Source organism: Dreissena polymorpha, chromosome 6 (genome assembly GCF_020536995.1).
Source record: "Dreissena polymorpha isolate Duluth1 chromosome 6, UMN_Dpol_1.0, whole genome shotgun sequence".
NCBI classification, from domain to species: domain Eukaryota; kingdom Metazoa; phylum Mollusca; class Bivalvia; order Myida; family Dreissenidae; genus Dreissena; species Dreissena polymorpha.
The window spans coordinates 68,625,315-68,697,403 of NC_068360.1; the positions used below are offsets into that span (position 1 = coordinate 68,625,315).

General features: G+C 37.8%; 2 protein-coding genes across 2 annotated transcripts; both read left to right on the forward strand.

Moving 5' to 3' along the window:
* The first annotated feature begins 285 nt into the window (after positions 1 to 285).
* Positions 286 to 4,675, forward strand: LOC127836627 (E3 ubiquitin-protein ligase TRIM56-like). The gene is made up of 6 exons (XM_052363301.1): positions 286 to 446; positions 698 to 808; positions 1,077 to 1,813; positions 2,453 to 2,521; positions 2,631 to 2,775; positions 2,951 to 4,675. The coding sequence occupies exons 1-6, from the start codon at positions 305 to 307 to the stop codon at positions 3,598 to 3,600; spliced, it is 1,854 nt and encodes a 617-aa protein (XP_052219261.1). The 5' UTR covers positions 286 to 304; the 3' UTR covers positions 3,601 to 4,675.
* Positions 4,676 to 10,843: 6,168 nt separating this feature from the next.
* On the forward strand, positions 10,844 to 43,671 carry LOC127836622 (von Willebrand factor D and EGF domain-containing protein-like). The gene is made up of 25 exons (XM_052363293.1): positions 10,844 to 10,984; positions 11,577 to 11,717; positions 11,896 to 12,068; positions 12,989 to 13,061; positions 13,437 to 13,499; positions 13,599 to 13,861; positions 14,020 to 14,109; positions 14,387 to 14,528; positions 18,429 to 18,637; positions 19,342 to 19,430; positions 19,539 to 19,602; positions 20,824 to 21,024; positions 21,170 to 21,387; positions 24,249 to 24,396; positions 32,013 to 32,160; positions 33,111 to 33,283; positions 33,431 to 33,690; positions 36,544 to 36,667; positions 36,950 to 37,058; positions 38,201 to 38,331; positions 39,120 to 39,225; positions 39,388 to 39,496; positions 39,899 to 40,035; positions 42,296 to 42,403; positions 43,485 to 43,671. Exons 1-25 carry the CDS (start codon positions 10,942 to 10,944, stop codon positions 43,598 to 43,600), a joined length of 3,438 nt encoding a protein of 1,145 aa, XP_052219253.1. The 5' UTR covers positions 10,844 to 10,941; the 3' UTR covers positions 43,601 to 43,671.
* Positions 43,672 to 72,089: the final 28,418 nt, after the last annotated feature.

The window sequence follows — 72,089 nt, forward strand, 5'->3', positions numbered from 1 at the left end:
CACTCACTCACTCACTCACTCACTCACTCACTCACTCACTCAGTCAGTCATTGAATCATTCGTGCATTCGTTTATATTGCAATTAGTCAATTTTAAATATTGATTTTTAATATCAGTTTTATATAGTGAGCCCCTAATGACGTCTTTCTATGAAGTGTTTTTAACTTCATCATTTTCTCGCTATGTGCTAATCAGACTTCCACCACGAAGTGTTCGTTTTCTACCGGAGCAGCCTATTGACTTGACCAGTGTAGAACGGAGTAAAACATTTGTGAAGCCACTAGACCCCGCACCGGAACCGGAAATGTTGCGCGCAGAAGACGTGAAGGAGGAGTTCCTCGTCTGCAGCATCTGCACACGCGAGTATGACGAAGAGGAGCACGTGCCGCGAGTCCTGCCCTGCCTCCACACCTTCTGTCAACAGTGCCTGAAAAAACTTGTCAAAGGTAATTTGAAACAAATTGAAACCCGAAATATGGTATTTTTACGCTAGAAAAAGAAGGGAATAAATGGTCGGTCGTTATTGGAGGTACCTAATGTTTTGAAATGATGGATTAAATGCTGGGGATATGTTTAGCTATACGTGCTTACAGTTGCTATATCGACATTTTCAGAAACTAAGCTTTCTCATTTAAGATACAAGGCTAGCCGACGGACTGCCCCCTGTGGTATGTACCATATATGGTGTTTGTTGCAGGTCACCTGTTGGACTGTCCTCTGTGCAAGCAGAGTCATGAGCTTCCCAAGGGTCGCATATCCTCCCTGGCCAAGGACACCACCCGCCGTAACCTCATTGACTTCATCAAGGGTAAGATGCATCTCTACATATCCACGTCCCATTCAATGCCGGAAACCGCCTTCAAATACCACAATGCAAATTTGCAGAATATATCAAATCGATATTGAAGATAAATGTAAATAAATATGAGCATTGCAACACATCTCAGCCTATAATTTAAATTATCGTTGAAATAATATTAATTTTATCAATTTTATCCACAAAATCAATTTAATAGTAAAGAACGCGATACAATAATGTATTCTTATGCTACTATGAATACGCACTTTTAACTTAGTCCGAAAGAGATCGTCGGAAATTCTCTGCAAAGACTGCCCTGAGGACCAGACCGCGAGCGACTTCTGTAAGGACTGTTACATTTTTATGTGTGCTGAGTGCACACGAGCGCACAAGCGTAGCCTTGCCTCGAGAAAACACAGCGTGCTAACGATTAAAGAGCTGCAGAACTCGGGACTCGACGTCTTTAGGAGGAAAATCGTGTGCACTAAAGCCGGGCACGAAGGTCAGCAGCTGGCGTTCTACTGCACGAAACCCGGATGTGAGACTTCAATCTGTACCGCGTGCACCGTCTGCGACCATGAGAGGTCCAAGGGTCATCAGATCATCAACGTTCAGGACCTCTATCTGCTGAAAAAAACCGAGCTGGAACAGTTTTTTAAAACATGGGATACAGACATGTCTTCAGTCAAGTTTGTACTCCAGCAAACAGAACAGGAATTGTTAAATATTGATATTAAAGAACTTGAAGTTGAAAAAGATATCGACGATGCGTTTGAAAGATGTCAAAAGATATTAGCTCAGCGGCAGCGGCAGTTGAAGGACCAGCTGGCGACTTTGTGCGAGCAGAAGAAAGGCCGGATCCAGGCGTACGTCGAGACTCTCGAAGGGTACCTGGACAGCGCCGCCAGCGCCCGGGACTTCTCTAACCATGTGATCAACCACACCGACCCCACGGAGTTCGTACCGCTGCACTCTACTCTCATGCAGCGCCTCAAGAAAATGTCCGCTTTGAAGGTAGAAGACATGTTTCTTCTAACATTTTTACTTTATTGCGTTTAAAATGGAGATACAATTCTCTTTTGTTAATTATATTATCGCACGCTTAAGTGTAGATGAGTTTTATTATCACAAACACGCATACTGTGACAGCTATTAATATTCATTTAGTTTATTCATCAATTAGTTACGTAAATATGCGGCAATATCTTAAAAGGTAAGTGATGCAAAGTAACGATTCATGTCCAATCCCCTTCTCTTAATAAGATGGATGAGATAGGCAAGACGCAATTGGATGCTATTCACGAAGATACACATGCACGTATGGTCTTGTTGTTTAAATGAAGGGAGATAAAACGATCTGTGCTAATAATTATTGATTTGCTAGTATACGCTCATCTTGATATTCGTTCGTAGGTCATACACATATTTGTTATGCATATGGAGCAAGATGTGTTTGCAATGCACGCATTAATATTTTCATGCAATAATTAATTGTGAGCCAATTACTTTTTTATACATCGTAACATGCATGACATACATTTCATAAACGATCCCTTAAACGCGTTTGATTGCAAACGATTTATACCCACGTCTTCTGCTATTATGTACGGCGGCCGCAGCAATCACCACAAAGACACTATATAAATATTTCAGGTTGACCGACAAACAATGCATATCGAGAGTCCAGTGTTCGACAACACACGACTGGAGGCCGAGTTTCAGGTATAAATTTGTTTTTTTTTTACATCGAATACATGTAATACTAGTACATGTGCATTCGATATAAATATAAACTAATGTGTTCTTTCCATGTTGTCCCGTGCACGTGCAGGTGTTCTGTCGCTCCATGGGGGACATCTCTACGGTGATGCAGAAGAAGCGGTTGTCCATTTCACGAGGCCACACCCACATTGGCCTCTCCTCCGCCTCAACCAACCGTCACCATGACGATGACAGGCGATACGGGGAGATCTTCTGTACGTTGAATATTAAGCCAGCTTTGAACGCATGTGTTCTTTTTTGTGTTTTTTAGATTTGATGGAGAAATTCGTTAAAAATCTTTTTTTTCTATTTAAACTTGATGTAGTGACATGTTTTGTAACCGGAAGATATGAATTCAGATGTTTACCATGTATGTGTTCTCTATTTAAGGCCCATATTTTACGTTCGACAAGGACACGGTTCACCAGTACCGCGAGATCAGCGAGAACGATCAGGTACTCCGCAACTACTCCACGATACAGAAGCAGGGCGTGGTGCCGGGGGAGCGCCGCCTCAAGAAGTACCGCGGCGTCATCGGAAACAGAGCGTTCCATGCGCCGGGAAAGTTTTACTTTGAAGTTCAGATGAAGTACAATATTGTTCGACCTCTAGACAATATAAACTTTGTGTTCGAGGTTGCTGTAAGTCGTCGCGGCGACATTGACCATAATTATTACGTGTACGATCAGCCGAACGCCTGGTCATTTTGCGGCCAGCACTGTGACGACCACAAACAGGTCTGTGTGTGGTGTCGTCAAAACGGATACAATCTTGCGCACTTGCCACTGTCATTGAACACTTCAGGGACTGTACTAAATCGGACTTTCGGATTTCTGCTCGACACGGACCGACATGCCTTCAGCGTGTTTGACGTCACACGAAACCGCGCACTGCACACTTTTACCGAAGTGGACTACAGTGCGGGTCTGTGGCCGGTGTTCGGGTGTCACTGGCCGAGCAAGGTGAAACTGGAAATGGCGCTGCTCACCGGAAAGGACATCAGCCAGCTGGGAGAGGTGGTCCAGCAGAACGGTGCGTGACCAGAGTGGTCCAGCAAAACACAACGTAACCAGAGTGGTCCAGCAAAACACAACGTTACCAGAGTGGTCCAGCAAAACACAACGTTACCAGAGTGGTCCAGCAAAACACAACGTTACCAGAGTGGTCCAGCAAAATACAACGTTACCAGAGTGGTCCAGCAAAACACAACGTTACCAGAGTGGTCCAGCAAAATACAACGTTACCAGAGTGGTCAAGCAAAATACAACGTAACCAGAGTGGTCCAGCAAAATACAACGTAACCAGAGTGGTCCAGCAAAATACAACGTAACCAGAGTGGTCCAGCAAAATACAACGTAACCAGAGTGGTCCAGCAAAATACAACGTAACCAGAGTGGTCCAGCAAAATACAACGTAACCAGAGTGGTCCAGCAAAATACAACGTAACCAGAGTGGTCCAGCAAAATACAACGTTACCAGAGTGGTCCAGCAAAACACAACGTTACCAGAGTGGTCCAGCAAAACACAACGTAACCAGAGTGGTCCAGCAAAATACAACGTTACCAGAGCAGTCAAGCAAATCACGTTACACCATCGGTACAGCTAAAAGTAAAGTGACCAGATAGTAGTAATTTATTACATCTCGATTTTGATTTACAAAAATAATATCAACAAAGAATGTGCGTAAACAAAACAAAACAACAAAAAAGTATGTGAATAAGGTTAAAGCTTTTTAAATCGCAACTTTGAAATGAACACAACCCATTCAAATTTATAAAGAATGTGTCTTAACGAACATGTCGAAATGTGTGTACACTGTTTATCATCCTATTTATGTTATAGAGATAACTTGGACAAAACAACAAAAACATGTCACGTTTTGACGTTCTGAAAGCATAGAAAATACAGGGAAAATGGTATTATGAGAACTAGTTAATATAAAATACAAGTGCAATCACCGTCATATTAAATGAATATGGTTAGAATATCAAATACCTGTCACACTAACAATATAATTTCATGATGGAAATTCCATGTACACAACTTTTGTTTTTTGACACCATATACAAATTCAAAATATACAATAATATAATTTATGAAAATACATAATAAACAAATCTGCGAGCAATACTTTTCACTCACGAATTAGGAAGTCATAAAGACAGCGCTGTTGACCAGTACTTTGTTGTTTATGCATTACTTGTTACCCTAGTAGTTCACACTGTGTCAGCCGGTCTTTAATCTTAACATAGGTATAGAAAACTAATGCGCTTTTTCGTCGTAGATGTTTTACCCAGCTGTACACCTTAAATTACCTTAACATAACGAAAGCAGACACGAATGAATACATTCGAATAGTTCATAGACTGGTTCGAGAGATATCCCCTGAAATTTGGCCATATCACTTCGCCCATGCACAACGTAATGGATGTAGCACTGATCAGTATAAGTAATTCTGCATGTTCATACGACACATAGGCACAAATTGTGGCCCAGTTACAATTACGCATTAAAATCCATTTTTCAGAATTTCAGTGTCAGTACTCGGGCACATAATCGTCAGGGGAAGATATGGCTATCGATATACATGTATACAGTTTTGCTTTTAAGATGAGAAAACAAACACTACCGAAATAGTATAGTGTCACGATAAGAGGAAAATCGCGTTTAATAATCTAACCACAAAATGTTTGCCGTACTCGGTCAGCACGTCTGGAAATCGTTCCTGAACCCTTATTTGCCAATTTGCTATATTCGCTATTTGATTTCAATTTTATATTGAAAATCATTGTGCTAAAATGTGCCATTTGCAATTCGCAATGAGTTTTTTTAACCCAAGCCATGTGAAAATGGGTCTTCCGCCATATGCCCCCATCATAGCTATAGCCTACCCAGCCTGCGCATGTCTCAGTCTGGTCAAGAGATACACAATGAGACCATAACACCTTGATTGAAGTTATAGCGGACAGCATTGGTTCTGACCAGACTGCGCAAACGCCGAAACGCCATAACATCTATGTTCGCATGACCCGGCTATGAACGTGTGATTAAAACGTGTCGAAAAAAATGCGTGCTTATCAAATATTAACAAATGATATATTTCGATGGTGAAGAAATAAACTCATACTGAACCATGCGAGGACATATATGATGTGAACTCCCGTAATATCATTTTTATCTACTTACACTAATGTGTGGATTGACTATAATAACACACATTTCATGCGGTGAATATGCGACTAGCGAGTGAAAAAAAATCAATAGTTAAACTTTAGTTTTCAATTTAATTATTTAGAAACGTACATTTTCACACTTTATCTTTAAGTAAGCATTTACGCCGAATATCTTGTTAAAGATATTTCTTGTTATATTTAGTTGTTTTTTATATTCGGTTTTAGCGATAATAAAGCATTTTTGTAGTTGTCTATAGTATACTTTAGTAATTGGTGAACTCATGTTCAACGTGTAGTAAGTTGAGAACGGTGTATATAAACAAACTTAACAATATACTATTGCGTTGTTATCACCCGTGAAATTCAGAAAACAGGAGTGATCAACGAAGCACTACCAACGAAGTTACACAACAGACGCGCGATAGTGTATTGGACTCTCGATATACTTGTTGATCAGCAATAGTTTTATTTTTGCCATATTTATTAATATCCTCAGATTTTTGAGTGTCCCATATGCTGCGCAAAAATACCACGTGATCAAGACGCAGCAAATAGTGGCCTATTTTAATAATTCAAAAACATTCTCTTCCGCGACACGTTTAATTCAAGAAGTGTGTATTGATTGTTTTCTATACTCGCTTCGTTTAAAAACATATGTCCACATTATGGGTCCATTTGTGAATTAATATAGTGGAAGAACTGAAACCTCTGACATAAATGATTCAATAAATTTGTTTGGTGATCATAACCTAGCTAATGCCGATTTTGATAACGTGGTAGTAACCTTAGTTGTTCGAAAGTGAACAACTAAAATATGTGATTATGATGCCCGACATTGTCTTTAATGTACTGTATTAATTATCGTTTTATATAAGGTGAATGGTAAATCTGTTATTACAAGTCCATCTGTCTGCGGTAAACGCCTACTTCATTGACCGACATCAATCGAAAATAATAGTCGCGAGTTAACAATGCCTTCATTTGCATCAACGTACCAGTCATGGTGTCTCTTATCAGTTGAGTATCAATTACCCAATTGCGCGTTTATGGTGGTTACGCGTACAAGTAGGTTGGCCGACCAGCCCCTGTGACCTTCAAGGAGAGCTGTGTTTCGCGATTTCAACGTTGCACGCAGTGGACTAATTTCACTATGTATAAATGTAATGTAAAGTATACTCTTCCGCGCCGCGAACTATTTCTTGGCGCCGCGAACTCTTTCTCGGCGCGAATGCGGCAGTAATCAGGTGTTTAATACCTACCAAAACTGGCTTGCAATACGTGGTATTAACCTTAGTTGTTCTCAATCGAACAATGAAAAGCCAAGTGCAGTTATATGCAACGTCTGTTCCAGTCATTAACATATTTTACGTTACATAAACATCATCTTTGTCGAGCTTTACGCAATCCATATACTGACACAATATCGATAATTCGAAAATAAATTTGATCGATATAATTTCAGAGACAACACCGTTTTAAAAATATCAGCATCTCAAAAAAACGGAGCTAATGCATTTGAAACTTGCATCCCGCGTAAAGTATCGTCACAGATTAGCTTTTGCAGTCAACACAGGCTTTTCAGGGTCTACACTTTTCGCGTCTATGGTATTTTCATATACGTGTACTGACCTCTCTACTGAAGTGAATATATTAATATACATTGACACACGCAATGGTGACGTGTGCAATTTCCGACGGGAACGTGTGGAAAATATAGTGTCCAAAGGTTATGACGTAATATGACGTACGCAACGGACGTACATAGACGTTAGCCTGTCATTTACTAGTACATGAAATTATACAACTATAAATGAGCTACATGTGCTTACCCAAGACATGACTGCATTCTTTTCGTTTAGTTTGACGTTAGTATATTGACTATTTGTATATATATTTAGGTAGACACGATATTAAACATGATGCAAAGCAAACATAAATGAATACAATCATTAGTTATCTATCTTATGCACTATGTGCAAGGGGTATACGGTAACCTTGCGTTGGTGGCCAATGAATACAGTGGGTCGAACCATCTGGTTTATACGTGGTTCACCGAGGCTATGTGTCGAGTGGTTAATTATAATTGCATGAAACGTAACGATAACAATTTGTATTGGTCGCATTCATAACGCTATACCATGAGTGCGTGACAAAATATAAAGCTGATAACGTATCACCAACAACACTTCGCTTTTAAGTGATGTTGTTATCACGCAATAAAAGGATTAGTGATCCTTTAATACAACTCATGTAATTCAAATATCATTTTAAGTTTCCAGGGGAGAAGTTTACACAACTTGTTATCGGCTAGTCCCTGACACCGAGATGCTTTGTGTAGTCTGACCATACATGAAAAATGGTCCCCTGCCTACAAAGGTCAATATGGCCAATTGCATTGACAGGCCGATGGACACATGTTGCACTGTATTTAGTTTATGTCCTCAGATCCAACTCAATCTATTTTAAGTTCGACCCAGATATAAGGCTAAGGCCTAAATTGAAAATGTCATTTGTTTTGAATAACATCGCCAAACAATTAGGGTCGGTCGGTAAACTTTTTAGGTTGTTATCGTGTTTACAATGTCTCAATTAGGTAAGAGTGTGCAAATACATTTGCACAGATCTTTTAAATCTCCATTTAAGAAACTATTTGATTTTTAAAATTTAATCTTATTTATCAAATGTGATCGAGTGTAGCGAAACTGGTCGCAAATTTAATCTTCATTTACTGAATATGATCGAATTTAGAATAAAAAATGATTGAACACTCAGTGTTAATTTCGGGTTTTCAGGACATAGAAGACACTTTTTATCTAACGTCTTATCTGAAAAGCATAGCGCTTGTGGAATGCCAACTATATTGGTTCGTGGACTTTAAAGGTTGTATGCCCATATCCCAGTCCGCCAGTAATCAGCGAGCCAGTGTCGCAACCAAGTGAATTTCCACACATTTATATACTGCTCTCGTTAAATGTGAAGCAGTTTTTGTATTCAACAATAAATCCTAAAACGGCATCGAATACGTCTAATCCTGATCACAGTTATTTTAATTATTATTTTACATAAAGCTAACAAAGCAAAACGAGCTCTAACAATCTTAACTTACTTGTGTTGATTTTCCGTTTTGCCCTGTTTCCCCTGTGTGCACAGCGCATGCGCACAACCGCACACCCCAATCCGCTTTAGTTCGTTAACAAAATGTTAGTATAGTGAAATCACGTGTGGTGTTTGTAGAATATTATGAAGTCACATTGACAGCAATTCATGTATAATAAGAGTAATGTTTGTATAACAATAAAAAAATTGTTCGTGACACCAAAAACAGCTGACATGCCATATGGGACGAGCCCAATAGGCGATTCCAATGAACATGTTAGCAGATCGGCAATATGTGATAGTTTAAACAGTATGTAGATTCACAGTTTTCTTTAACGATACCTTTGAAGTACAATCGGACATGTACGCTCTTAATATCACGCTTTTCGAATAATGACAGCTAATTGAATGATATAACATTTGTATATAACAACTTTGCATGATTGGTGGACGGAGCCTAGCCGTGCAGAGCGAGCAAAGTTTATCAACATGAATGCCAATATACCACTTGCTTAAAATAGTAATACGCTTAATAAGCTAAAATACCCTCAACAAACTTTTTCTCAATAGGTATTTGTGCTGGTAAATAATACAATGTGGCGGAAAATGTGTGGCAGCAATCACTGCGACGATCTGTGACTATATGTCGATATTGTCTTAAAGTCCTAGCGAAAAACTTAAGAAACTAGGAAGATATGTAGTGCTACAAGGGCAATTATTTAGATGTTCACATACGGCACAAAACGTGATGTCGGTACATGCGGTACAGGCAACTCACCCTGTTTGACTACTTGTATAGATGTCGGTACAGGAAACTCATCCTGCTTGACTACTTGTGTAGATGTCGGTACATGCAACTCACCCTGCTTGACTACTTGTAAAGATGTCGGTTCAGGCAACTCATCCTGCATGACTACTTATGTAGATGTCGGTACATGCAACTCATCCTGCATGACTACTTGTGTAGATGTCGGTACATGCAACTCAACCTGCATGGCTACTTGTGTAGATGTAGGTACATGCAACTCATCCTGCATGACTACTTGTGTAGTTGTCGGTACATGCAACTCACCCTGCATTGCTACATGAGTAGATGTCGGTACAGGCAACTCATCCTGCATGACTATTTGTGAAGATGTCGGAACAGTCAACTCATCCTGAATGACTACTTATGTGGATGTCGGTACACGCAACTGATCTTGCATGACTTCTTGTGTATATGTCAGTACATGCAACTCATCCTGCATGACTTCTTGTGTAGATGTCGGTACATGCAACTCATCCTGCATGACTTCTTGTGTAGATGTCGGTACATGCAACTCATCCTGCATGACAAGATGTCGTTACAGGCAACTCATCCTGCTTGACTACTTGTGTAAATGTCGGTACATGCAACTCACCCTGCTTGACTACTTATGTAGATGTCGGTACATGCAACTCATTCTGCATGGTTACTTGTGTAGATGTCGTTACATGCAAGTCATCCTGCCTGACTTCTTGTGTAGATGTCGGTACATGCAACTCATCCTGCCTGACTGCTTGTGTAGATTTCTGTACAGGCAACTCATCCTGCATGGCTACTAATGAAGATGTCGGTTCAGGCAACTCATCATGCATGACAACTTGTGTAAATGTCGGTACATGCAACTCATCCTGCTTGACTACTTGTGTAGATGTCGGTACAGGCAACTCACCCTGCTTGACTACTTGTGTAGATGTCGGTACAGGCAACTCATCCTGCATGACTACTTGTGTAAATGTCGGTACAGGCAACTCATCCTGCTTGACTACTTATGTAGATGTCGGTACATGCAACTCATCCTGCATGGCTACTTGTGTAGATGTCGGTACATGCAACTCATCCTGCATGACTACTTGTGTAGATGTCGGTACAGGCAACTCATCCTGCTTGACTACTTATGTAGATGTCGGTACAGGCAACTCATCCTGCATGGCTACTTGTGTAGATGTCGGTACATGCAACTCATCCTGCATGACTACTTGTGTAGTCCAAATCCGCACCCCAGCCTTTAGGCCAAGGAAAGAATCTGCCCTGTCTGTAACGTCAAGACTATTTCTCGTCTACTACTGGGACATAGCGGAGGTGACACGATGTTGGTCTTTATTTTGTGTTTGCTGACACTAGCAGCCACAGGTACTGTTCCACTCTTACTGTAATACACGTAATAACGGGTGTTTAATGAGCCACTTATTTTAGCTATATTATGATGATTCGCATTTTGTTTTAGATAGCACCATCACATTTCCATAGACTGGTCAAACGATATGAGCTTTCGTTATCAATTCTGCAAACGAGAAGACATTTACATTAGTTACTGTTCTTAAGTCTGATTTGAATATCTCTTTGCCATACATGCATTTAAATGCAGTGAATATTGGCATTAGGTCTTGATTAAAAGAAAACTAGGTGTGTTACAATTGTAAAGTTTATAGCATATGCTAGTATGTATAGGGTTTTTATTATCTATTTATTTATAAGTAATGATAAACAGTCCCTTGTATAGTCGAAGTTAATTGATTACTCATCTCCATATTGTTAAGGAAATTCGTTCACTAGTGAAACTTGTGGAAGAATTTTACTCTTAGACTGTGAACATTATTCCATGTTGAAGGAACTCTATATGCAACTGATTGCACACTTTATGTTCATTGAAAGGCAATTTTTGTTTGTGTTAATATCAATGTGTTCGCTGTCGCGAATGATCGGGTACGTCTCCTTTCTTCAGGCCAAGCCGCGGATCCGTGTCAGCTTGCGCAACTGATTGACGAGCCGAGGCGCAGCACTAACTATACCTCGGCGTACACAGACTATAATCAACTCTACTGCGATAACACGCTCAAGGTTGGATGGTACAGGTTCAATGGAGGTGAGTATTGCTACATCAATGGATTTTTAAAATTATGTTTCGATTTGAAAAATTAGAGATTGAACATACATGTTTAGTATCTACAATGTCAATGTGTATACACTTTTCTATTGTTATAATGCTGTGGTGCAAAAGAATGACCCATAGTATATTGTACTTACTCACGTGGCAACTGTAGGAAGCAAGCTGGCCACGTCATGTCAGCCGTTCTATCACTGTAACACGCACGTGCCGGTGTGGATGCGGGGGAGCCATCCCACCATCCTCGGACAGCCCGTGTCCGCAGAAGTGTGCGCGCCCGGACAGGCCGGATGTGCGCAGGACGACTGCTTTACAAAGAACACAATTAAAGTACTATTGAACAACTTGTTTACAAACGTAAAAACAAAAATAAAAAGAGTCATGCAGAAGACTTTATTGCTTTCAATGGTTTACTAAAAAAAGAAGCAAAATAACACAATCGATTATTAATTTTAAATACGGTTAATTGTCATTTAACATACAATATAGAGACTGTACATGAGCAGTTTCAAGACCAGAATAATGTAACTGACGCATACTCGTAACTCCGTCGCGGCACGCATTAATGTGTATCCTTCCATAATCGTTACACCGTCAATTCACGCATTACGATGTACCCTTCTATAATCGTAACACTGTAATTTCACGCATTAATGTGTACCCTTCCGTAATCGTTACACTGTCATTTCATGCATTTACGTATACCCTTCCATAATCGTCACATTGTCATTTCACGCATTAACGTGTACCCTTCCATAACCGTTACACTATCTTTTCACGCATCAATGTGAACTCGTCCATAATCGTTACACTGTCATTTCACGCATTAATGTGTACCCTTCCATAATTGTTACACTGTCATTTCACGCATTAATGTGTACCCTTCCATAATCGTTACACTGTCATGTCACGCATTAACGTGTACCCGTCCATTATCATAACACTGTCTTTTCACGCATTAATGTGTACCCTTCCATAATCGTTACACTATCATTTCACGCATTAACGTGTACCCTTCCATAATCATAACACTGTCATTTCTCGCATATATGTGTACCCTTCCATAGTCGTTACACTGTCTTTTCACGCATTAATGTGTACCCTTCCATAATCTTTACACTGTCATTTCTCGCATATATGTGTACCCCTCCATAATCGTTACACTGTCATTTCACGCATTAACGTGTACCCGTCCATTATCGTTACACTGTCATTTCACGCATTAACGTGTACCCTTCCATACTTGTCAGGTGGTGATGTGTCCGAACTTCTATGCATATGAGCTCCAACCAACTCAAGGTTGTACCATGGCCTACTGCGCAGGTATGTTTCCCCATGATGTGTACAAGGGACAAACCACATAGCTTAGCTGAAACTTGCAATTTGATTAGCGTTGTTATTGATAAATATAGTACCATAGACAAAAAACAACTGTAACCAGAAAATTTTAATTATATTTCAATACGAAACTTTACTGAATTATTTTTATAACTTCACGTCAATACAACATATTATAATATAATTCATAATATAATACATTGTATGAAAAGTAATTTAATAACACAATATAATGCATTACATAACACATAAATTCATTTCGATGAAACTCAAACATTCGAACAGTTCGTGTCCAATTTTACAATGGACAAAACAATCGCATGTATGTAACAGTTTCAACAATGTATCATTTTTGTTTAGGCGATGGAACGCCATGTGAAGCCCATCAAACATCACCAACAGGTTTTACTCCTGGATGTGTTGGTGCGTATGTTCTCTTGCTAAAACTTTAACGACGTTTCATGTCTTAGTTCAATATATATGCATGATATTGTTTATAAACGTCTACATGTATTGTTGTAGACAAATATCCATTGATGTTGAACGGCCCACACTTGTCTGACCCAATACTGACGTACGTAAATTCGAGCACCGGAAAACCGACATCGTTCGAGTTCCAGTGTCAGATCAACTTTGATCCGGCTCGCAATGACGTCGGCTTCGATGTCAAGTTTCTATTTGACGGCAAATGGGACATGAAAGTTCCAACCAGGTCGATCTCTGGTGCTCAGCAGCGTACGGTCTCCCTTGATCAAAAATATTTGATTGGACATATGGGTCAAAATGTAAGCCTACGGATTCAGATTAAATTGCATTCTGTTTAATCGATCTCCTTCGTGAGGAGAAATTTCGAATATATACACACATGGTGTATTGTATAAATATAATGAAAGAAATGAATGCTGTAATTGGTGGTTACTGATTGAGGCTGTTTTTGTGCTAGGTGAGTTGCGCTGTCAGTTCGTACTTCAGCGCTCCTGGAGCCATCAAGGGACCCTTCATACCAAGCAACGGGTACTGGGCTGGGATTAAGGTATGCTCATTTGTAAATATGGAATCGTCATGTTTTAAATAAAAATCATTAACATTCAATAGGTGTTCGCGCAGACACGATTTGCTGTTACTTCATTCAATTCGATAATGTTCATATCAAGATAATTATACGATGTATACGATGTATACCTGTAATCAATAAGTAAAAGTCAACTTAGTTTTCCCCTCTGACAAAAAAGTAAACATTGACTCCAGTTTAGACTTATATTATTGTAAATAGATCTGTTCACTGGAATGTGTTCTGTACTGTCGGCCAGGTGGAGCAAAATCGTCTGGAGGTGGGAGAGAAGGACAAGCCCCGCACGCTGGTTATGTACTCCACCGTTCCTGTCGTCTGCCCGCCCCCGCATGACGTCACGTGTCACCTCGACATCGACCTCGACCCTATCAACAATAACAGTAAGTTTTCTTTAATGCGTGATGTCTTCGAGAACACTCATTCTATTGATTGTTTTGTTTGTCAAAGGTTCAGTGGATTTTATCAAATGTTTCCTATGCATACAATCTGCTGTTGACTAAGCCTTATATTCACACGGATTGATAGAGAAGACGCTTAAATATTACTAATACACCCTTTTTATAACCTTTAAGATGACACCTTTAAATTATATATGTACAAGCATGCTTCTGTAGACAGCACTATCAACTATACTTCTACAAGCGTATTTCTATAGTCGCCACATCTATCGCCGATACACGAATGTTTCAATGAACATAACCTTAAATTGATGTAATGCACTTATACTCGTATTAGCGGCACTTAACTTATATGTACGTATATTCATATAAACTAGACTTACTTGGAGCATAGCGCCACGGCAACAGTCCTCCAGCGCACTATGTTCTTGGCTGATTTCTTAAGCTCTTACCATGAAATGTTACAGCTGACATATGTCTTCCTCGCATTATCGCCTCCATGTGTTCTAAGGGCATCTTACTGGGTTTCCATTGTAAGGCCTTCCATGTTATGTCTTCTGGGGTTTTTCGCAAGGTATGACCAATCCACCTCTATTTTCCTCATGCGATCTGCTTTCTGATGGGATCCTGGTTAGCCTCATTCCATAAGTAGGTGTTCTTGACTTTTACCGTCAATCTGATTTTGAAGATTTTTCGGAGGCACCTGTTCATAAAGACTTGGAGCTTGTTGATCAGAGTGTTGGTGACTATCCAGGTCTCAGAGCCGTAGAGGACAGACTAGATTTTGTTGTAGAAAATCCACTGTTTAGTGGATAGATAGGGATGCTGCTTTCCAGACTGGTCTTAGAGTATTTAAGACATATCTGGCTTCCCCTAGTCTGGCCTTGATGTTGCTGACACAACGCTGCCCTGTTAGGTGAAGGAGTCCCCCTCATTGAGCTCTATGTCATCCGGGATGATAGACTTTTGTTGATTCTTGTTCATAGCCATAGTCTATGTCTTTTCTAGGTTTATTTGGAGCCCGGTCATTGCTGTTTCTCATGCACGGTTGTCTGTTTTTTGCTGCATTTGTTGGAAGCATTTGAAAATGAGGCATAAGTCATCCGAAAAGTCCAGGTCAACAAAGGTCTGTGTCAGGGTCCACTGGATTGCGGTCGTACCTGTTTTGGTTAGTCCAAAATGAGCACGAAGATCATCGGTGAAAGCATGCATCCTTGACGAAAGCATGTATTCACCTCAAAATCATTAGTCAATTTGCCATTGTTGACTACCAGGAATGTTGTTGCATCATATAAGTGATGGATCATGTTTAGACATAGTGATATAAAAATCCCTAAATGGTCTCTCTGTCAACCAAGGACTGATCTATTATGACTCTGAGCGTGGTGATCTGGTCCGTGCACGACTTGTTTTTCCTGGAGCAAGCTTATTCTGATCGGTGTCTTCTTTCGACTGCATCTTTAAGTCGTTCCAGTATGATGCGTGTAAGTATTTTGCTTGGCACTGACAGTAGTATGATGGCTCGCACTTTTTTGTCGAGTACAAGGTCTCCTTCCTTTGGAAGATTCACCAGGTGTCCTTTTTAATCTGCTAGGACTTTTCCTTCTACCAAGACTTTCAGCAGTAAGGGCAGCATCATGGTTTCCTAGGTAGAAAAGTCTGTCCTTAGTGCTTCTGGTGTTCTTCAGCACGTTCAATACATTCTGGATCTCAGCCTTTGTTGGAGGGTTGGTATAGACTATAGTTAAAGTGTCTGCAGGAGGAATGTCTGGTCTATCTGAGGTTTGTGGTCGGTTAAAAAACTCCTTGACATGTTGTGTCGCTGACTTTTGCTGGTATGTTTGGGTTAAACGTCTTTGAAGAGAGGTTTGTGATGATCTTATACAGAGTGCTGAGGTATCTTTTTTCAGCTTCCCGTTCTGCTGCTGTTGCCAGGGTGTCTTAGAAGACCGGCTTGTGTGTCTGGAAAATTTTATTGACTTCTTGCTGGTGAATTATTCCTGGAGCACTTTATTTTCATCTTAATTCTTTGTTAATTTTCTGCTTGATGTCTTGCCTTTTATGTAGCAGGTACCAGGTTTTGCCGGAGACATGCTTTATTGTATTGTCTCTTTTTTCATGGACTTCTTGGCACGTGCCCTTCCATGTGTCCCTGAGGCAGCTCCGATGTTCTTTCAGTGGCATTTCTTTTCAGACCATACCTAAGGCCTCAAATCTATATTTATAAGAGACTGAGAAGGTGTCAGTGAAGCCTGTTTCTTTTAGTCGTTGGATGTCTATTTGGTTCCTTGTCATGTCATATGGCAAGATCCAGGTTACTTCGTAGTCTTCGTGTTGATACGAGCTCCCGCCAATGGCTAGGCCATTGAAGGCGCAAAAGTCAGCTCGCCATTTTCGTTCATATCCCCTAGGGCCTAGGTACCCATGATAACAACTTTCTCTGTGTTTTGTTGGCATTCATGTCACTCATCAGTAGCTTGATGGCTGTCTTAGTAAGTTCGTCGACAACTGTTTACAGCCTGCTGTATAAACTTTCCTTTGTGTCTTCAACTGAATTGTTAGTGGAGGAATAGCATTGAATAGTGGTAACATTCCTCCCTTTAGAAAAACATCTGCTATCATAATTCTGGTTGAAACTGGCTGCCACAATATGATTGTTATAGCAGCTGCATGAGACACCAACCGGCTTCATAGGTCCCTCTGTTGGGGAATTTTTATAATCGAGCGCTGGTTTTTATTTACTGTCGCTTCGGTTTCTGTAGCGGGGAGCTTTTACGGGGTGTGGTTGCTAGCATCACGCCAAACCTTTTTTCTTTCGCAAACATGCTTTGGACCGTCTCAGACGAAGTTATGTTCCTAAAGATAACGTTAAATTATTTTCAATCACGCATGTAAATAAAGACTACACGTTTAATTATGCTGATAAAACGTTTATTCCTATAAAAACAATTATGTTCTTACAAAAAGAAGCGTGAAATTATACTGATACACATATGTTTATATAGATGACAATTTAAATTATAGTTATTCACGCGGTAACCTTTAAACGGCACTGAACCTTTACACGGCACTGAACTTATACCTGTCTACTGAAGTTTTTATGCACAAAGGAGGTAATCACGTGACAAACAAGATGGCGATGTTCATTCCGAGACTGGTAATTTTCGACGTTTTTTTACCTTTTATTATTTATATTAATTGTCTAAATGCCGCTAACTTACCAGCCTTATCAGGAAGAAAGTGATTAGCGTTTATTTCGTATTGATATTCGCTCTTTATCTCGAATTTACTCGCTAATATTCTAAGCGGGAGCTGTAATTTTGTGACCCGCTAAGAAATTTCGCACGGCGTAAAGTCGCGATGTAGAGTGAATATTAATAATATATAAACGCTAATTAATCTCTCTTACCGATATGGTATGAAACGTCGAAACCACTTGTCTCGGTATGGACGTCGCCATCTTGTTTGTCACATGATTAACCCTTGTGATATATAACTCTTTAAAATAGAATGATGGGTGTTTATGTTGACATCACGTTAATTATGTGATGAACGCATGGTCTTACAGACGCAACTTTAAACAGAAATCATAAAACTAACCTAGTTAAACTAACCTGATGGATGAACAGTTCCGTAAACGGCACTTGACTTATAACTAATTGCGAATGTTTCTATACACGACGAATTAAATAATAAGGATGCAATTATGTTTCTGAAGACGACACCTTCATTTATTCTGATACGCTTGTTATCCTGTGCACGACACGAGGAATTATATTGATAAACGTATATTTCAACATATTACACTTAAATCTAGAGTATTGCATGTATGATCCTACACAAAGCATTATACATTATCCTGGTGCACGTATGTACCTATAGACGACATCGACTTTGTGAAAGAGTGCCGGGTGACCTTCTACCCGGGGATGTGGAACAGCAGCACGCATAGGGCGGAGACGACGTTCCAGGTGTCGGCGACACGTGACGGCAAGGTGGACAAGGACAAGGAGATATACGTGCACTTTAAGCCAATCTTCACGGGGGATGCCTCACCCGCCTTCAACAACTACCAGGTCCCCTTTGTACAGGTGGGTGCCTCCTAGAACCAATGAAGTGCTATACTATTATCCGATACAATTATCCGAACTCTGAGACATGAAAGCTTTTCATGTCGAAACAGTCCATGTCCAGGCGTATTAAAGTTATGATTATTGTAATGTATGTTTCACTTACTATTTCATTATTTATAAGCACTAAAACAATATCGTGAATACAAAGTATGTCCAGTTGGACGCATCTATCCAATGTGCTGACTGGATCTGATGATATCGCAATGAAGGTTATAGTCAGATAACATTTTGATAAATTCATCGCCTCCAAAGATCTTTGAATATTTTTTTTCACTCGGTAAGGTTTAAGTAAAAAACATACGCACACATACATATTCAACCTGCGATTTAAGTGAAATGTCAACTAATTTTGACCACTTATAGAATGTCGTCAGATCCTAACAGCAATAAATAATTAAGCGACAGTTAGGATTTGATTGACATGAGCTTACAACAATTTTAACAGTAGGTAACAATTAAGTTATGCATATGATCCCTTGAATTTATTATTGTTAAATGTGGCGAAAATACAAAACAAGCAAAACAAATTGTCTCCGAAACAAGTTGAAAAACAAACGGCTATAAAACAACCTCGCTTCGCAATTCGCTGGCGTGCGCTTACAGATCATGTCTATGCTCTTACAGATCATGTCTATGCTTACAGATCATGTCTATACTTACAGATCATGGCAAAAAACACGAACACCGCCACCTGCTGGTGTACGGGTGACCCCCATTGCAAGACGCTCGACATGGACCCGTCCAAGGCTAAGTACGTCCCTACTGATACATTGATATGGTAGCTAAGTTAATAATTTATAAATACATATACACTCGCATTTTATAACCACTGCGTAACAATTTCTGTTTTCTTTAACAGCGTTCTGGACTATTATTTGATTGGGGATTTCGTCATGTATAAGAGCACCAACAGGAATTTTGAGGTAAACTACACTGTCATTCATTAACATTTGTATTTGAGTGCAAACCATTTTCGGTGTTAGCGCAGTTTGTTTACAAGTGCCTGCTTTAGTTCATCATATTATATAATGTTATATGCATGTATTGGATCAAAAGTATTTTTCTGTGTGTATATTTTTGTATAAATTCCATTTTTGTTTTAGCGGTGTAAGTTTGACATATATTTCTTGTTATTTCTACCAATGAAAAGCTTCAACAGTTGTGCGATAATTTACCAGTCGCTTAATAAGCAAAATTAAACGCTCATTCAATTATTCCGACACTGATAATCGGACCATGTGACGGTGATAAACGCTATCTGATCGGTTAATCCGTTAGTTTGCTTGTATTAAAAAAAAAACAAGACAAGTTAATGCATGCATTTCTAAAACACTAGTTTTTTTTAGATCTGCACTGCAGTAATAATATATATTGAAAATTAATTTAATAATTATGATGTTTTAAACATATGCAGTTACAAAAAAAGCCAAGCGAAACTATAAACCTGTATCATGCAAATAACAATGTGATTTTCTGAAAGACAAATATATTGGAAATACATATTCAACTTAGTTGACGTATCTCTATTCCATGTGTTAGTGAATATTGCGCTTTTGTTGACACCTTTCTGTTTTTATTTGACAGTTGTATCTCTTGCATACATTTAAACATCCGGTATTTATAGTTTATTTTTTATTAACTTTATATAATATGTAGTAAAATGTATAAGAGTTATAAGTTCTTTGTCAGTTTATTACTTTCGCACAGAAAATGAAACGTCAAAACATACACAGTGAACGATACATCATATGTATGATAATACCAAACAAGTTTAAAGTAATATAAGAATTGAGTCGCTGTGTGTGGCTTTTATTAAAACACATTTTACAGTTGTGTTGAATCAAAATCTCCAAAGTATTGCTTACTAATCACCTAATACTGCACGGGGGTAGCGGAAAACATATTTGTATGTATTTGATTTTGTATAAATTCACATTTACAATGTGAGACGGTGACTGTCCACTTTGTATAGCGCTGCCTCTACTGTTTCATTATACTGTCATGTAAGGTCATATTGGTATTATTAAATTATGTTGTCAAAATATATGTTTTTCTGTTGGATTGTTTATATAAATATTCAATAAAAACAATGAATCAACGCAACGATTGAATAAGATAAAGTTTTGTATTATTCTTGTTACCAGGTGCAAGTACGGACCTGGTCCTGTGGCGCAGTGTCGTGCAACTGTGCAGTGGCCATGAAAGAGAACAATGACGTGGTGATCCTGGACATGTGCGACATCAAACAGTACGGCAAGTCGTACCCCAAGCTCACTGTCCCGGGCAAGGGGCTCATGTCACACGGCACCGTGATCAGTCAGGACAGGTCGGGCAATGACTATCTGGTATGCGGACAAACTTGCCTTACTGATTATGATAAATTATATTTCATATATAAAAATCAAAATTTGAAGATACGCTGATTTAAATGAAGAGTACATCTTCATATATCAATAGTCCTCTTTTCATGTAGTTGTTTTGAACGGACAGGTGAGCTTCCCGTCTGGAGCACAGGTTCGGATCCATAACGTCGGCGGAGTTGCCTTAGACGTGACCATCACCGCACCGGAGGACGACTTCAAGGGCACGGAGGGTATCTGTGGTTATTTTGACGGCAATCCCGCTAACGATCTGAAGCACTCGGACGGGAAAGTGTCCAATATTCCCAATACCAGATTCCAGGACAATGAGTTCGTTAACAGTTGGAGGTAAATTTAAGAAGGACCAACACACTGATAAATGGCTGCCGTAGAAAAAACATCGGGGTTTTACAAGCATGATTATTCAGATGCATAGATTTTAACTAGAGCTATAACAGAAAATCAACAAGATAACTATTGATGCAAAGCATCAAAGGGCGTCGCGAATTTCAGTGTAAAAGGCACTCAATGAAGTTACGTGGAACCATTTTTTTCGACTGTAAATATTAATATATTGGCCGATAATTTTAAACAAAATAGAAAAAGATACTGGTATAACCATTATCTATGATTTTGTGTTATAACCCCCAAATTACCATTATCTATGATGTTGTGTTGTAACCCTAAAATATTTCATAGTTCATTTTATTTACATTGGTTTCCTTTTTTTACTGGCGTCCGTGTGCAGTTTTCATTAATGGAGCATAACTGTGTAGGTTTTAAAAAATCTGCTTCATCTTGTAAGCGTAATTGCATATTTTTCTCAACTTCAAGAGGAGATGATTCTGAACGTATTCTTACGTTGCTCATTTACGATAGGGGTTGAGTACTCATTGATATAAAAACACTGTAAAAGTTTTAATGTGTTTACGAACCCCCTCCCACTCTCTCACACATATATTTCATGGGCATAATAAAAACAAAAAATGATTACAATAAAACAGAATATTTATTTAAACTAAAATGTCTACATCAAAACAAAAAAATAACATAGAACACAAATAAAATAATTTGATTCTACTGGGGCTCGAATCTTGGGCTTCTCACATGTGAAGCGAGCGTGTAACCACTACACTACGGAACCGCTTGAAAAATCACCTTCTAACTAAGATATTAATAAGTGACTGTAGTGTAACGGTTATCAATAAAGCAGTTTACCGTGTAATCGCTGTCGTCTTGTAAAATTGAAGAAAATACGCGTTAACCAAAACTCGAACAGCACAAGTCTGCGCTATTGTTACAAAAATCACAAAATAAATATATTTTGATTATGTTTTTTTTATACAAACTAGAAAGTTTCACCGGTCCGGGTATTTGCCCAGTCCCTGTGCTATTTTATTATTGCCCAGTCCCTGTGATCAGTTATTAATTAAAAGAATTAGCTTTGCATTATTGGCAATAAATGTTGTAGTAAATGTAATAGGCACACATGCAGTACTCATTTACACTAATTTACACAAAACATCACCACTATGCAAGATATTCTGACAACAAAAATATATACATATTGATCCGTAAAATAACTTCTCCTCCCATAAGCGAAATAAAAACGTATTACATACGAGTCGCCGCACTTCAGTGCGACGCCAATTATACGCATACATACCGTCATGACGCATTTGAATTTTACATCTCTTTCCTCGCGTTACTCGCACAATACAAAGTAACAGTTTCAGTTTCCAGATCAATCAATGTATAGGCAATACAGGGCTCGGAAAAACCAATTTAATTAATAAAAGCATCATTCGGTTGTTGACTGCGACACGCAGTTACGTGAAAGGGATCTTTTCACGGTTTGGTAAATTGACAAAATTGAAAAAAGTTGTTTCAGATTCGCACATTTTCGGTTTAGTTATGATATTTGTGAGAAAACAGTATCACTGAACATTTGCCACGGTCTAATATAGCCATTATATGCATCTTTTGACGATTTAAAAACCTAAAAATTATAAAGCGTTGCAACGCGAAACGATTGAATAATTTGGAGAGTGTTGTTATTGTCGTTTAAGTTTTTGCAACTACGAAGATTGCTTATATAACGTATAAAATACGCATCTTATGTATGCTTGGCAGGACAGCTCTGTTGGCTAATGCGATTTTACTTCGGGATTCCGCGGGTCACTGGTTCGAGCACTTCTGCGGGCTACTTTTTTTTTTCCTTTTTTAAATTTTATTTTTGATTTTTTACTGGAGCTTTTAAAATTTAATGTTTACATTTATCAATATAAAGCATTTAATGACAAACTTCAAAACATGCCAAAATCTGTGAAAAGGCCCCTTTAAGCTTTGTCAATTTTCTATGCCGAAACATGCATTTGACTTATTTTATCTAAATGCGTCCTTGCCCTTTAAGAGAGAAGCATCGATTGTGTAAATGACGCATTGTCAGGTCATGCATAATGGGATAACTATCTCATGATATAATGTAATATAAAATTTTGTCGATTAATTATAAAGCTATGTAACAGAAACAAATACAACAATTTGATACAATGATCTTTAATTATGACAATGATAATTAACTGACACGCAAACACAATGTCGGCTCATTGGGAGTGATACTCGGACATGTTTTTTAATTAATAATTCCACACATTACAAAATTAAATTATCGAAATAAAATGTAATTATTTGAAAAAGAACCATAATTTGTGACTTTGACCATCAGAGTACGAGGGTAGCCATGCACATGACACATCTTTCGCTCATGGGGATTGATGATCTGTATTTATTTTTAAAATGTTCTATTCTCTATCAAGGTATGGACCGGAAACGGAAATAAAAATAAACGAAGCATTTGGCATATGGAATTTAACTCATGAATTCGTTAAAATATAATTATACACAACATGTATAATACATGCAATAGTCTAAAAGGAGACTTATGATAGCCATCTCCATAAGCAGGTAAATACAACTTATGTTAAAAAATGAAGTGCCTTATATATACACCAGTCGATGAAGACAGGTTTGATTCCGCAAATAACCATGTAGCTTTTCATTGTTGTTAATAGTTATCCTGTAGATAAGCGGTTATGTGTGACATTTAATGGTTATATTGACATTGCTAGTCGAAGTATCATGACATAAAACGTCTGTTTTTCGTCAGTTGTAGGGTCTTTGTTAATTGAGTGGAATGTGTTTACCAGGATAAAGCCTGTAGGTAGCTCGTTCTTCGACAAAACTCCTCCACCCAACCCATCCCTGGACCACGACATGTACTTTTGTAAATGCGACAACAAGTCTAAACAGATCGACTGCACTCTAGACGGAAACGTGGCCAAACCAAACGTTCAGGTATAATCATAATATATATCCATGGCTCTGTTCATTAATAGTAAGAACAGCTTTGAATCCAAATTACAAGTGTCTTCATTCTTGCCCTTTCGTTGTTTTCAAACCTTTTCAGCATAATTATCAACACTGTATTCTCAGCAGGTTGTCTTTACTGCTTTTTTTTTCAACGGAACGTCTTCATACAAATACTCAGCTGCACTCAAAAGTGTATCACTTAGCTGAACGTCTGCACTGTATCACTCAACAGTTAGTCTAACCTGCATTACTCAGCCGCACGTCTACACTCAGTGTATTACTCAGCTGCATGCCTATCCTGTATTATTCAGCAATAAGTATAGAATGGTTTAGTCAGTCGCATGTCTACACTGTTTTATACAGCTACATGTCTACACTGTATTAGTCAGCTACATGCCAACACTTTATTACTCAGCTGCACGTCTACACTGTATTACTCAGTTACATGTCTACACTGTAATACGCAGCTACATTGGTCCTCTGTATTACTCAGCTATATGTCTACACTGTATTATTTAGCTTCATGTCTACACTGTATTATTCAGCCGCATGTCAACACTGTATTTCTCAGCTACATGTCTATACTGAATTACTCAGCTACACGTCTACACTGAATTACTCATCTACATGTCTACTCTGTATTACACAGCTACACGTATACACTGTATTTCTCTGTCCATTCTCTATTACTCAGCTGCATGTCTTCACTGTAGTACACATCTATATGTCTACTCTGTATTACTCAGCTAAATGTCTTAACTGTATTACTCAGCTGCATGTGTACATTGTATTACTAATCCATATGTCTACTCTGTATTGCTCAGCTACACGTCTTCGCCGTATTACTAAGCTGCATGTCTACACTGTATTACGCAGCTGCATGTCTACACTGTTTTAGTCAGCTGCATGTATACACTGTATTACTCAGCTACATGTCTACACTGTATTACTCAGCTACATGTCTACATTGTATTACTCATCTACATTTCTACTCTGTATTACTCAGCTACACGTCTACACTTTATTGCTCAGCTACACGTCTACACTGTCTTACTCAGCTTTACGTCTACACTCTATTACTCCGCTACATGTCTACACTGTTTTACGCAACTACATGTCTACACTGTATTACTTAGCTATATGTCTACACTGTATAACTCAGCACCTTGTCTACACGGAATTACTCAACTACACGTATACACTGTATTACTCATCTACAAGTCTTTTCTGTATTACTTAGCTGCACGTCTACACTGTTTACTCATCTGCATGTCTACTCTGTATTGCTCAGTTTCATGTATATACTGTGTTGCTAAGCTTCATGTATACGCTGTATTGCTCAGTTTCATGTATACACTATATTACCCAGCTGCATGTCTACACCGTTTTACTCAGCTGCACGTCTACACTCTATTACGCAGCTGCATGTCTACACTGTATTACTCAACTACATGTCTGCAATGTTTTAGTCAGCTGCATGTCTACACTGTATTACTCAGAAAGGTGTATAAAATGAATTACTCAGCTTCACGTCTGTCCTGTTTTACTCAGCTACATGTCTACATTGTATTAACCAGCTGAACGTACACGCTGTATTACTCAGTTACATGTCTACACTGTATTAGCCAGCTGCACGTCTACACTGTATTACTCAGCTGCATGTCTTCACTGTATTGCTCGCCTACATGCCTACAATGGTTTACTTTTCTGTATGTCCACACTGTTTTAGTCAGCTGCATGTCTACACTGTACTGCTAAAGCTATATGTCTACACTGTATTACTCAGCAACATGTCTACACTAAATTTCCCAGATGCGTATCTAAAGTGTATTACTTAGATGTATGTCTACACTGTATATCTAAGCCATATGTCTACACTGTAGTACTCAGCTGCGCGTGTAAACTATATAACTCAAAAGCCTGTCTTCGCTGTATTACTCAGCTGCATGTCTACACTGCATAAATCAGCCACAAGTCTACACTGTATTACGCAGCTTCAGGTCTAAACTGCATTACTCTGCTGCATGATTACTCTATATTACTCAGCTGCATGTTAACACTCTATGACGCAGCTTCATGTCTACACCGTATTTCTCATCTGCATTTCTACTCTGTATTATTTCTGCTACACGTCTATCCTATATTGCTCAGCTACACGTCTACACTGTATTACTCAGCTTTACGTCTGCACTCTATTACTCTGCTACATGTCTACACAGTATTACTCAGCTATATGTCTAAACTGTATTACTCAGCTACACGTCTAAACTGTATTACTCAGCTACATGTCTATTCTGTATTACTCAGCTGCACGTCTACACTGTATCACATAGCTATATGTCTTTACTGTATTGCTCAGCTACATGTCTTCACTGTTTTGTTCAGCTACACATCTACACTGTATTGCTCAGATACACATTTATACTCTATTACTCAGCTACACGTCTACACTGTATTACTCAACTACATATCTGCACTATTTTACTCAGCTGCACGTCTACACTGTATGGCTTATCTACACGTCTACAATGTATTGCACAGCTTAATGTCTACTCTGTTTACTCAACTCTACGTGTACACTGTACTACTCAGCTTCATGTCTACACTGTATCACTCAGCTACATGTCTGCACTGTATTACTCAGCTACATGTCTACACTCTATTACTCCGCTACATGACTACATTGTATTACGCAGCTGCATATCTGCTCTACATTACGCTGCTGGATGTCTACACTGTATACATCAGCTTCATGTCTACACTGTATTACTCAGCAACGTGTCTACACCGTATCACGCAGCTGCATGTCTACACTGTATTATTCAGGTGCATGTCTACTCTGTACTATTCAGCTGCACGTCTACACTGTATTACTAAGCTATATGACTCCACTGTATTACTCAGCTACATGTCTACACTGTATATTTCAGCTACACATCTACACGGTATTGCTAAGCTACATGTCTACACTGTATTACTCAGCTACACGTCTACACTATTTTACTCAGCTGCACGTCTACACTGTATCACTTAGCTACACGCCTAAACTGAATTACTCAGTTACATGTCTACACTGTATTACTCCTCTACATATTTACAATGTATTACGCAGCTGCATATCTCCTGTATATTACCTCAGCTGGATGTCTACACTGTATACATCAGCTGCATGTCTACACTGTAATACTCAGCTACATGTCTACACAGAATTACGCAGCTACATGTATACACTTTATTACTCAGCTTCACTCCTGAACTATATTACTCGGCTACATGTGTACACTGTATTATTCAGCTGCATGTGTACACTGTATTACTCCGATGCATGCGTACATTGTATTACTCAGATTCATGTTTACACTGTATTACTCAGCTTCATGTTTACACTGTATTACTCAGCTACATGTCTACACTGTATTGCTCAGCTTCATGTCCAAACTGTATTACTCACCTAAATGTCTACATTGTATTGCGCAGCTACATGTCTACACTGTATTACTCATCTGCATGCCTACAGTGTATTACTCAGCTACATGACTTCACTGTATTATTCAGCTACATTTGTACACTGTATTACTCGCTACATATCTACACTGTATTACGCAGCTACATGTCCCCACTGTATTACTCAGATACATGTATACACTGTACTTAGCTATATGTCTAACTCTATTACTCAGCTACATGTCTACACTATATTACCCATCTTCATGTCAACACTGTATTACTCAGCTTCATGTCTACATTGTAATACTCAACTCCATTTCTTCACTGTATTACTCAGCTACATTTCAACACTGTATATCTCAGCTACATTTTTACACTGTTTTACGAAGCTGCTTGCCTACACTGTATTACTCAGTTATATGTCTACACTGTATTACGCATCTGCATGTGTACTCTGTATTACTTTTTTATATTCAATAGAATACATACAATGTACACATGTATATGATAATAAAACAAAGTGATACCACGAAGCAGCAATAATTTTTAAACATGTTATACAAGATATGCTAATATTTACTTTTTTGACCTTGTGCTTTTTTTATTTAAAAAAAGTAACATGTATTTTTTCTTTGGTTGTTTTTAATACTTATTTAAAAAAAACAGAATAATTATGAATAAATTGCATAAAGTGGGTAGAAAGCAAACTAGACTTGTTTATGAAAGTTTAATGTGTTTCCATTTAAGTTCAAATATATTAAGTTTATCGTTGTTGAGGGCTATTTCTTTTTCAATTTGCATCTTTAATTTTAGATAATTGATGAAACAGTTCATGGTGGGTGTTTGTTTTCTGCATTTCATGCTGAATATAAAATATTTCATTAATATAAAAATGTAATTTACAGCGTTATTAATCTCTTGTAGTTTAAAGGTATTTACCCCTAAACTGATGTCTAGGAGAGATAGTTAAACATTTAATTGTTGTTTCTCTAGAAAGTTTGTCAATTGATTCCATAGGGATTTAATATGTTCACACTCCCAGAAAAGGTGTTCTTTTGTTTCAATATGTTCACTACACATATCACATAGATTTGTGTTGGATAGGTTGCACTTAATAAGATATTTATTTGTAGCTATGATTCTCTGGATGTATTTATATTGGAAATTCCTCAATGTGCTATCAGTAGTTGATTTGTACGGAATGACAAATATTTGTTTCCAATTAAATTCTTTTTCTCCAAGAAAGTTTTGCCATTTAGTTTGAGCTTTAGAGGGTTCGGTAGGGTTTTTGATTTGTAGTGTGTAAAATATTTTGTTCGTTTTGTTTTGTGTTGTAATTATGTTTTCTACGAATGTTTTTTTGAGTAGATGGTGTGTTATTTGTATTGGTAACAGCTTTAATATGTATGGGTATACTTTTGATCAATGTGTAGTACATCAGGAAATTACTTGTAGGTATTCCGAATATGTAGCACATTTTATCAAAGGAATATAAATCGTTTATTCTGTAGTCTTACAATTGATCTACATATTTTATGTTTCGTTCAAACCAATATTTATTGAAAAAAGTTGTATTGTTAGTAGTTATGTCTTTATTGTTCCATATAATGGTTTTACTGTTTGGTTTGGTTTCTTTATTATGAGTAACTTTACACCATGCCGATAGAACATTCGAGTTTGTAAGTTTACGATGCTGCTATGATTTTAAACAATTTTTAATTTTTTGTAATTTAGGCAGTATGTATTTTAGAACTGTTTCATTTTCATTGTTTGTAAAGGTTATTCCTAACCTTGTTGCTTCATCTGATGTCCAGTTGAATTTCATTTCTTTTTTAAGATGAATATTACTTTGTTTAAATTTACCTACTCGTAGCACAGTGCATTTACTTTTGTTTAGTTTAAGACCCGATGCCATACCATAAAGGGTTAGCGATTCTATAAGATTGTTGAATGAGTCACTGTCATTTAAAAAGTAATTTGCATTGTCAGCAAATAGAGACTGTTTAATTCCTTCGTCTAGTTCTAGCGATATTCCCTTTAAATGTTTATTTGATAGTATATAGTGTGATAGATACTCGATGCATATAATAAATAGCGAGGATGAAAGTGGACATCCTTGTCTTACCCCTCGTTCGATGTTAAAACTGTTTGAGAAGAAGCCATTGGTAATAATTATGGTGTTAATATCGGTATAAAATAGTTTAACCCATTTTATTAGACTTTAACTCTGTATAACTTAGTTACACGACTTCGCTGTATTACTCAGCTGCATGTCTACACTGTATTCCTCCGCTACATGTCTAAATTGTATTACGCAGCTGCATATCTGCTCTATATTACATAGCTGCATGTCTACACTGTATTACTCAGCTATATGTCTACACTGTATTACTCAGCTACATGTCTACACTGTATTACTCAGCTACATGTGTCCTCTGTATTACTTTGCTACGTCTTCGCTGTATTACGCAGCTGCACGTCTACAATGTATTACTCAGTTGCATGTCTGCACTGTATTACTCAGTTACATGTCTAAACTGTATTACTCAGCTACATGTCTTCATTGTATCATTCAGCTACCTATCTAAATTGTATTACTCCGCTACATGTCTACATTGTATTACTCAGCTTCACGGCTACACTGTATTACTCAGCTACATGTCTTCATTGTATCATTCAGCTACCTATCTACATTGTATTACTAAGCTACATGTCTTCATTGTATTACTCATCTACATGTCTACACTGTATTACTGAGCTACATGTCTACACTGTATTACTGAGCTACTTGTCTTCATTGTATTACTCAGCTACATGTCTACACTGTATTACTCTGCTGCTTGTCTACACTGTATTACTCATCTACATGTCTACACTGTATTACTCAGCTACACGTCTACATTGTATTACTCAGCTACATGTCTACACTGTATTACTGAGCTACTTGTCTTCATTGTATTACTCAGCTACATGTCTACATTGTTTTACTCAGCTAAACGTCTACATTGTATTACTCAGCTACATGTCTACACTGTATTACTCAGCTTCATATCTACACTGTATTACTCAGCTACATATCTACAATGTATTACTCAGCTACATGCCTACATTGTATTACTCCGCTACATGTCTACATTGTATTACTCCGCTACATGTCTACATTGTATTACTCAGCTACACGTCTACACTGTATTACTGAGCTACATGTCTTCATTGTATCATTCAGCTACCTATCTACATTGTATTACTCCGCTACATGTCTACATTGTATTACTCAGCTTCACGGCTACACTGTATTACTGAGCTACATGTCTTCATTGTATCATTCAGCTACCTATCTACATTGTATTACTAAGCTACATGTCTTCATTGTATTACTCATCTACATGTCTACACTGTATTACTCAGCTACACGTCTACATTGTATTACTCAGCTACATGTCTACACTGTATTACTGAGCTACTTGTCTTCATTGTATTACTCAGCTACATGTCTACATTGTTTTACTCAGCTAAACGTCTACATTGTATTACTCAGCTACATGTCTACATTGTATTACTCCGTTACATGTCTACATTGTATTACTCCGCTACATGTCTACATTGTATTACTCAGCTACACGTCTTCACTTTATTACTGAGCTAAATGTCTACAATGTATTACTCTGCTACATGTCTACACTGTATTACTCAGCTACATATCTACAATGTATTACTCAGCTACATGCCTACATTGTATTACTCCGTTACATGTCTACATTGTATTACTCCGCTACATGTCTACATTGTATTACTCAGCTACACGTCTACACTTTATTACTGAGCTACATGTCTACAATGTATTACTCTGCTACATGTCTACACTGTATTACTCTGCTACATGTCTACACTGTATTACTGAGCTACATGTCTACACTGTATTACTGAGCTACTTGTCTTCATTGTATTACTCAGCTACATGTCTACACTGTATTACTCTGCTGCTTGTCTACACTGTATTACTCAGCTACATGTCTACACTGTATAACTGAGCTACATGTCTACACTGTATTACTCTGCTACATGTCTACACTGTATTACTGAGCTACATGTCTACACTGTATTACTCTGCTGCTTGTCTACACTGCGTTGTTCAGCTTTGCTCTCTTCCTAAGGCGCTGCTACCGGGAGCTGCAGTTACTCACCAGATTCAAAACGGCCACCTCACGATTGGTCAGATCACTGCTGGCCGACGCCGACGTGCAGCCAGTTCCATCCTTCCTGACGATTATCCAGCCGGTTATGTTTACGATTATGGTCTAAGTACGTGCGTGAAGCTTATGCATGAAAGATGCATATTTAATGATAAAACTATGTGTTCGGATTTGTTTTCTTATTATGCAGCGGAGTTATCGTTTCTAGAATTCCCGTCCTTTAATATTTATATGCACTCACAATGATTCAGCCTTAATCGGTCATCAAAGATACCTTAATTTTCAAATATATTCAATGACATTGATACACAATTACACACTTTCCAATCATGTTTCCGAGGCTACTAAAACTTCTGCAACAGAGGAAAAAACGGCCTGTTTAAAATGTAAACAATGTTGAAAGTACCGTAAATGCTTATTCCACTAACGAATTATATACGGATCGATTTAGTATTACTTGGATATCAATACCACTTATTGGATGTCATTTACATTTTAAAAATGGAAAACTGTTCGGATAAGTTATGCGTCATTCAGACTTGTGATTTACCAGAAAAAAATAGACTTAAGCATTCTTATTATTGAATTACGTATTTTAAGATGTGAGTAATACTGAAAACATTTTGGAACACGATTGTATAATTGCCCGTTAAGGATCACACATTAAAATCAATGCATACAGTTTTGTTATGTTGATATGTTGTATCTTATCTGAAGCTTTCTGATATTGTTTCTCCTTCGTATGATTTTTAAACCATGGCGAGCATGGACCATGTTGGCCTTATCTTTTTTTGCAAATCCAGTATCACACAATTCTTGAATAACTATCGATAATTATGCATAATTGCAACTAAATGTATGATTATTTATAAAAAAGCACATTAATTCTTTGCAAATGGCGATGCAGGCAAACTACAGGCATACAAGTAAACTACAGGAATTTATCGCCGATTACACAAGACTGAGTCGGAATGTCGTCAGTGTAAAAAAATCGTTTTTCATTCAACGAATATAAAAGTGTATTTCAATCAATATTCCGGAAAGTGCATCCATTTGCAGCCTTCGTGCCCGTTTTGAAGGCAGATTTTCCGAGCGTTCACGGAAAGAGCCGAGCGGAGGCGGATGCTGCGTGTAGCGCCGCGATCGACCAGAACCCAACCGTGCAACAGTGTGTCCAGAAGACCGGCCTGAATTTTGCAACGCAGAAGGAGAACTGTGTCGAGGACTTCAAGGTACTACACTCTCTGAATTACTTGTCAGATTGTACATGTGTTTATCACATTAGCAATTTGTGAACACTGACATTCATTTTTGTGTTATTAACTCGAAAGAGAAAATTTCGTTGACTAAAAATGGTCTTAATGTATTCAATATTTCAGTACTTTGACGACGGTGCTTTTGTACGCAGTCATATGTTGAATGCAATTACGACATGTGTCGATCACGTTTTGAAAAACGAGTCATTTTACGACGCAAATGGAAACCTTCCTGCGTTTATTTCGACTGACTTATGTCCCTCTTACGACTGCAACAAGCACGGGTCCTGCACGCGTGGACGGTGCGTGTGCGACGCGGGCTATATCGGCGACGCGTGTGAAATCCAGGCGACAAGGCCTCCGGTCTTGTATGGAGTTGTTAAGTACGTTAAATATACATTAAGTGGGACTTATATGAAATAGAAACGCTGACATTTAACTAGCACGGATTATTCTAATGGAAACAAAAACAGTTACGGTATATTTTCTTGAAACATACGATGCTTCTGGAAAAGTGGTGTTTTTTTTTTAATGAATCCCGTTATTGCCATCGCCTATGCATGGGTAATTTAAATTTAAAGTCGATACTCGGCAGAACGATGACGATGAGGTGAAATAACGACAAAGACACGATACGACGATGACGGCGTAATCGACATCGTCGCGTTATCGTCACACTACTGTAGCCTCCCTGTCTGAATGCGGGTACGTGCAATAAACACAACGGTCACGTGGCGGAGTTTAGTTTACTCTAGAAAAATGAACAGACGACATGTTCTCTAATTGTTCTTATTTTTTCATAAGAGACCGCTTTAAAACGATATTCGCATTTTAAATTCCCTAATTTAAGTCAGAAGTAAAAAGTTAAACTCGTAGTTAAATGTGTGTAAGTTGTTTCATTCGGCGACCAATTGATAACGAGAGCGCCGATGGCGCTGAAAGCATAGTTGCAAGATACAGGGAAGATGCTGCTGAAGTAAATGTTAAGGTCAAAATATACTAAATAGTTTCCTTATATGTTTCGATATAAAAGCGACAACTTCGAGCGAAAATAAATACAACATTTTGCACATAGAGACCCCCATAACCATACCTTTTCTTGACGGGCATTCTTAGCTTAATCGATTTAAGCAATAAAACAGATATGTCATGTTCAAACAAAAAAAGAATTCGACTCAAATAAAAAAAAATCTAGTGGATTGTAACCTTTTGCAGTGCCATTTTTTACTTTAATCTCCAACTTTATCCTATTTCAGGGATTTAGTAGTGAACACCTATGCTTACCCTCTCAATATCTCCAAACGATAAAACCAGAACAACAGTATAAAGTGTATAACATGCCTTCGATGAAAATATGATGATTTGTTTAGAGAGTACAGCCTTCATGACTCGATTATTGAGTATATTGTAACCTTAACGATTGCTGACATCAAGAGTCGCCCCCCTTGTTACCAATATGTTCTATTTTTAGAAACGGGAATTCCAAGTAGTGACGAATGTGAATGGTTACAAAATGACATAACTATGAAAATAAATACGTAGAATTACATTATTTCACGCATACCATTATGCAACCATCCGTTTTCTTTTCCGACTTGATACATTTACAGATTTCCATTTAATATTTTACAGACACAACACTCGTCCAGAATTCGCGCGAATCCATTAAATCCGATGCCACATTTAAACCGTTAGCACTACTCGTAACGTTAATTTCTGGCTAAAAGTAAGTCATTTTAACTTCAATTAACACATCTCTATTATTTTCAAACTCTACTTCATCAAATCCATAGAAAGGCAGGTCAGAATCCATGTCATAAATCAGAAAACATTTGACCTCTCACAGAACAGTAAACAAAGGAAATAGAAATTAGGTGTGAGGTCACTATCAACAAGAACAGAATTGTTTTACGAACGAAATTTGTTTTAGTTTCTTAGAAGGTTTTTTCACGTAAAACGGTCTTAGAAAAATTCACTAAAAACGGTGTCAGCAATATTCTTGGAAGAAAACGTAAGAAAAACGTTTCAAAAAAAAAAAGAGTAAGAATTACCATAAACTAAATTAAAAAGATATTTCGTCTGATTTTTGATCAGGTAAGGCTTCAAAATGGACAACCATTCGATGTGTGTTTTCAAAATGTCGTATATACCTTAAGCATAGGTGCGTTGCACCTATGCTAAAAACTACACACATAACATATTTACCAACAGCGGCAATGCTTCAAAGATTACGTAAAGACCACGTCGATGTAAATAAATGTTTATATATACATAAGCACCCATGCCCGCTGGCTATACATGTAATTATAAACACGCAGTGACAATAGTGATACTTGCGCTTGAAGTTCCCGCTGTTCTCGTACACGCAACCATATCGCGATCTCTGACTGGTTTCATAAAACTACATACAAAAATTGATTGAACCATGCGGCATCAAACAAACTTGGGTGTTACGCATAAACTGACCGACCTCAGCAACCCTTGACTTTTTGTATATATCCTATACTGAGTTTCGGACTTAAATTCGATCATAATCGCGAAATCACAAACAATAACATGCGCACACAAGTCGCAAAGCTGAAATCTCAATATGTTTACATATAAATGCAGTGCGCACGTAAAGAGTCTTAAGACGCTCAAGTACACACTGAAAGATGCTCGACTGTGAGTGCGAACTTGAACACGATAAAGGGATCAAGTAAATGTGATGCTCGAATGTGCTCTTAAAGGCGTTCACGTGTGCACATTACAAAGTTCACGCGCGCACGTAAATATATGCACGTGCGTGAATGATCACTTTTGTTACATTAAATCTAATGTGGAAATGTTCTCCGTTCATTTATGAGGGTGAAACTACCTCCTATGGAAAAAAAAACAACTTACATGTGCATGGGAACCGAAAAAGCGATCCAACAATGATCATAACGCGACAGTAAGATGAAGATAGCACTACAGCGAAACAGTACGATTACGATTACGCAACAGCAAGACGGTGAAATTGTATATTGTTGTCATCATCGTTCTGTCGTCGCATAGTGTCTTTGCCACCATGGTATATTGTCTCGGTCACCGTACTATCGCGCCGTCGTCCTAATACTGTCGTGATTTTGCGTTATCATCGTCTTGATGCAAAGTATCTACTTTAAAATATATGCATAGGCTGTGACACTAACGGGATTAGAAGTATGTAACATGATGAACATACACTGATACTGTTCCCGTGTTTGCATGTGCAGGACCACGTGGATTGAAGGGTCCGTCCTGTGTGACGTCACGGAGCGCGAGTGCGAGACCGCCTACGTGTTCGGGACCAACGTGTTCGACAACACGAGACTCTCCTGTAGGGTGGAGGTGCTCAAAGTATGACTGAGGCTTTTGTCGTCATCTAGTGCTAGAAACTAAAGCATGCTTAAACGTTCAAGTATAATGATCAAATAACCACTTTATATCATTCCAGTTGAAAACAGTCTATCTGAGTGTCACTGTTTTGTAAATCTTTTTTTCTTGCGTTGTTGTGGTTCTCTAAGGCGATGTAATGATTCTCTTAGGCGATGCTGTGGTTCTCTAAGGCGATCTTGTGGTTCTCTTAGGCATTTCAGATGTATTGCTATCGTGTAAAACTCTTCGAGATTTTCTGTTCAGTTTGACGGTCACTCCTTTGTGCCTACCGGTAGTGAGTTCACCACCGCGGCTATTTATAGATCCATGTATGACGTCGGATGTAAGCTCCCGATGAAATCAACAATCGGAGGTAAGCATTATTTGCAGACGATTCTAAATGCGTTATATGGCATGATCAGATCACAATGCGCACTTCTATTGTGGTCACCGTTTGTCAAGGTCCGCTGAAGAGCGTCGTGTATCGTGCGTCGTCAACTTTATCTCTATATAAATCTATATGAAATATTTGTTCAACCAATATTGACGAAACTTGGTCAGAAGGTTAATCTTGACTATACTACGCCGAGTTTGAATCAGGGTCACGTAAGTTTAACATCTAGACGACTTGTTAACATTTTAGAAAACCAATGGTAACACTCCAGAGGCATCACTGGAGACTAAATCTTGATCAAACTTGATTAGAACGTTTTTCTTGACAATATAGAGGCCAATGTCGAAACTGTGTTACACAGCACATTTTTTTTAGAAATAAAATAACATTATTTCCATTCTAGAGGCCACATTTATTACTCAATAATGATCAAATGTATCAGAATGTTTAGATTTAGAATATCTAAGCCTAGTTTAAATCTGGGTTACGTGCGTCCTAAAATTACGTCACATCTAGAAAAAGCTTACCTCTCTATAAGCCTCATTTAGGGCTCTTTCTCAATAAAGCTTGAAGAGGATGTTTGTCTTGACAATAACTAGACCGAGTTGTAATCTGGGTCTCGTGTCTGATCTAAGAAAACCCGTTTTACCTCTCTAGAAGCCACGATAAGGACTCGTCTAAAAAGTTCAAACGCTCATAATTATACAAAGACAATCCTAGTTATGAACTCAGTATTTATTATTTATCATGCAAAGAACGTCTGCGAAATCCCTGTGCTGTCACATGATGAATTAAACTTGTGTCAAGCGTCTACGTAAAAGCTGTTTATCAATATCACATATAACCATTCAGCAAGCATCTTTCTATTCAACATCGAATGGCAAACGTCGAACATATTCATTAAAAATTCTTACGAATCACCGTTATATGTCACCCAGATATGCATTGTGACTTTTAAATAAATTGGAATAGCATCCGCTAATATACTTATCTATTATATGTTCAAAGTGCTGGGATTTCGTTAATCGTGCGTCTTTAAAGGATGTTTTGAAGTAAATCTTTAATATTAAACTGGCGGTTGTTAGTAAAATATGCAGTGTAGTTTCGCCAAATGATTTCAGGTCTAACAGTGGTTGCGTTCAACATTTCTGTGACGAACGATGCGAGCACGTACAGTAATGAGGTGACGTATGTACGAACGGACGGACGATGCGCGAAATGCGTCAAGACTGGCGAGTCATGCTCGGTGAAGGTAACGCCCCATCCGCTTAAATGTACCAGCATTGTGGTGTAATCTGTCAAGTATAATAACGAACCATTGTTGGAATGTGTCGTTATAACGCACTTAATAAAACATGTAGTCTTAAAGGATAAGGCAACATTACTATGTCCCGATATAGAGTGAGCTGAAGAACGTTTGATGCAATTCCATTTATCTGGTAGTGGGTATTGACTTCCCAAATTCATTTTGTATATTTATTAATTTATTTAAAAGGGGCATATAGACGGTATCAACGCATTAAAACAATTCATCTTACCATTTTTCCACATTTTTTTTAAATTTAACAAACATAATATTTCGAGTATCGTTAAAAAGACCACCAATTATATTGGCGATACACGTTTCAAGAGACCTCACGTCTTAACATGTGCACACAATGACAACTGTTAAAATCTACAGTACCGTTATCAATAGTTTGCATGCGCGTAGAGGTACTTCCTGAGTATTTTTGTTGAAACAATTTTACCACTGCAACGTACTTATCCGGCGCCAGCGAATAGTCCCGTGTACAACTGTTTTACACTTGTATAAAGGAATATTTTTTCCCGAAACAAAGCGTATGATCATTTGATTAAGTTTTCAATCATAAACTTATTTTTGAAAGTTAACTTAATAGCCGCCATTGCGCCCTCTTATAGCAAAGACGAGAAAGTTAAAATCACGGGTTATGGTTACTGTCATACATCTGTACATTAGCGCCAAATATAAATCATTGCATTTGATCTTCAATATAAATTGTGCTGTTTTGCATGTTGCAGTCCCGTTCCTGTCTGATTGAAGGTAACTGTTGGTCCGCCAATGAGACCAACCCCGCCAACCCCCAACAGATCTGCGACCCGACCAGAAACAACATCCAGTGGACAAGTATACAGTCATTAGCAAAACTGTTCACTCATTACTTCTTGAACCTCTTGTTACTACTTCTTTTTTCTGTACTTCGATGATGCTGTTGGTACAAGAACACACTGCTCGTAGTCCGTCAAATGCATGCTACTGTCTTTTCATTGTTTAAACTCTCGATTGCAGGTCCGGTAACTAACAACCCTCTAACAACGGAATCCTCTTACACCGTCACTACCCCTCCCACCGCTGCTCTAGGCGGCGCGTCCCTATCGCGTTTCGACATCTGGACATTGTAAGTGACCTCGTACATAGTTAATTCAGATTTCATTGCGTACGTTTAAACTCTGTAACAGATCATGAACATGTAACTTTTTAGTCATACTCATCAAGGTGCATACTTAATTCAGTACCATACATCAGCTTATCTATAATGGACGTTTGCTATGTTCAAATGTAATACCAAAGTAACTAAAGTACACATGTAATTAGTGTCTTCTGGAATTCAGAAGCATAATCGGTATAATTACTGCGGTCCTGTAACATCATTTACTTAAGATATAAAATATGTACAGTACTACTTTAACGTCGGTTCTACTAAATCTTTAAGTTCGTTGTGTACTTGCATATGGTACCTGGTATTTTGTTATCTTAAGTTCATATTCTATTATTCATATTACCGGTATTCTCTACCCAGCTCCCAGAGCGGCTGTAAGTGTGCACACAACCCCAGTGACTACAGCTGCGCATGCTGTGACGCAGGCGGATGTCAGTGCCAAGCCCCTCACCACAACCAGTGCTCTCAGTGTGGAAAATCCGAAAATTGTGGATCGCGTACGTTCCATGCAAACAACGTTCAAAAGATAAACAATATACATGTAACATGTCTAAATACTCCAGCTTAATGACAATTTATATAATCAGCATATTATTGTTTGTAGGTCATGCCACAGTGTTAGTGTAAGGACTGACATTGTATTGAAACATATGTTAGAGAGAGGACTGACATTGTATTGAAACTTTTGTAAGCGTAAGAACTACTGTCGTATTGAAACATGTGTTAGAGAAAGGGCTGACAGTGTATTGAAACATGTGTTAGAGAAAGGACTGACATTGTATTGAAACTTTTGTAAGCGTAAGGACTGACAGTGTATTGAAACATGTGTTAGAGAAGGGACTGACCGTGTGTTGAAACATGTGTTAGAGTAAGGACTGACAGTGTATTGAAACATGTGTAAGACTCAGGACTTACATTGTATTGATGCATGTGTAAGCGTAAGAATTGACCGTGTATTGAAACATGTGTAAGCTTAAGGACTGAGAGTGGACTGAAACATGTGTTAGAGTCAGGACTGACATTGTATTGAAACATGTGTTAGCGTAAGGACTGACAGTGTGTTGCAACATTAGTAAGAGTCAGAACTGACAGCATATTGCAACATGCGTAAGAGTTAGGACTGACTATGTATTGAAACATGTGTTAGCGTAAGGACTGAAAGTGTATTGAAAAATGAGTAAGAGGAAAGACTGACAGTGTATTGAAACATGAGTTAGAGTCAGGACTGAGAGTGTATTGAAACATGTGTTCATGTCAGGAGTGACAGTGTTTTGAAACAATTGTTAGAGTCAGGACTAATTGTGTATTGACACATGTGTTAGAGCTCGGACTTACAGTGCAGTGAAACCATTGTTAGAGCCATGACTGACATTGTATTAAAACATTTGAACAAGTTAGGTTTAAAATCATATTTAAACATGTAAAGGGTTGGAACTGTCAGTGTATTGAAGCATGTGTACGAGTAAGGGCTGACAGTGTATTGAAACATGTGTTAGAGTTAGGACTAACAGTGTATTAAACAATGTGTAAGCGTACGTAAGGACTGACAGTGTATTGAAGCTATTGTTAGAGTCAGGACTGACAAGTTATTTAACCATGTTTTAAAGTATGGACTTACAGTGTATTGAAACAAGTGTTAAAGAAAGGACTGATCGTGTATTGAATCATGTGTAAGGACTGAGAGTTTATTGGAACATCTGTTAAAGTAAGGACTGACGTTGTATTGAAACATGTATAAGAGAAAGGACTTACAGTTGTTGAAACATGTGTTAGAGTAAGGACTTACTTTGCACTGAAACATGTGTTAGAGTAAGGACTGACAGTGCATTGAAACATGTATTAGAGTTAGGACTGACAGTGTCTTGAAAAATGTGTTAGGACTGTCATTGTATTGAAACATATCCGGACTGACAGTGTATTGAAACAATTTTCAGAGTCAGGACTGACATTGTATTGAAACAATCGTTAGAGTCAGGACTGACAGTGCATTTAAACATGTGTAAACGTACGTAAGGACTGACAGTGTATTGAAACAAGTATAAGGGACTGGACAGACAATGTATTGAAACATGTGTTAGAGTAAGGACTGACGTTGAATTCAAACATGTATTAGAGAAAGGACTGACCGTTGTTGCACTATGTGTTAGAGTAAAGACTGACATTTTATTGAAACATGTGATAGAGAAAGGACTGACAGTGTGTTGAAAAATGTGTTAGAGTAAGGACTGACGTTGTATTGAAACATGTGTTAGAGAAAGGACTTACATTTTATTGAAACATGTGTTAGAGTCAGGATTGACAGTGTGTTGAATAATTTGCTAGAGTTAGGACTGACAGTGTATTGAAACATGTGTAAGAGTTAGCACTGACATTGTATTGAAACATGTGTTAGAGTAAGGACAGACAGTGTATTGAAACATGTGTTAGAGTAAGGACTGACAGTGTCTTGAAACAATTGTTAGAGTCAGGACTGAAATTGTATTAAAACATATGTTAGAGTCAGGACTGACAGTGTATTGAAACAGTTGTTAGAGTTAGGACTGACATTGTATTGAAACAATTGTTAGAGTCAGGACTGACAGTGCATTAAAACATGTGTAAGCGTACGTCAGGACTGATTGTGTATTGAAACAAGAGTTAGGGTCAGGACTGACAGTGTATTGAAACATGTGTTAGAATAAGGACTTACAGTGTATTGAAAGATATGTTAGAGAAAGGACTGACATTGTATTGAAACATGTGTTGTGTGTTTTACAGCCCAGCCAGCACCCGAGAACGGAGTAGACGGCTTCACAAACGTATTTGACGACTGTCCATGCAAGTACGACCCCACCAAGGGGTCGGTCTGCGCCTGCTGTAAAGAAGGTACGTTATAGATGGCTTCTTTAGCGTGTCATATGACTATTGCAATATCGTGTGAAACCATGTGCTTTACATATCAAAACATAAAAATCACTCTGTAAAATGGAGCCATAATGTGTGATGCGTTGTATTTTGTGAAATTGAAAATTAATATAATGCACATGTCTATTCAGGAACTGTATTTACCGATAGTTATTATTTGGTATTAAGTAACTGTTATGTCGATGTATTTTTCTGTTGCAAACTGTTTTAATAATTTGTTTTTTGCACTTTTGTGTAGCAATGCGTACAACACTTTATCACTGCGTACAATAGTATCTGTTAGAGCTACACACATTATTTCATTATTAAATTGTCAATTGTAATATACAGAAAACAGTTTGCAACATCAAGTACACATGTTAATGCACTTTAACATAATAGAAATACAATGCACATTATATAAAGTTTCAGGTTGATAAACAATAAAAAGAGAGACTAGTTCGCGACAAAAGTATACATGTTCAGTTATGTTTGTATCCAAAAATTGCCTTAATTCAAGGCACACAACTCTCAAAGAATATTGCGACGTACACGAAATTGACACCTTGCTTGCTCTTCTACATTGTATAAACATAAATATCTATACTTACAGTGTAATATTGATAAGCAGAAAACTGAGTGACTAGTTCACGACACAAAGTATATATGTACAAAGATCCACATATCCCACTTCTAGGGCACATTACTCTGCAAATAATATCACTTCAAACACGAAGATTGCACCTGTCACTTCTACATATTAGCACACACTAGATTTCTATAAAGTGTCGCGTTGATAGGCAAACAACGGAGTGACTAGTTTTCGACAAAAAGATTTTAATATACCCCTCCCCCAAATTTGCTAAGGTTCAATCGCAAGTTTACGAGCAGAATAATGGGATTGTGTTAATACAATCAAGACAGTAGCGAAGAACATTCCCACTAAAAGCGTGTTATTGCTGTCAGGGTGGTGGTGGGTGGGGAAATAGTTTATCGTACCGTTATAACCCGTTTTTGCTGTGGGTCAGTAGTTACTGACTACAATTACGCGTGTCCCCTTCAGACGTGAACGCGTGCCAGTGCGGCCCGGACCACCGGAACCAGTGTGTGGACTGCAGCCACATGGAGCAGTGCGGCAACAAGCCCTGGATCTTCGGGCCTCCTTTCACCAGACCATAGGCGTTACATGAATGCATCCGGCAACCATACATCTTGTTCTGTACAGTAGCAAATAAATTATGTTGTGTGTGCCCATGCTTCATGTTAATAAGTACACGTTTGATAGGAATTATATATCACAGTTTTATCGTGAAAATGCTATATAAACACGATGCGTGTTGACATAGCACCACAATTTAAGTATTAACGGTCATAGAAAACTGACAGTATATCTAAATGAATACTTTATATTCTTCTTTTTACCCAAAAAAACTTGCTTTGCAATTATTATTTTAAAAAATATAACGTGATATCCAACAAATTATTGTGATAAAACAAACAAACATTCAAACTGCATACGGAATTAAACTTGTAAAATTATTATAGTGTATATCATTATTTGCCAGGTTTAAAACGCGATAGAATGATATAGATGTTGGCCGATGGACAGGCTAAACGGTGTCAAACAGGTGGTTTCCGGTCAATGACTAATTTTCATAGGCTATCTTGATAAAACTGTGCATAGAGCAATTGTTGAGATCCAGCTTGGGACTGCATTTGCGACGGATCGAGTCAATGTCATCAAAATTGACAAAATGTATCCGCTCAACAACTTTTTTTGATTGTATTTCGCATACAGTGTGTAGGTAGCGTAAATTCACGACCTGGCACTGGATTCATTCGGAATCAGTCTGATCTAGGTCAAGTGTGGTGAAACAGCTTTTTTTCAGTTGCATATGTAAATTATTTACGAGACCCTATGGCATTTAATTCAGATGTCGTCGAATGATGAAGACCTCGAAACAATATCGAAAGATTAAAGATAAACATACGGGACTTCAAACTGTGCATTCAAACTGACTTTTCTTCTTTGCTGACAAAATGGACCTTTTCAAAAGGATTCATACTGCTGACTTGCTTTTTCCGCTAATAATCGTTGATATAATATAGTTTAATGACTCCGTACCGAGCATCAAAAGTAACAGTGTGAGTATGTATATTTTAACACCAGCTACCATACGTGATTGCTGTGTTCCATACATAGTGTACTTATGTATATGCAAACGAAAACTGTCCTACGTTATTGCTGTGTTCCGTACATATTCTACGTATGTATATTCAAACACTGACTGTCCTTCATGATGGCTGTGTTCCGTCCATTTTGTACGTATGTATACTCAAGCACTGACGTCCCTACATGATGGCTGTGTTCCGTACATAGTGTACGTATGTATATTCAAACACTGACTGCCCTACATGATGGCTGTGTTCCGTCCATAGAGTACGTATGTATATTCAAACACCGACTGTCCTACATGATGGCTGTGTTTCGTACATAGTGTACGTATGTATATTGAAACACTGACTGTCCTTCATGATTGCTGTGTTCCGTACATAGTGTACATATGTATATTCAAACACCGACTGTCCTACATGATGGCTGTGTTCCGTACATAGTGTACGTATGTATATTCAAACACTGACTATCCTACATGATGGGTGTGTTCCGTACATAGAGTACGTATATATATATTCAAACACTGACTGCTCTACATGATGGGTGTGTTCCGTACATAGTGTACGTATGTATATTCAAACAATGACTGCCCTACATAACGGCTGTGTTCCGTACAATGTGTACGTATGTATATTCAAACACTGACTGTCTTACATGATGGCTTTGTTCCGTACATAGTGTACGTATGTATATTCAAATACTGACTTCCCTGTATGATGGGTGTGTTCCGTACATAGTGTACGTATATATTCAAACAATGACTGTCCTACATGATGGCTGTGTTCCGTACATTGTGTACGTATGTATATTCAAACACTGACTGTCCTACATGATGGCTGTGTTCCGTAGATAGAGTACGTATGTATATTCAATCATTGACTGTCCTACATGATGGCTGTGTTCCGTACATAGTGTACGTATGTTTATTCAAACACTGACTGTCCTACATGATGGCTGTGTTCCGTCCATAGTGCACGTGTGTATAGTCAAACACTGTCCTACATGATGGCTGTGTTCCGTCCATGGTGTACGTATGTATATTCAAAAACTGACTGTCCTACATGATGGCTGTGTTCCGTCCATTGAGTACGTATGTATATTCAAACACTGACTGTCCTATATGATGGCTGTGTTCCGTACATAGTGTACGTATGTATATTCAAACACTGACTGTCGTACATGATGGCTGTGTTCCGTACATTGTGTACGTATGTATATTCAAACACTGACTGTCCTACATGATGGCTGTATTCCGTACTTTGTGTACGTATGTATATTCAAACTCTGACTGTCCTACATGATGGCTGTTTTCCGTACATAATTTACGTATGTATGTTCTAACAATGACTGTCCTACGTGATGGCTGTGTTCCGTCCATAGAGTACGTATGTATATTCAAACACTGACTGTCCTACATGATGGCTGTGTTCCGTCCATAGTGTACGTATGTATATTCAAACACTGACTGCCCTACATAATTTGTGTGTTCCGTCTATAGTGTACGTATGTATATTCAAACACTGATTGCCCTACATGATGGCTGTGTTTCATCCATAGTGTACGTTTGTATATTCAAACACTGACTGTTCTTCATAATGGCTGTCTTCCTTCCATTGAGTACGTATGTATATTCAAACACTAACTCTTCTACATAATGGCTGTGTTCCGTACATAATGTACGTATGTGTATTCAAACACTGACTGTCTTTCATGATAGCTGTGTTCCGTCCATAGAGTACGTATGTATATTCAAACACTGTCGTACATGATGGCTGTGTTCCATTCATAGAGTACGTATGTATATTCAATCATTGACTGTCCTACATGATGGCTGTGTTCCATACATAGTGTACGTATGTATATTCAAACACTGACTGTCCTACATGATGGCTGTGTTCCGTACATAGAGTACGAAGGTATATTCAAACACTGACTGTCCAATATAATGGCTGTGTTCCGTACATAGTGTACGTATGTTTATTCAAACACTGACTGTCCTACATGATGGCTGTGTTCCGCCCATAGTGTATATATGTATATTCAAACACTGACTGTTCTACATGATGGCTGTGTTCCGTACATAGTGTACGTATGCATATTCAAACACTGACTGTTCTACATGATGGCTGTGTTCCGTCCATAGATTACGTATATAAACGGGCAGTACCCGGCTCAAAATAACCACCCGAATATATGTTGTATTCGTCTTTATTATTATACGAATTCCATGTCACTGAAACATATATAAACATGGTATCAGACACTATATTATTATATGCAAAGTAACAAATATATAAAACATATCATGTTTGGCCTTTAACAAGTTACAATGAAATATATATAAAAGATCTGGTAACATGATAAATGGTACATATACAGCATAAACATACAATTACATGAGATCTCAACTCTTTCTCGTTCTCACTTACCATTTGTGGAATGTGTACGGAACTCTCTCTCAATCGTATACAATTCTCTGCGGGTGCTGTGCTACTGCTGCAAATAAGATTATACATGTGAAGAGTATGGGAAACTGTGAATTATAGGAATCGTTAGCACGTTTAGGATGGCAATGCTGCTTTTCTGAATTTAACCTAATTACTTATCAAATATGAGTTATATCAACTCACAACATAAATACAACTCAATGCAAATACAAGAAAGAGTAAATGCAAACAGGTAGAAATAGAACTAACCTTATATTGAAGTAATGGCAACTCTGTACTATAAATGTACATCTTAAAAGTAGACGTGTACAGCTCTGTGTTCAAGTTAGAAGTGACCAGAAGACAAAGGAAAGGGCGGGAAAATAACTGGTCAAGCCTGACTGAACAATTATATAAACTGGACATGTGTAACTCACATGCTTGACTGACTTTAACTCTAAGACTGGCCACAGGAGCACAGCTTAATAAGTAACCCAGGTAAACACAATGCGTTATATGGAAATAATAACATTTAAAACAGAACACATGAACAGAATCCTTGAAATGAATATTTCAACCCTGTTACAGACTTCCCTGGCCCGAAAAATGATGTCCTCATCATAACAAACCAAGAAGAAAACAAAATTGTCATGTCACAGTAAAAACAGTATCGTCCGTCAACAAATAACCTTTCTATACAAAATAGATACAATACCTATCTATCTCACTATACTGTTTATAATAACAGCATTGTACAAGCAAGAACAACATACTTTATCGAAACTACATCCACTAGTTATACTACTGAATAACTGATACATACTTACCTTACATAAATGTATAAATATGATTCTGACTCTTTTCCTCCTGTTCTTCAGAACTGTGTCCTCACATTAAAATAATACATTAAAAAAATCAATTGATACTATATGCAATATCAGCAATTCACATTGTTAATAAGAAAGTTACAAAAATAACATCACGTCACTCGCATGAAAACTCACTGAAATTTATTTCAGAGATAACTCTTTCTGATAATTATTAATCAGAATAATACTGCCCGAACCTTGCAAAAAAAAACAACATCTGATATAAAATACACACAAAATACATACACAATATTGTTTAAAATATGTTAAAACAAATTTTTTAATGAAAATTTCATTGAAAAATACTAGAAACCATACGTCCAGCTGTCTTACTGTCTAATTGATTTAAAACACCTGAGGCAATCAATTTATTTAATGCCTCAAACCTGGCATCTTGTGGTCTTGGTACCACACAAGCATTCATCTGGTAATCCTTATACCGATCTGGAGGTCGTCTCTCTCTGACAGATTGTCTTGGTTTTGGTGTTGGAGCTCTAGTATCCGATGTAGATGTCTCTGTCCTTATCGGTTGTGCTTCATCCATTTCTATAGGGACTTCAATTTCTTCTTGATTATTATTATCTTGATCTTGTATAGGGTATTCAGTAATGTCTGGTTCTTCAGTAATGTCAGCTTCTTGCGACAAATCTACTTGATGAGGTACGTTTTCAGGCATCTCTTCTTCGTTGTTCTCTTCTTCATTCCCTGCTGTAGATTCAGGAACATCTTCAACAACGTCATCTACTCTATCCTCTGCTTGTATTAATTCTTCCCTATCTTCGTTTCGTTGTTCTCCGGGAACTTCACTAGAAATATCATCTCTGTCTTCTATCCTCAATTCTTCTGTAGACATATCTATGTTTTCCGTCCTTGATTCTTCTCTAGACATATCTATGTTTTCCGTCCTTGATTCTTCTCTAGACATATCTATGTCGTCAGCTAGGATATGGGCGTCCCCACCTCTTGAAAAATATACAAGATCTCCTGCATCAGACTCATCCTCATCATCGTCTTCCATCTTTTCTACTTCTTTGGATGCATCCATGGTCTTCTTGTCTGATAATTCTTCTACTTCTTCTTCTGCTACGTCTACAGGTATGCTGTTACCTGAAGTAGTCTCCTGATTATCCCGGAACTCTTCTGCTTCATCCTGATTAACCAACAGGCGCAGATGATTCCTGTGCAGAGTTTTCTCCTTACCTGATTCTGACCTGACACGATAGACTGGTATATGGTCATTTACTTGTTCTAGGACAGTAAAAACTTCCTCTTCAAACTTATCTACCAGTTTGTGTTTTCCTTCAGTATGGGATAGGATTTTTACAAGAACCTTATCCCCTACTTGAACTCTTGCTGCTCGAGCTTTCATGTCATAATACTTCTTTTGCTTACCTTTGGCATTTTCTACATACTGTTCAACTATTTCTCTTGTCCTCTTCATTCTCATCTTTAAATGTTCAATGTAATCTTTGGTTTCTTTGGTCTTGAATTCTGATGTTACTTGTTCAAACTTGGTGTCCATGGGTAATTTTGCTTTACGTCCGAACATTAATTCGAAAGGTGATACTCTTGTCGATTCGTGTGGAGTACAATTGTAGCAAAATACCAGATGCTTAATGTAATCAGTCCAATGTTTCTTCTGATCATTCTCTAATGTTCCAAGCATGCCTAGTAATGTTCTATTAAATCTTTCTGGAGTTCCGTTTCCTTGAGGATGGTAAATAGAAGTATGAGTTTTCTTTGTATTGGTTAATTTGCAGAGCTCTTTGATTATCTGTGATTCGAAATTGGCTCCTTGGTCAGAGTGTAAAGTTGTTGGAATACCATACTGAACAACAAAATTGTTATAAAAGGCTTCGGCGGTTGTTTTCGCTGTCTGGTTCTTTGTCGGAATGGCCATGGCAAATTTGGTATAATGATCCGTTATCACTAGGATGTTACTATGTCCTTTAGATGGTTCAACTGACAGAAAGTCAAAGCACACTAATTCTAATGGATAAGTTGTATTCACATTAATCATTGGTGCCCTTGTATTCACTGTTGTCTTTCTCCTTAAACATCGATTACATCCTGTGACATGTTTCACCACATCTGTTGTAATTCCTGGCCAAAAATAGCGTTCTCTCAGTAATCTTAGTGTCCTATCTCTTCCAGGGTGACCACAGTCGTCATGAAATCCTTCTAGTATTTCTCTCTTATAGCAGTTTGGTATAACGAGTTGTTCAATAATCTCTTCATTCTCATGTAAATTCCTGTACAGAATGCCTCTCTTTATGATAAAGTTTTCAAAGTTCTTTTTCATTATGATATCTCCAGGTAGAGTATTAAATTGGGGTAGGGTCTTGTCTATAGTTGCTATTCTCCACTTTTCAATTAATTGATCTTGTCTCTGTGCTTTCCTAATTTCTCTTAATTCAAGCTGTGCTATAGGTTGCATTGGTGTTTCTGTAGCTTCTATGATGTTGAGTGACAATGCTGGTAGTGTGTCAATGAGTGCTGGTGTTATGTACTTGCAAATTGTTTTCACTGTGCTGTTGTCTATTTTGATGTTTTCATGTTGTTGTTGGTCTATGATTTTGTGGTGAGGATATCTGCTGAGTGCATCTGCATCTGTGTTGTTTCTGCCTGCCCTGTATATGATGTCAAAGTTGTAATTGCCCAAATCTGATGCCCATCTTTGCCCTGTTGCGTCTAATTTCGCTGTAGTGAGAATGTAAGTGAGTGGATTGTTATCTGTGAGTAATGTAAAGTGAGTGTTGGTTAAGTAATCTGAAAACTTTTCGGTGACTGCCCATTTTAATGCCAAAAATTCTAATTTGAAAGCTGCGTAGTTTGATTCTGATTTACTGAGTGACCTGCTTGCATATGCTATGACGTGTTTGGTGTTGTCGTGATGTTGTTGATATAGCACAGCTCCTAAACCCTTACCTGATGCATCCGTGTGTACTTCAAACGGTAAGTTGAAATCTGGATATGCCAGAACTGGAGGTGTAGACAGAATTTCTTTCAGATTAGTAAATATATCTTCTTCAGTGTCTGTCCATTTCCATTCCTTCAGTGGTTTCTTCTGTCCCTTCTTTGCTTTGGTTGGTGGTAACAGATCATTCAACGGTCTCGTAATTTTGCTAAAGTCTTGAATAAATCTTCTGTAATATCCAGCAAATGACAAAACACTTCTCAATTCTTCTGGTGTGCTTGGTGATGGCCAGTTTCTGATCTTGTCTATCTTACTTGGGTCAGTTTCAATTCCTTTACTACTCACAATGTGTCCTAGGAAAGCTATCTTTTCTCTGAAGAATTCACATTTTTCAGGAGCTAGTTTCAAACCAAATTCCCTTAATCTGTCAAAAATGGTGTTTATGTTATGTAGGTGTTCCTCAAAAGTTTTACTAAAGATGATAAGGTCGTCCAAATAAATAACGCAGATCTTCATATTCAAATCTCCTAGCATTTCCTCTGAATTTCTTTGAAATGTTGCTGGGGCATTTGTCAATCCGAATGGCATTTTTCGGAAGTGGTAAAACCCTAGTGCTCCTACTGTAAAGGCTGTTCTTTCCTTATGCTCCTCCTCAATTTCAATTTGATGATAACCTGATTTCATATCCAACGTAGAAAAATACATCGCTCCCTGTAAACAATCAAAAACGTCTTCTATTCTGGGAAGGGCATAGGAGTCTTTAATAGTCTTGGCATTAAGATTTCTAAAGTCTATACACATTCTGAGTGTTCCATTCTTCTTCCTAACAAGAACTACTGGTGATGCCCATGGAGATTTGGATGGTGTTATTATACCGCATGAAAGTAACTGTTCCAGATGTGCTCTAACCTCTTCAACCATGTTAGGTGGTATCCTGCGATGTCTCATTTTAAATGGCGTTTCGTCATGTAGATTTATTCTATGTTTGGTTTTCGTACACGTTCCTATATCTGTGTCAGAAGTTGAAAATAAATCCTTGTGTTTTTGAAGAAGTGTTTTTAATTGTTCTCTTTGTTCAGGTGTTAAAATGTTGTCTTTGTCGATGTCCAAGCTTTCTATCAATGCCTCTTGTCTTCTCTTCAAATCTTCCTCTTCCTTCAGGTGTCTCCTTGTTGTATCATCTTCAATGTCAACTGTCTGTAGCTCTGCAATGATGGCTCTGGGTGCTATTGTAACTGTATTATAGGTGACGTTAGATAACTCCACTACATACTCATTCTTCTTAAAGTCATAATTCACGAGAGCTGGTCCGATGTCAATGAAGTCAGGAAGTGATGAATCTCCTGTCTCTGATATCAATGCATTACATTCACTGTATGGTAGTTTTCTATAAGCTGTCACTGGTATATGTTTGGTTTGATTTGGTCCTATGGTAATCTTCTGTTCAGTAGCACATCTCAGTATAGCCAGACAATTCTTGTTTCTTCTAAGTGCTTTCTCTCTTATTACTAAACATCTAAAGCTTAAAAACCATGGAGTATGTAAATTAGCCTTCTGTAAAAATTGTTCACCAAAATTATCTTTGCAGTCTTGTAGTAATGTTTTCAATATGTTTGTTCCTAGAATTATTGGAGTTCTTGCAGAGTATTTCGTATCTGGTGATATCAAAAAGAGACATTGCTTTGATGTTGCTTTCTCCAATCCATTTTCAATACTAATGGTAGCTTCTATACATCCTAAGTATGGGAGTTGTTGACCATCAGCGCATTCTATGTTGATCATTTCTGTCAGTGGCTCTAATTCAGTATCAGCTAAGTGTTCTTTATAGAATGTTTCAGATATAATACTTACGCATGATCCAGTGTCCAAAAGAGCTGTGGTTGTATTGTTATTAATATTCAGGTTGACTTCATTCACATCTCCAACTAGTTGAGGGTCTTTCTTAGTCTCTGGTGTGCTCCTCTCCGACCCGGCGACTGGAGCACAAACTAGTTTTGGGCACTCCCTAGCAATGTGTCCACGTTGATTGCAGTGGTAACAGGTGGGCATAAACGTGGTTGATGACAGTGGCCTTGATGGTTCCCTTCTTGTTGTTCCTCTGAAACCCCTCTGATCTGGCCGGAAATGTCTATCATAACCGTGTTGTCCACGCCGAGCACCTCTGCTGATAAATGGTGTGTACTGGTTCTCTGACTGACCTGTTACTTTCTCTCTTTCTAATCTATCGATTCTTTCATTCAACCTTTTGAGTTGTGACAGGACCTCAGTCAATTCTGGTGCTGTTGTATTTACCGCAGGGTTGGCTGGCTTTGTTGTCTCTCTTTTCTCCTCTCTATCTTCAGACTCCATCTTTCTTAGATAGATTTTAAAGGCGTCATAATCATGTTCTGTTTCAAACTTGTAAGCTGCCTGCTGCCTGAGTTCCTTCTTCAATCCTTGGTATAAGACCCCTTTAATTATATTGTCATCCTTCTTAATACCCCCCAAAGAAACTGCCTTATCGTACAAGTCTTCAAGCTTAGAAGAAAATGATGCAATGGACTCTGCAGGTTGCTGGGAACAATTGTAAAACTTTCTTAGAATAGTTTCCTTCGTTTCAACATTTCCATATGTACTCTCCAGCTTCCACATAACTTCACTCACTGTAACCTTTGTTCCTAGTCGTCTTAATATGTCAGCCACATCTTCTTTGGCAGCCTTTCTTATTCCAAATAATATTTGCTCTTCTCTGAATATCCTATTAGCCATCAAAGACTGAACTTCAAACTTGAAACTCTCCCAACTGGCTTCTCCTTTTCCACTAACCCCTCCAAAGGTTGATATCCTGGGGTAGCTACTACTATTGAAGGTTCTGTCATCCCCATATCTTCTTTCCTCAAAGGTTCTTCTGTCCTCAAAGTGTCTTCTGTCTTCAAAGTGTCTTCTGTCCTCAACATATCTTAAAGTATCAGCTGACCTATACCTATCTTCAGCCTTTTCCCGACATCTATATGTGGACATAAATTTGATTAAGTCTTCTGTATTTTCAATTTCAGGCTTAACATCAAGCTTCTTAAATGCTTCAAGCAATTTCCTATCTTCCTCTGTAATATCCTGACCTCCTTCTTCTTGAACAGTCTCCATAATCTTCCCTTCACTTGATGCCATGTTCATTTAACTTCAAATTCAACTTTCAATTATCAGTGATTTAATGCAACCTATCAATTAATCAATTAATTAATTCTGTCAAATAATCAATTCATGTCAACTTCAAAGTCAATAGTTTCCGAAGAAATAATGATAACCCTTCCAAGTATATTGTGTTTCAAAGAAACACTAATCTCTTCCAACATACATAGTATAATATAGCTTAGACCAAATAAAGTTCAAAGTCAGTTAAATGCTACCCAAAATTCAAAGTTGCTGCCAATAAAACAACAAACAAACACCTTCCAATTCTAATTATTAATTAAAAAAAAAAATAAAGTTAAGTCAGTATTGCATCAACTCAACCTTAAGTTCAACCAAATAAATCCTCAAAGACTAATTAAGTTGCAATTCAAAGTGAACTTCTATAAAATCAATTCAAAGTATAAGTACAAACAAATGAATCCACTTTAAATCAAATTCAATAAGTGAAAACACCAGTTAAATCACTTTTGCACTGTCTGAAAGTCAATCAATAATCACCAAGTATAATGAATAATAAATAAATCACTTGTGCGCAAACGGATCCTGGACTAAGAATATTATCACAAAGTATAAAAAAAATAAAGTTAAGATACAAGTAAATTAATTGACCCACAATGAACCAATCAATCAAGTATCACAACTAAAACAAAACATCAAATTCAAACTTCAAAGTATGAACAGTGATGCACTTTCACACAATTTCAGCAACGTTCAAACTAATTCGGTCACAAAAGCACAAACCCAAAATTGAATGAACTGAAAAATAGACTCCAAAGTACAAGAACAAGCTAACACACTATTGCGTCAACTTAAGTCACAACTAAACATGCACAACTTCAATCACCTATATCAAACAGAACTTCAACACACTATGTGTAAATGGAATGCAATGTAAATGAAAATAATTAATTATCCAAAATGTCCAAGAATAATTCCAAATAAGATATGAAATGAAATTAACTAAGTATTTCCATCCGTAAACTGTAAGGAAGAACCTAAAAATCAAAGTCCAACTTAGAATAATACAATATAAATAAAACCAAATATTTCAAATCAAACCTAAGTATCAATAATAAATGAAAATATTTCACAAAAAAATAAAGAAGTTTAAATAAGTGTTCAAAATAATTTCAAATTAAATTCAAATGAATAAATTGCACCAAGAATTTAATTCAAATCACTCAACCTACACTGTGTTATAAGTATTAACTTCAGAAATATTAAACGCCAAAATAAAAATGCAATGCCCTGAGACAAATCAAATTAACTAAAATAACAACCAAAGAAGCCGACCACAAATGTGTAAACAGATTTACCTGATATCAGCTCACACGGGAGACATCTGTCCAAAACAGACCTTACCTATATGTACATGTACTACTACACTGTGTTGAGAATTACTACTCTACTACAACCTCCATATAAGGTAAAATAGTAGTCACATGGTCTGTCAGTGAAAAAAATTCAGTCATGTGTCAACCAATGAAAACCAAGGAAGCGATGATATCCAAACTCAGTATGCAAATTAGGGAATTCTATATCCAATCAAAACCAAATCATGTATAATCAAGGTGAACAAGTGTAACCTGATGTACTGTTAGCAATGCATAAACTCAGGAATGCAGCAAATCAAAACAAACACTCACACAGTAATAAAATGGAATACAATGGACTAAATAGAATTAAGGCCAAAATGTAAAAGGGCTGGATAAAGGTATGGACACTGGGAAAGGGATTATATGAGAATTTATAGAATAAAGAGGTTAAAGGGATAGCAATGAGTTGGTTACAAAATTAATGAATTTATAATCACTTTATGAATAAATTCAAAATAGCAGCATTTCAATGTTTTTAGTAACTGTTGATAAAGGATGAAGAATAGATCTTATAAAGATGTAACCGTCACCAAGTAATTAGAGCAATCAATTATATTAGGTAAACAAATAATATATTCTCTCTCTCACTCACATACATATACTCACGGTTACGAAGAAAGGTGAAGAATACACATATGATGAATATAGGCCACAAATGATTAAAAGTCTGAATATGATACACGATAACTATTTAAAGATGTCCACTTCACAATTGTCCACACGGTAGGTACACGATATTGCACTATAAATCCTCGGAAATGTTCTAAATACACGGTTAAACGACTCCCACTTCCGCTACGTCCTCAACGACCCGTCCAATAAGACTCTTCCTACGTACGCTCAGTCCTCAACGACCCTTCCACGACTTCTCCGCTTTCCACGGGCCGCCTTCCTCCTCTCGGGTCCGCAAAACACGTTGGGCGCCAAATATAAACGGGCAGTACCCGGCTCAAAATAACCACCCGAATATATGTTGTATTCGTCTTTATTATTATACGAATTCCATGTCACTGAAACATATATAAACATGGTATCAGACACTATATTATTATATGCAAAGTAACAAATATATAAAACATATCATGTTTGGCCTTTAACAAGTTACAATGAAATATATATAAAAGATCTGGTAACATGATAAATGGTACATAGACAGCATAAACATACAATTACATGAGATCTCAACTCTTTCTCGTTCTCACTTACCATTTGTGGAATGTGTACGGAACTCTCTCTCAATCGTATACAATTCTCTGCGGGTGCTGTGCTACTGCTGCAAATAAGATTATACATGTGAAGAGTATGGGAAACTGTGAATTATAGGAATCGTTAGCACGTTTAGGATGGCAATGCTGCTTTTCTGAATTTAACCTAATTACTTATCAAATATGAGTTATATCAACTCACAACATAAATACAACTCAATGCAAATACAAGAAAGAGTAAATGCAAACAGGTAGAAATAGAACTAACCTTATATTGAAGTAATGGCAACTCTGTACTATAAATGTACATCTTAAAAGTAGACGTGTACAGCTCTGTGTTCAAGTTAGAAGTGACCAGAAGACAAAGGAAAGGGCGGGAAAATAACTGGTCAAGCCTGACTGAACAATTATATAAACTGGACATGTGTAACTCACATGCTTGACTGACTTTAACTCTAAGACTGGCCACAGGAGCACAGCTTAATAAGTAACCCAGGTAAACACAATGCGTTATATGGAAATAATAACATTTAAAACAGAACACATGAACAGAATCCTTGAAATGAATATTTCAACCCTGTTACACGTATGTATATTCAAACACTGACTATCCTACATGATGGTTGTGTTCCGTCCATTTTGAACGTATTTATATTTAAACACTAACTGCCCAACATGATTGCTGTGTTCCGTCCATAGTCAAAGTATGTATATTCAAACACTGACTGTCCTTACATGATGGCTGTGTTCCGTCCATAGCGTACATATGTATATTCAAGCACTGACTGTCGTACATGATGGCTTTGTTCCGTACATAGTGTACATATGCATATCCAAACACTGACTGTCGTACATAATGGCTGTGTTCCGTACATAGTGTACGTACGTATATTCAAAAACTGACTGTCCTACATAACGGCTGTGTTCCGTACATAGTGTACGTATGTATATTCAATTATTTACTGTCCTACATAATGGCTGTGTTCCGTACATATTGTACGTATGTATATTCAAACACTGACTGTTCTACATAATGGCTGTGTTCCGTCCATAGTGTACGTATGTATATTCAAACACACACTGCCCTGCATGATTGCTGTGTAAGAAAAAGGTCCCCGTCCCCTAGTGTCCATGTTTTTCAAAAGACCACAATCGTTTTTCAGACAGAGTAGACAAGAAATATATTTTAACAAATATGATTCGGGGTACATCCTGACCTTGTAATTAAGGTAGAAAAAATACGCTCGTAAAATTATTAAATTATAATCAAATGTTTAAGTTTTGTTGTGTTCCGTTTTCACTTGATAGTCACATATGCAACGCATGAAATGTTTTGTTATGCGGCGAACGTTTATAAAACAACATAATAGCGTTCGTAGATACAAACTTTACTACGTGAGAACACGTCATATGCGTTCTCACATGACTTATTATGAGTTTATGTCTTCGTCATCGAAACATAGGGTATGTCGATATTTGATTAAGACACAGTTTGATCCCCACGCATTAAAAAACACGATTACATCCGCGTCATGCGAAAACTGGTTTGATGACATATGCGGCCAGCGCAGCCCAAGTCAGGCTTGCGCACTTGCGCAGTCTGTTCACGGACTACGCTTTCCTCCATAGAACACACGCAATGTTTCATGGTATCTCCTGAGAATCTTCCTCAGCATGCATATTCTGACAAGACTGCGCGGATGCGCAGACTAGGCTGGAGCTACGCTGGCAGCATATTGCATAATACCATTTTTTGCATGACGACGGTTTAAAAATCTCATTGCGTCATTCAAATGGAACATCAAGCCAAGATACTCTCCGATTGAACATAGAAGAGATCGCGGGGAGAGAAAAAGAGTTAGAGTTGAGTTTGAAAATGGTAGGAGAGGGAGATGGAAAGAATATGAGAGATTAAAACCGTAACCATAAAATGAGGCATATGGAGGTAATTGATGCGGATAGTAGGAGTAAGTGTTGTGATGAGCGAATAATATGACAGAAATCGGGATACCACGACTTGAACAAGTGCTTAGGTAAGTTTTTTGCGGAGGATGATTATGTTGATGTTGTTGTTGTTGTTGATGACGAGGATGAGGATTAGGATGATGATGGCTTCAAAAACATGATCAACAATCCCAATTTCAAATTGTTATGAATTGTATACTGTCATTACTTCAGATTAATATTTTTATGTTTGCAGAAAATCACAAAGTGAAAACACCATTTAAGAATAAAGAACTGTTTCGTTTGAACAAACATGTATGATTACAAAATAGCATCAAATATCCAATCGAAAATCTGTTTGTGAGTAAGGCACGTGCTCTCTTTGCCCCCCCCCCCCCCCCACACACACACGATAAAATTGGACTTGAAGCAATGGGGTGCATAAGAATGAAATCGTGACTCAATACGGAATAATAGGAATAATTTCCATTTATTTTTGAATACAAAACGGTAAGGTTGTTCGCTACCTCGTATCAAGGGGCGCTAACAGGTTGCTAACGCCGATGTTCTCCGAATTTGAACACGTGACATTTTCTGGAATGCTGCTTCCTTTTCCGTCGAGACGAAATTCAGTTCAGACAGACTTTAAAGCTTATGTATAAAATCGCATTTAATCTCAGTCAGCATGAGAGGTAGAGGCGCGCGAAGAAAGACAGGGACGCAGAAGAGGCCGAGGCCGGTAAGCCCGGATGGCAACAGGCTAAACACAGGGGATAAAGGTAAAAAAATAATCGATTTTGATCAACTACTTAGAGAGGCCGAGGACAGGAAAAAGAGATTGCCAAATGGTTCAAGCACCGGTATCGTTACAAGTGAACCCCTTCATGTTCGTGTACCCACTTTTAGTTTGCAGCAACCGAGCCAGTCAACAATGCCCGCCGCGTCGAACGTCACAACAGCGAGCGCGGCCATGCCAAACATCCGGAATGTTTCGGATGACGTAGCGGCCCACATCCCCGATCAGTTAAAACAACAAATCGGGCGGGGTGAATTTGTTTCGCATTATTGTTAAAAGGGTCCGTAGAGCTCCAATGTCATCTGTCAGGGGTAACACTTTCAGTTTCAGCAGACGGCCGCCTGGTGGCGCAACAAAAAGAATGCAAAGACACGATTGGTTCGATCGAGAAATGGTCAGACGCATTCATTATCTTCATGTCTGTGTATTTATCTTTTGATCATAACAAATCAAAAACACAAGAATTGCTGAAATATTTTTGGACTATAAGAGAGGGTTGGTCGGCTTGGCGCATCTATGACGAGCAGTTCAGGCTTCGTCAGGGCATCTCACCCTCACCCTGGTCGGAAATAAATAATGATCTTTGGTGGCGCTGTATGCTTGTGCAACCCGCAAACGCGCGCACATCGGAAACATTTTTTTACGCCTCTCACGCGACCAGTACACGTGTAATTATTTTAACCAGGGAAGTTGCCGCCTGGTAAACTGCCGTTTTCCTCACAATTGCTCACGTTGTCGGGGTAACCATCCAGCAATAAACTGTCAGAGCGTAGCGGAAGCCTCGGGAGTCGCCCAGCGCGCAAACATTCCGAGGTTCGATGCTCCTTTTCGTGGCAGAAATAACCCAAATTCACACAGGTTTGGGCAGCGTCAATTCGGACAAAACCGAGGCAATTTTAGTCGATACACGCAGTAACTGTCAAAACAAAAACATTATAGACATCGCTCCGTCGCCGGACAAATAAGACGCTTTACAAAAATTTCTACGAGGGTATGATAATGCGGAAGCAGAGTTTCTTTTTTTATGGTTTCAAATACGGATTTTCACTTCAATATCAAGGGCCGTGACAAAACACGCGTCGCAAAAAATTAAAATCGGCTTACGAACACCCAGAGGTAATTTCTGGAAAAAAAAGAAAGAATTGTTGGAAGGGCGAGTTGCAGGCCTTTCTCTTCACAACCGTTCAAAGAATTCATAGTATCGCCAATGGGTCTAATTCCAAAAAAAGACCCCGGGGAGTACCGCATGATACATCACCTGTCTTACCCAAAAGGGGAATCCGTCAATGACTACCCATCTATGACATCGGTCATGTACACACGTTTCGATAAAGCTGTTGAGTTAATACAACGTCTGGGTAAAAATTGTTTCTTATTTAAAATGGACATCAAAAATGCTTTCAAGATCATACCAATCAAGCCTGAAGATTTTCAGTTATTAGGGTTCCAATTTAACGGATCGTACTATTTTGATAAAACATTACCTTTCGGTGCATCAATTAGTTGCTACTTTCGAACGTTTTAGTGCTTTTTTTAGAACACTGTGTCGTTTCCCGAGTGAACTCGGGACTGCTTATTCACCATCTTGATGATTTCTTTGGCGTTGATATGTCTCGCTCACTGTGCGGTGATTTGATGTCCGTCTTTTCCAAGGTTATGGTCGAACTAGGTGTCCCAGTGGCAGTTGAAAAAACGGAAGGTCCAACGATGGTTCTAACATTCTTAGGCTTAGAGTTAGATAGCGCAAAAATGCATGTTCGCATACCAATGACAAAGATACATGAATTGACGGAAAATATCAGCCAAATTCTGTCAAAAACAAAAGCAAGGTTGCGCGATATACAGTAGGTTAACTTTTTAATAACTTTTGTTTTCGAGCTATACTAGCAGGAAGACCGTTCTGTCGTCGGTTCATTAATGCGACATGCGGTAACCAAGCCTTTTCATCGATTAAGAATCAGGCGAGATATTAAGCTGGACTTGAGCATGTGGTTGCAGTTTTTTTGCAAATTAAGACGGGATATCAATGTTTCACGATCAGTTTTGGCTGTCTAATGAGGATGTCAATATTTTCACCGATAGCGCGGCGGGGATGAGGCTCGGTTTTGGTATTTATTTTGAGTCGCACTGGTGCGCAGCTAGGTGGCCAGTAGACTGGCATACAGACGGACATACCAGCGACATAACGATCTTAGAGCTTTTCCCGATATTGGTTTCAATTGCAATATGGGGATATATGTTACAAAACAAAAAGATTCAGTTCAACTGCGACAATGCCGCTGTTGTAGGTGTACTTAACTCATGGTCTTCGAAATCGGACAAAGTTATGACGCTGTTGCGTCCCCATACACTCAAATGTTTGGAATTCAATATTTTAATCCGAGCATCCCACGTTCCGGGTACAAAAACACAATGTGACGCACTATCTCGATTTCAGATCGCAAAATTCAGAAACTTGGCACCGGAAGCAGACGAGGAACCACAGAGGGTACCCGAGTACCTCTGGAATATATTCAAGACAGAGCAATCTCTTTAATGAGAAAGTCGATATCACAAAACACTAGCGCAGCATACGAAACCGGTGTTAATGCCTTTACCGCATTTTGCGATCTTTACCCTATATCGCAAATGCAACCAGTACCTGAACAGGTTATCTAATGGTTTATAGCATACTGTTTTGAGAAAGGCTTTGCGACCCGCACGGTCAAAACTAACTTGGCAGGAATTAACTATTGGCAACAAGTACAAGGCTACAAATCGTTTTCCGAAGAATTTAGGCTAAGTAAGGTTATAGAAGGTTATTCGCGATCAATGGGTATAAACAAGGACAGAAGACGCCCTATCACATCCGAAATCCTCTTCAAGTAATACAGCAATTGCCAAACGTATGCTATAACTCGTATAAGGAAACTCTATTTGCTGCGATATTTGCCCTCGCCTATTTTGGGCTATTTCGTACTGTATAAGCGAGCTGGTATCACCTAAACGACCAGAAATGTATAACCAAATCAGAACGTCCGACGTTGAATTGTCGTTAGACCTGTCATACATCTCACCGCATCGCCAAGTCAAAAACTCTTCAACACAACGCGGTGGTCACACTCAAAATTCCAAAATCGGAGGAATCAATATGTCCTGTCCAGAGAATGCGCGACTATCTGGCTATGTCACCGGTAGGTCATGCAGCATTTTGTCATGAGGGGAGTATGTCAGTTACCAGACAGCAGGTTAACGCGGTACTAGCAAAATGCCTCGGCCGCACTGAATTCGGCAACGCTTTCTTTAATACTCATAGCTTTAGAATTTGGCGCGCGAAACTTGGGAGATGGACATCAGACACATACAAAAAGTACATAAGACCATAACCCTTAAGATTTATTTAGGGCACAGAAGCTAACAGCTGTGACGTCACTAGTGATCCATCCCAGACATTCGCGCCCGTAACGAGCTGCCAAAACCAGTATAAAACGCAGAGAGGTAACTCTGAAGTTCACGTTACCGTTTCTGTAATTTGGATTCAGGAATTGGCTCCCTTTCATTTTATTACAAGTGAATGGGGATTCTTATGTTGATTTAATACTATAGTCTCTTATAACTCAATACTTCCGATTGGCAGCTTTAAGTAGTATGCTTATGCTTTATTGTATGTTGTGATCACAGGTGGTTAGCGTGTGGCTATGATATTAATTAGTGAAAACATCATTTTGAATGATAAATAATCATATTATAACGAAAAATTAACTTTTCTGAAAAAAAAAATTTCACTATCGAATATATATATATATATTTGATAGTGATTTTTTTTTATCAGAAAAGTTAATTTTTCGTTATAATATGATTATTTATCATTCAAAATGATGTTTTCACTAATTAATATCATAGCCACACGCTAACCACCTGTGGTTGTGATTGTATATATGCTGACAAGACTGTAATAAAGTAATGAACCTATATTCGCTAAATTGGGCTACAACATTATGATTTACAGTAATATAATTGACACGTAGAAGACTTGTATTCGGATATACATGCTTATATAGTTTTATGCAGTTGCACTATGATACCTTATAAATAACGTATACTAATATGAATAAACAATTGACCTTTGTTTTGCGTACACCCAAAATGTTATTTGCTTTTGACAGAGGTATGGGTTCTTGGGGACAGTATTCCTCAACGGGCAGGAGCAAGAGCCAAAGAACGGGGGGTGGAGAACCTGCGACTGCCCACAAGCATCGCATGGTGGGGAATTGGCGGCCTGACATGGCATCATTATGGAGGTCAATAGAAGCCAATGTGTTACTGTCCACACCGCCAAAGGTATTGGTATTACATCTGGGCGGAAATGATCTGTGCATCGACTCATGTACAAAGGTACGGAATAATATAAAGAGAGAAATGAACTATTTAAGGACAGCTTTCGCAGGCACAGCAATAATCTGGGTGGACACCATTGACCGGATAAATTGGCGCTCTTCCCTCCCCAGGAAAATTATTACGTCCAAACGTCGCCGGGTAAACAGGTTTGGTCGAGTGTGTGTGCAGTGGGCAAGCGGCAGCACCAGTATCACTGTGGACATTTGATGCAAACACCCCGGGTTTTTTCCTCCCGGATCGGGTGCACTTGTCACCAGTGGGGCTGGAGTTCTATCTGGACACCCTGCTGCGATGCCATTATGCAATTTTTATAACCCACAATATATAGGGCATAATCATTTGTAAACATTGCAATTTGTATCGACCAAATAACTAGTACTGGTGTGCTATCAGAATTTTGGGGAATAAATTGTTTCAATTTATTTGTGGCGTAAAATTCTGTGAGTACAGGTTGTTGAATTTCTCAGTTCCACTCATTTTGGTTAATCAGTATTAATTAATAAATAAACAAGTATATTCTAGGGATTTTGAGCTCTCCGCTGCCATTGTTTGGGGCTCCTTCGGGACAACACCTCTATGACGAAGTGGGCTCATAACCCATCTCTTAACGTAAACATTATAGCAAAAGGCTAACTGCACGGGGCGAGGTTTGGTTGGTTGCATGGTTGATTGGTTACCCAGACTTGCAGGGGTCAGGTAGATTAGATCTTCCCGGCACTACACCCTGTTGGTAAAGTTTGGTGGTTACTGGCACCGCAGTAGGAGCCAGCGTGTAATTGTGTTTACCGGCTTGTGGTATCATGGTTACTGGCAAATGGTATAACTGGTGAGATATTGGGTTACCGGTAAAGGTTGGTGTATGCCAGAGGGTTATATAGTGTGGCTGCCAGAGGGTTATATAGTGGGTCACTGGCACAGGTATACATACGCGGTTACGCTCCGTGCAAGTCCAAATTAGTAACCATCACGTCTAGGAAATTATTATTCAACACACCAAGTGCTCACAGGGTTTTGCGCCACATACTGCGGCCTTTACGCCAATATTTATCCCATGCTTTTGATAACTTTGACATACAATGATTAATTGAATGTATGGTTAATTTCAACATAAAAATAAACACAATCCACGTATATTCTGGCTATTTATTGTATATCATAAAATAAAACTGCAAAATGCAGAAGATAATTTTAACGTGAATGTAATTTAAATACATATTAAACAAACATTTTAATCCAGATACCATAAATGTAGTAAAGTTGTTAATGTACTGCGATGCCTTAACATTTATATTGATTCAACGAAACTTAACTGAAAAATATAAAAATATACTATAAAACGTTACTAAACAACAGAGACGTGTGCGCTACTCAGAGCGCAGTCCGCTATGCGGATTTTTCCACTCTGTCCAATCGACGGAGTAACCCGGGCTCTATGAGCCCACCATCATCTGGTACTGGTCGTGGTAGCCCGATGTCTTTCTTATTCTTTTGTTTCACACCACTTTTCCTCCTGCTAACAGCCTGACTTACCTCTACATGCCTCATTTGATATGTTTCTAACACTCTTCTTGTTCCTTTCTCCCTATCCTAACACTATCAATCTCTACTCTAACTATTCTCCTCTTCCCTCTATCTCTGCTCTAAATTTACTTTTTCGGTGAATTCGCAGAATTCTCACGCACACTTTAACTTCTTGACCTCACTGGCATAACATAATTCCTTTTTGCATCTACTATCACTCTAACCTGTATTTTTTTCTAACTCCGCCCTGTCTTTACTCTCTTTTCATTATCTTTACTTTACCTCCTACATCAATCTTTAAACTTTGTCTACATCATCTCCCTTCTAACACTTCTTAATTTCTTTAACAATTGCATTAACGGCCTTCTTTCTCCCCATCCATCCAATCTCATTCTGCCAGCGAAAAAGGTATTCCCTATTCTAAATAGTGCGTATTCAACTGTATAAGTCATAGCAATTAACACTTACAGATCGTGTTTAAATACAAAAATGCACGGGACTCGCAAACTGTATATATCGGCGTATTAGTTGGTTATTTATATCAAAGACCTCTTTACTAACAGGATTATTTATATATCCTTGTTTTAAATAAGGGTGTTGAAATGTATGATTGTTTAAATGACATTGTACATTTGTAATGCAAAAACAGAAGATATTGAAGCGATTCCTGTGATTCGAACCGGTGCTGATTGACTTGATTTTGAACTCAATGTACTCGATCAAAAGTATTAATACAACTTTTGCCTCTACGTCAATCAAAAATCCATCTGCCACCGCCTGGCTGAGACTATAACATTTTGACGTTATTTTAAGTAAACCGACAAGAACTTAATTGTGTACTCGTTCACTTTACACGACAAATACCTGACGTTGTTTATTCAGCATATCGTTCGCGCGCTTTTATAGCTTTGGACAAAACTCATTTGTATTGCAATTAAATATTGAAATGATGATGTTTAATGATCGGTATTTATAGTAACTGAAAGATGAACGTTTTACAAATAACTGTAAAATGCAGGAGATTTGTTAAAAACGTATCATTTGAAGGCATATTTAACATACATTTTGATCAAGATATCATAATTGTGGTGAAATAGTTAGTTTGCCTTAATAAAATTCACAATTATGTTAAGACAACAAAACTTAATCGATCGAAGAATATAGAAAAATGCTATATAAAAAAGTTACCAAACAGACAAGCGTATGCTACTGATAGCTCAATCAGCTATGCGGATTTTTCAACTCTGTCCAATAGACGGAGTTACCCGGGCTTTAATAGCCCATACTTATCGGGTACTGGTCGTGGTATCCCGATTTCTTTCATATTATTCGCTCATCACAACACTTACTCCTTCTATCCGCAGCAATTACCTCTATATGCCTCATTTTATGGTTACGTTTTCTATCTCTCATATTATTTTCATCTCCCTCTCCTACCATTTTCAAACTCAACTCTAACTCTTTCTCTCTCTGTTCAATCGGAGAGTATCTTGGCTTGATGTTCCATTAGAATGACGCAATGAGATTTTTAAACCGTCATCATGCACAAAATGGTATTATGCAATATGCTGCCAGCGTAGCTCCAGCCCAGTCTGCGCATCCGCGCAGTCTTGTCAGAATATGCATGCTCAGGAGGATTCTCATGAGATACCATGAAACATTGCGTGTGTTTTATAGAGGAAAGCGTAGCCCGTGAACAGACTGCGCAAGTGCGCAAGCATGACTTGGGCTGCGCTGGCCGCATATGCCATCAAACCAATTTTCGCATGACGCGGATGTAATCGTGTTTTTTAATGTGTGTGGATGAAACTGCGTCTTAATCAAATATCGACATATCATATGTTTCGATGACGAAGAAATAAACTCATAATAAGTCATGTGAGAATGCATATGACGTGATCTCACGTAGTAAAGTTTGTATCTACGAACGCCATTATGTTGTTTTATAAACGTGCACCGCATAACAAACATTTCATGCGTTGGATATATATCAAGTGAAAACAGAACACAACAATACTTAAACCTTTGTTTTTTTATTGAATAATTTTAGGAGCGTATTTTTTCTACCTTATTACAAGGTCAGGATGTACCCCGAATATTTATAACAAAAAAGATATTTCTTGTCTACTCTTTCTCGAAAACGATTGTGTTCTTTTGAAAAACATGAACACTAGGGGACGGGGACCTTTTTGACGATGCTGGAACAGAATCAAAAAATTCTTCACAATGGCGACCTATGTAAAAGACCGAGCCAGTCCGATTAAGATAACTCGATTTTTCAGTTACTTCCCTTGGGCATTCGATTCTCCTAGCAGAGTTATCGTTCGTGTTTCAACATTCAACAATGGCCGCCCCCATGTGAGTCTCGATTTAAAACTTTCTTACGGCATAAATTGGCTTGTTTCGCTATTTAGAAGCTGTCATTTATGATATATGAATTATTTTTTCACTAAATCTCCGCTTATAACAACAATGGATGGAATTCGAAGGATATATTCGATGTGAATGGATCACTTTCTACAACAATGGCTTCGCCCATGAGAGACTTTATAACACTCGTGTCAAAACTTTCTTACAGCTTAAATCGGCTTGTTTCGCTATTTAGTAATGCAACAATAAATGGAATTCGAAGGATATATTCAATGTGAATGAAGCACTTTCTGGATCTCGACAGCTTGACAAGGCAAAACTGGCATACTGATGATACTGGTAATTTTAGTAATCAATTTAAGTAACATTTTGCTTTATAAATTTTGTTTTAGCATTTTGCGACTTATTAAATGGCTATGATACCCGAAATTAACATGTCGTATGGGATTTGCATATCACCAAGCTGTCCTGAAATACAACATTTAATACAAACTCTTTACTCAAATTACTGGTTTGTATGAATTCTTTCTTCTTTCTATTTAATGTTGTTGTTATTATTATAATCCAAATAATTAGACGTAATTTACCGTTTAATCCATGTATATCGACCTCATATTTATAGGAGTAGATATTAATTATGTTAAAGGGGCCTTTTCACAGATTTTGACATGTTTTGAAGTTAGTCATTATATGCTGTATATTGATAAATGTAAACACTGGATCTTAAAAGCTCCAGTTAAAAATTCAGAATAAAATTCTTAAAAAAAAAGTAGTCCGCAGCAGGGCTCGAACCAGTGACCCCCTTAGTCCTGGAGTAAAAACGCATTAGCCTGCTCAACTATTCTGCCAAGTATAAATGGTTGACGTATTTTATACCTTAAATAAGCAATCTTTGTAGTTTCACACAATTAAACAACAACAACATAACTCTCCAAATTATTCAATCGTTTCGCGTTGCAACGCTTTATAATTTTTAAATCGTTAAAAGATGCATATAATGGCTATATTAGACCATGGTAAATGTTCAGTAATACTGTTTCCTAAAAATAACATAACTAAAACGAAAATTTGCGAATCCGATACCCTGTATCCCAGTAAAAGAGACATTAAGGCGATTGTGGCCAGTTTAAATCCAGTTCAGCCTGCAGTTGCTTTAAAGCTGTTTGCTTAAGAGCGGTTTTCTGACAATGACAAATAGTTTAATTGGATACTGATTAGGCTGCCATTTTCCTGTGACCTGGCTAATAAAATTCAGAAGCCTGGTAACAGTTTAACGTTAACTTCTACTTCGTTCTTCCTACAGTCAATTGCTGACTATTACAGGAAGACCTATTATAGGCAGATGTGGACATTGTCGAGTCCGTTTCCTGGGAAGAACCAGTACTTGGGTTCTGTGGAGGAGATAATGAGATTGCTCCCCCGAGTAGGGAGCGAACCCACGAACTCCCGATCGCTAGGCGGACACCTCATCCACTACACCACCGCGACCTTAATGTTACCAATTTTTCAGACCAGGGCCTGGATTTTGAAATGGTCAGAAGATGACATTTAAGACTATACATTTTTTTCAAACACATACAAATGCATACAAATATAAATAGTAAAATGCACTAAGTCAGAAGGCATTTGACTTCGGCTGCTGCCTTGGCACACCAGGTGTTTCGGTTGCAATAGTTTGATGGACTCACTACTTGGATGTGTAGTTACATTATTTACAGTATATCAAACAGTATTTAGCATGAACCAATGGTTTTTTTCAAACAAAAATAATTGATGTAAATTGCTTGAAGGAATAATATTTAAGGTTTAAGAAGGCATTTTTTTTGTTTTAAAGGATATCTTTGAAAATTATATTTTTTATGAATTTTTTGGCAACAAGGGGTAACGCATTTTTAAAAAATGTAATTAATTTTCTGACAAAAAACTGGTACCATGAGTAGCATGAAACAATATTTTTTTTAAACATTTGTAATTGATGAAAATGATTGCAAAAATAATATCTAGGGTCGAATTAAGCTTTTTTTTATTTTATTTTAGTAGGTTACTCTGAAAATTATATTTTTCAAGATTTTTTTTTGCAACAAGGGGTTATGAAATTTAAAAAATGTTACTGGATTTTTAGACCAAAACTGGTGCTATGATAATACTATGATGCACTTCGCCAAAACATTTATAATTATATTGTTTATTCTTGAAAATGTATTTCCCCTATTCACTAAAAATAACACTTTTGATCAGAAAATTCATATATAATGATGTATACTTTTATTTTCAAGAAGCATAATGCCTTTTTTTAGTTGTATTCAGCCACAAGTTCTTGTCAGCCACTTAAGTGTTATATGTTGCCTTTCTTTTACTAAATGCAAAATAATTCTACATTTTGAGACATTCATAAAATATTTTATGTCTTTCAAAAACACCGACAGGCTAATAAATTTATATATCAAGTACTTCCATACTAACAGGACCATTCTAGGCGGGCAACCTAGCAACCATAATTTGTTCATATCTTCTTATCAATCTGTTATATGTGTTATGAATCATTTGTTCGAAGAACATTTAATGTTTGTTATAACTTTTAAATAATTCAATGTTCAAAGTGATATTGTTATTGACCGATAAACCAACATACTGATTAAAAGGGAATATTTTATTAATTATTTGCATTTTATCTTACATAAGAAATATTTGCTGCCTAAATGTTTTTCAAACTATAGAGAAATCTATATACAATTAATAATTGACGTTTATAAAAAAAAACATTTATGAAATGGAAGTTTAAAGATAAAAATAAATAATGCAAGTTTTATCAGATAATTGTAATAATTTCCAATATAATTGAGTGTCTGAGCAATGCGGATGAATGCATATATCGGATAAAACGAACACTTGTCTACACTTGAATTATGATTTATTTTTCAATATTTTATGCACTTAAGTTTAGCCTTAATGCGTTTTTATAAGCATTTATAGACAGTGTCCCTCCCCAAAATCAAGGAATTATTACTTGTCATTTATTTGTGTTATGGTATACAATAGTTTTGTGGTAGAATATTTGAGAAAAACATTAGAAACGAAACTTGTCAGTGATGAAATTTTCCATATGGTTACGGAAATTACCGATCGTCGGTTTCCGAAAAACAATACCTTACGGTTTCCAAAATTATGATGGTTGTGCACAAAGATTTTGGTGTTAATGAACATTACTAGTTTATATTTTAATAATTTCGATTCTCATTTGATTAATAGGTAATTTCAAGGCTGATAAACTTGAAATATGCAAGCTATTCTTTCGTTTTGCATATGTCTGTCGATACATCTGTTGTGATTTATGGGTTTGGTAGAATGTAACCGTGAGCGATTATTACGGGTGGGTAATATTGCAGCACAAAAATCCGGGAATCAGTCTCTTTCTGGCTGGGATTCGAGGAGATAAGACGTTCGTTAACACATTTCTTGATTACTATAGTTTGCGGCAGCACTCATCTTGTTTCTATTGACGTTAATTGTTACCAGTTCATAGTTTACTGTTATTAACACTTAGTTACTAGCAATCTCTAAGGAATAGAAGCTAAGAAATCACTTTATTGGCGACGAGAAAACAAAAGAACTTAAAAAGAAGAAATTCGTGTTAATTTTTAATCAGGTTAGGACATTTTTTTTCGTCGAATCCCGGACACGTGGCTGGTTTATTCAGCCGGTAAACGAACTTTGCAACCTGTGAAAGTGCTGTTGTTCAGGGCTTCCTTGCTCGACAACTGTGTTCTCATTACTGTGGGCTTCCTTGTTCCAAGAACTTGACAACATCCAATTGACACAGGCTGAATCTGGTAGAAGCTGAAGTCAGCAACATCTCAACAGAAAAGGTTGCAATGTTTGTTTGGGTTACACTGTAAAGTATAGATTGAACCGTTCAATGGGAGTTTGAGGCTCTTGGGTAGGATAAAATTGGGGTCACGAGTTACTGACGGGTGAGGGTGCGGAATGTGCACAGGTCACGGGTCAGGTGATTTCTAATTTTGAGGCGTGTCAAGACCTAAACACATTGATTGGGGAGAAAGAGTGGTCTTATGCGAATATTTACAGTGGGTTTGCATACAGTAAAGTTAGGGTATTTTTCACAGCAAAGTTAAATGCTTGATTTTACTTGTGCGGGTAATATTACTTCTCATTAATTTTAAATTTTTGAGTTTAATGTTGGGATTGTTCGTTTGATGGCATCTGAACTTGTCATTAACGGACGGAAAAGGAACAGTGACGTTCATTTCATTGGAGCGCAACAGCGTGTTGTGCTAATTGATTTGATTTTCAGGCGCTGTGGTAGGTAAGACTGTTTATTGTTTACCTGTTCTGTTTGCGGTTTTGCAATCAGGGTTTTCTGTGCATTTGGTTCATTAATGCACAGGAAGGGTCTAAACGCCCTTGTTAAGTAGTTGTGGGTTTGGGGTAAGACAAACCCGCATTACTGGTTTTGTTGGCGTGATAAATCGTGCTTTCAAGTTTTAACGTGCATGCTTACT

Excerpts from the sequence above, each read along its gene's own strand:
- LOC127836627 (XM_052363301.1), top strand. The coding sequence starts at position 305 with ATGTTGCGCGCAGAAGACGTGAAGGAGGAGTTCCTCGTCTGCAGCATC. Across the intron at positions 2,522-2,630 it reads GACTGGAGGCCGAGTTTCAG|GTGTTCTGTCGCTCCATGGG; the intron begins GTATAAATTTGT and ends GTGCACGTGCAG. Across the intron at positions 2,776-2,950 it reads GCGATACGGGGAGATCTTCT|GCCCATATTTTACGTTCGAC; the intron begins GTACGTTGAATA and ends TCTCTATTTAAG.
- LOC127836622 (XM_052363293.1), top strand. The coding sequence starts at position 10,942 with ATGTTGGTCTTTATTTTGTGTTTGCTGACACTAGCAGCCACAG. Across the intron at positions 36,668-36,949 it reads GTAGGGTGGAGGTGCTCAAA|TTTGACGGTCACTCCTTTGT; the intron begins GTATGACTGAGG and ends TTTTCTGTTCAG. Across the intron at positions 37,059-38,200 it reads GATGAAATCAACAATCGGAG|GTCTAACAGTGGTTGCGTTC; the intron begins GTAAGCATTATT and ends AAATGATTTCAG.